Source organism: Cavia porcellus, unplaced genomic scaffold, assembly GCF_034190915.1.
Source record: "Cavia porcellus strain 051 isolate PalLab524CR breed Dunkin Hartley unplaced genomic scaffold, mCavPor4.1 scaffold_22, whole genome shotgun sequence".
NCBI classification, from domain to species: domain Eukaryota; kingdom Metazoa; phylum Chordata; class Mammalia; order Rodentia; family Caviidae; genus Cavia; species Cavia porcellus.
This window is the reverse complement of record NW_026947505.1, coordinates 6,652,998-6,725,086: the sequence shown is the minus strand read 5'-3', so window position 1 is coordinate 6,725,086 and position 72,089 is coordinate 6,652,998. Positions and strand designations below refer to the sequence as shown.

General features: G+C 40.2%; 1 protein-coding gene and 2 long non-coding RNA genes across 10 annotated transcripts; 2 read left to right on the top strand and 1 right to left on the bottom strand.

Moving 5' to 3' along the window:
- Nucleotides 1-43,805: 43,805 nt before the first annotated feature.
- LOC106026711 (uncharacterized) lies at nucleotides 43,806-69,045 on the bottom strand. 8 transcript variants are annotated; one of them, XR_010042104.1, is made up of 8 exons: nucleotides 68,862-69,044; nucleotides 58,200-58,333; nucleotides 57,192-57,335; nucleotides 52,128-56,159; nucleotides 50,586-50,679; nucleotides 47,160-47,337; nucleotides 46,606-46,912; nucleotides 43,806-44,369 (listed from the first exon to the last, which is right to left on the bottom strand). It is a non-coding gene; the product is annotated as an uncharacterized LOC106026711 (long non-coding RNA). The 8 variants fall into 8 exon arrangements; XR_010042102.1 differs by lacking the exon at nucleotides 47,160-47,337 and adding an exon at nucleotides 62,883-63,036 and having other exon boundaries at nucleotides 50,586-56,159; nucleotides 68,862-69,045; XR_010042100.1 differs by having other exon boundaries at nucleotides 50,586-56,159; nucleotides 68,862-69,045.
- On the top strand, nucleotides 44,356-49,658 carry LOC134472219 (uncharacterized). Its single transcript, XR_010042109.1, has 4 exons — nucleotides 44,356-44,428; nucleotides 47,305-47,363; nucleotides 47,607-47,660; nucleotides 49,095-49,658. It is a non-coding gene; the product is annotated as an uncharacterized LOC134472219 (long non-coding RNA).
- An 80-nt stretch (nucleotides 69,046-69,125) lies between the features above and the next one.
- On the top strand, nucleotides 69,126-71,517 carry Cited2 (Cbp/p300 interacting transactivator with Glu/Asp rich carboxy-terminal domain 2). Its single transcript, XM_063233385.1, has 2 exons — nucleotides 69,126-69,370; nucleotides 69,824-71,517. The coding sequence occupies exon 2, from the start codon at nucleotides 69,832-69,834 to the stop codon at nucleotides 70,639-70,641; it is 810 nt and encodes a 269-aa protein (XP_063089455.1). The 5' UTR covers nucleotides 69,126-69,370; nucleotides 69,824-69,831; the 3' UTR covers nucleotides 70,642-71,517.
- The last annotated feature ends 572 nt before the right edge of the window (nucleotides 71,518-72,089 follow it).

The window sequence follows — 72,089 nt, the reverse complement described above, 5'->3', positions numbered from 1 at the left end:
GAAAAAATGCCTACATAAACTCCCAATTCTCGCAGTGCAAAACTCTTGAAGACATAGGCATAGTCAAGGACTCTGAACAAAATCCTAAGGCATGAAAAGTAACACCAAAAGTCAATAAATGGAATTATATCAAATTTAAAAGCTTTTATACACCAAAGAAACAACCAAAAGGGTGAGGAGACAATAACACAGAGATCTTACTCCAGAATGAATAGCTGGAATGGAGAAATTAAATAATAGCAAATGGTGGCCAGGCTGATGGGAAAGGAACTCTTGTATATTGTTGGTGGGAATGTAAACTAATACAGTCACTACAGAAATCACTATGGAAATTCCTCGAAAGACTAACTCTAGAAATTCCATTTCACCAGCTATTCCCTTTGTACATATCGTCCCAAAAGGATTAAACGCATCTTAGTATAATGACACATGCATACCCATGTCCAGAGCAGCACAACTCAGTAGCTAAATCTTGTAAGTGTCCTGCCTGTCCATCAGTAGATGAATGAATAAAAAAATATGGTACTGATGCACAATGGAGCATTCTTTTGCTATAAAAATGATAAACTGGAGTCATTTGTAGTAAAATGGATGCACTTTGAAACCGTAGTGTTAAGTGAAATAAATCAGACATATAAGCTTAAATATTATATGGTATATCTTAATGAGAAGCCCGGTGTATAAAAAATTAAGCAGCAAAATCACAGATAATAGGAAACAGCTAGATCTCTGCAAATGAGAGGAAGACAAAGAGATGTTGAGAGGGGTAAAGTAGAGGAGGAGTAGATTTAAAAACTTAAAATGTTTAATACATGTACCAACTTCCTAAATGAATGTAATAATTATGTACTGGAACATGTATAAATAAGAATAAAAATATTTATTTTTAATTGATTAGTTTATAATTGCCATCAATTTTTAGTAAAAACAAGTGTGATTTTAATATACTCTGGAAAAAGGAATTTAATCACTTGGATTTAAGAAAATAAGTAAACATACCTCATATTTCCAAGCTTTTGGATTAAGCATCAGGCACATGTATATGCACAGGAAAAATGCTTTTGAAGTATTTATATCTGAGTGATTGGATTATGAGTGGGTTTGATTCCCTTGTTATCTTCTTGTATTTGACCAAAATCTTTACCATAGCTACCTACTGATTTTAAAAACAGAAGTAATACAAACTTTTAAGAAAAAACAAGAATGAAAATTGAAGAAACATCTTGGGCTTTGAAAGAATGAACTAACAAAAATAATGATGTTGCCTTGCTCGATATAAATTCTACTGATATAATGAAAAGCTGTAAGCACTACTTATTACTAAATCCTGGGTTGAGACTAGGCAACCACACCAGTATAATCTATTACATCTGTTAATTATTAACTTGTTCATATGTACTTGTTAACTATTAATCTCTTAATTATTGAGATAAATCCATTTAATGCTATATACCTAAATTTGGCATTCAAGAAGAAAAGGACTGTAGATAAGGAAAAAGGAACAAAGTTTTCCAAAACTGAAGATGCCATCTGGAGAAAACCTAAAAGTTTGGTGGCACAAGAGAGAGCATGGGCAAATGAATGAGATGTGAGGTGGCTTTCAGCAAAGATTAACTGATGTGGATTTTGTCCTAGTCACAGTTCTCTATGCTACTGACTCAAAAAATTTTACAAGGATTGAGGATAGTCTCCTGTGAACCCCACACACAATTAGATACTACAGCCACCACAAAAGCAGAGTAAAACATGGCCCGTGATCTCTAGGATCTTTGCATTTGGTTGTGGAGCCAAGATAATACATGAGCAATTAGAGAACAACGCAAAAGAATAGAGTAAGCCCTCTTAGAAGTGTTTCAGAGAATTCGTGTAATGGAGGGCCATTGAAGGATGACATTTAGGGGCTGGATAAGGAAAAAAGACTGCTCATGCTCCAAGAAACATGCTGTAAATAGCAAATTCTTCCTTGCATCCTCTATTCCTTCTTTGATGTTACACAAGAATTACTAGCTGCAGACAAGCCAGGCTCCATGGTAGAGATGTTAGAAACTTAGCTCATCTCTTGGACAACACTTTTGTTTCAAATCATGTTTTTCTTTTTATCATGTCAAGGGTTAATCTTAGCACTTTTCTCTGCATACCTTTATATTTTCAATTTATAAAACAGATGAACCATGCTTGATATATTAAGATGTTTATCCACTCACTGAAGTGAATTTATCTAAGCAGTAACTGTGTAAGAACTTTGAGGAAAATCTTGTTCCAACCAGCTTTGGATCACATACTAAAAAATAATTTGGGCAATGTTCCAGTAAGAGAGCATGCTTTCACACAGACTACTGTTGAGATCCATGTCAACATTAGATTGCATCAAAAATTTCAAAGGGAGTTGAATTTTTCCATGGCCCTTGATTGGAATTCAGAGGCAAATGGAATTCAGGGTGAGATCTAAAGAGATAAAGCCTTTATTTTTAAAGGGATACCAAAGCCTGTAAGTGGTCAGAGATCACTCCAACAGAAAGGGGTTCAAATGACGAAGGAATGTAGTCTAACACCCACAACTGCTTTGGTTTCCACAAATAAACATGACATAGCAATAGGCAGTGGGTGTACTTAATAAAATCACAGTACAAATTCATTACAGCAAGGTTTTCATTATGTCATCTGGGAATAAAATCTATAGGAATCTTGGTGCATTCTTTCATAGTGAATTAATTTAATGATCCAGGATATTTCTGGAACATGATGAAATCTAACCCAGAGTTGGAATTTAAGCATTCCCTTAATGAAGATACTTGGTCTCACACTCTGTCCTGTGTCAGATAATAACACTGAACATAAAACATACACAAAATGCACTTCAATTTCTTTGGTAGAATTTCTTTGACACTTGTTAAATTTTAAGCAGCTCTGTGAAAAGCATTTTCTTAACTATTCAACTGGCTCTTGATTCATTTATGTGCATAGGAATGCTCTGAAATCTTGAAATTGAAAGTATTCTGCAGTACTTACCAAAATTTTTTATTTAGCATCCATTCTCATCCTTTCTTTTTACAAACCTACTTATTGAATAGACCACCTACTTGAAATGTTTATGGACCAGAATCACATAGATCTGATACTGCTGTCCTGAATTTTACTGTCAATTATTTTGGTAAGTAAATATGATTATGTTACACTGTAATTTTTTTCAGATGGTACTTTTTTACACTGTGATTTTTATGATAAATTTCATATGAAACCCATGGTAATTTAAACCCAATTCTAAATAAATTAAAGCTTTGCCTGTATGATTGAAATAACCAGACTTGTTTTCATTCCATTATTTTAATCACCTTAATTATTGATCTGTGTCACCAAGCAGACAATTGTGTGCAAAAAAAATTTATAAAACGAACAGTGCCAGGACAACCATACCTGTACTGGTCCTGATGGTACACACCTGTAATCCCAGCACTGGGAAGGCACAAGGGTTATCATGCAGTTAGTGTGGGTGAGTTCAAGGCCAGTCTAAGCTATGTAGTCAGACCTTGTCTCAAAGCAAAGCAAAACAAAACAGAACACAATTTCTCACATATGTTGGCAGCACACACAGAGATACTTACCCCATGCATAATTTAAAATTCTCTCCAATGACCGTATTCTTCAGTTGTGTGTCGCTTTTTTAAAAATTATCTTCTCTTACAGTGCCTCCCCCCCCCCCTGAGGATCCCTTTGGGAGCTACCACCTCCAGGATGTCTTCTTTGATTGAGAATGCAGGGATCAAGCACCTGCACAATTCATGCACGGTCATGCACCATAAGCAAATACTCCTGAGGAATCAAGCAGCTTGGATTCAAATCCTGGTTTGCTGACTTTCTGTATAATTCTTGGCAAGTTCATTCAACTTTATTTTCCTCCTATGTAAAATAAAGGTACTAGCAGTGCCTGCCTTACGTGTCTGCTGTGAGATTAAAGGAAGCTGTTTATACCAAAAAGTAGGGGAGCATGGGACAGAGTGACATTAAACAAAGATTAGCTCTTAGATATTTAGTCAGCCATCATTTTTCCTAAAATGCATTTAAACTATTTATTCATACTAGGGATTTTTTTTTGTTGATGTCTTGCACATAATTTTGTATATTATTAATATATTTTTCAGAAATTCATGCAATCTAAATATGCAATCTAAATGCACTCAATAAACTGTTGAAAATGATTTTATAATGAATGTGGCCAAATTAGTATTCCAGACAAGCTCAGCTCCAATTTTATCCACAAAATTAGTGAGAATATAGGCTTTCGGGCACAGAAAGCAGAATTTTCCCCCTCAGGAATGCATTAATTCTGTAATCTAAATTTCTTGTGCCTGGTTGTAACTATGTAGATTTCATGACTAGAAAGAATGGTATTCTTATTTCTGCATTGTCAAACCTACTCAGCAGCAAAAACTAGAATTATTTGTCATGATAAGCTATAATTAAATGATGTAGCTGTTCAGAAGTTTAAAAAATATTACAGACATGCAGATTTTATTTCTCTTTCCCTATCTATTGTGTTGGTTCTTCTCTCAACTAACAAGCAAAAATCTACAACAAAGGAAAACAGAATTTCCTTGCTGTGAGAACTTTAGGATCTGAGAATCTGAAGTATTTTTCTCAAAGTAGCTGACAGAATGCTGGGTCAGAATATTTTTTAAAAAACAAACAAAAACACAAATAAAACTTACTGAGGTTGTAGGAATTCCAAGAACAAAGAAAAATCTTCCTCGGAGAAAAAATGAGCTACCTAAAAGAAAAAAAAAACTAGCTCGTCATTATAGTTTATATCAAAACTGAATATTAGAAAATAGAAAAATACCTTCAAAAGCTAAGAAAAAATTATCTTGAACCTGGAATTCCATGATCAACTAAAATATTAACTTAGAATGAGGAGAAATAAAAATATTGTTCACAAGCAGTGATTTATAAACCTTTCAACCCGGTCATCACATTGCGAGTAGGACAATGAAAACTTTAAAAAGGAATTCATAAAGGAAGGGCATGATGCAAAAGGATGTGGGGTGAAGAACTTGACAAAGCTGTATCTAAGTTATTTGGGTTAGGTAAGTAAAGCTCGACACAATGACTAGTGAAAGAATTGTAAAGAAGAATGAAAAATAGATTTAACAGTCACAATCCAGAAAATTTCAACTGATTTAATCAAAGAAAGAAAAGAAGGAGAAGGAAAAGTCAAATATGCTAACAGTTTGGCCGCGTTTAAGAAGAAGAGGAAAGTATAGAATCAGATTAATTCTCAAAGTTGATTAAAATAAGTAAGTTTAACTATTATTGTTGAAATTAGAAAGAACAGCCCAGATTTGATGAAGAAGAGTTCCACCTAAGAACGTATGGGCTGGAGTGCCATGGGTAGAGAAAGGCTACTTCAAGACAGTCCCCCAAAATCTTTAACATATGTTCCCTAATCCAGCAACTTAACCTCCTGCAGTTTGGCCACAGAAATATTACATGTGTGCATAAAGATGTGTGCATTATACAACCCATGTGCTTTTCTAAATGGAATTGGTTTAGTAGGTGTGTACTCCTTCCCACTGAATACTGTGTACTTGTTAAAGGGACTGAAGTAAATTCATTAATAAAGGCATGAAAAGATAGGTTATGATTAAATAAATGTACTGAAGAAAATAGATTTAGTTTATAAAACTTTACATCTCAGTAGATTTATATATGTGTGCATTTGTGTTTATAATGCATTAAAAAAGGTATTGTGAGCAAACTGAGTAGAGGAGCAAAATTGGGGATACATGCCAAATATTTTTCAATTTTTCTGAATATAATTTTGAATATGTCTGCAATATAATATATTACTTCTATAATTCTGTGAAGAAAATAAAACAGGAAAAAATGACTGTATTTTATACTTTACTGATGGCAAAGCATTGTACATTATAGTTTAACTAACCAACATGCTTGAGACACAGCAAAAGGACAGGTTATATTTCTTGGAAATAGGATGCATATTAGATTTTATGTGACAATATCACACACAGTGAAACCTAGTTATGAGAGAGAGTGAATAATAGAACTACCAAGTACTTGAGATGGTCAGATAGTCTTGTTCAACAGAAAATGCCTTCTTTCAAAACATGATGTGACTTCAATTTGTTTAGGCTTATAGTCTGTGAAAGGTGGTATTTATCTCTGAGCAGATTAAGGGTCTCTTCAAGTAAGCCTTCGATCTGGACACAACTGCTAAAGGGAGACAGAAGCAGATGCAGACTGTCAGGATAGCAATTATTTTACCTTCGGGAATTGAAACTATTTTTACTCAAAAAGCAAGTTTGCAGAGACAGCATTTTCATATACAACTTCATAATGCTACACACAAAAATGATTTGCTGTGTAAAATATATAATGAAGTTGATGCATATCAGCTGCCCTAGAAAAATGACCCAAAGACAACAAATAGCCAAAATGTTTGTCAACTCCTTGTCTCTGCAAACTTACTGAACTTGCATTTTGTGATGAGATAAAAGGATTTAGAAGTTGAAAATGACATCATGTGGGGCTTCAAGGAGTCAACAGAAGAGCAAGAGATGAAAGCACCTAAGTAGTTAATTACAGAGCAATTTGGAAACCTTTATAATAGACGTAAATAGCATAAAGTACACTTCAGCTTGGCTACCTTGCAGGCTATGCCATTTGTTCAAGTTTTTTAACTTAGTTATGCCTCTGTTTTCTCATTCATAAAACAGGTATTATAATTATACTATCTCCTAACCATTTTCTGGAAATTAAATGAGATAACACACAAATTCCACATACAAAGTAAGCAGCCCCTAAAAGTTAGCTACCATTATTTGGGGAGGCAGCATAACATGATTATGATTCATAGCATGAACTCTGAACTCAGACCGTCTCAGTTTGAAACTTTGTTTTGGGACCTTGAGCAAATTATTACATAGTCTTAGGTTCTTCTTCCAGAATCAGTGGATGATAAGAACTCTTGTACCAGAAGCTATCGTATAAGCTAAATGAAATAATCCACATGAAGGACTTAGTTCAGCCTCAAGATTCTAATTTATCACTCATTATCTCTATCCAAATGCTTTAAAAGTAAAAAGAAAATAGTAACTAATTCTAAGAGTGGAAAGACTGTGTGGTGAAGAGCTGCCTTTGAATAAGTAGCCAGCATGCTCCAAGCAAGGTTGATAAAGGAAGAATGCAGTCAGCAACAACAATAACAAAAAACAAGCACACAGAGATAGAGAATTTGATCATGATGATCAGCATTAACGGTAACAATAACAGGAGAGAGGAAGCGAAAGACAGAGAATTCATGAGCCAGGGAACTTCACCAGTGCTAGGGGGGACTGCAGAACTTAGAGTAGAGCAGGGTGTGCAATGTGAGCAGCTCATAAATAGATCCCCCAGAAAACAACATCAAAGGGCAGGAGGAACCAGCAAAGGAAGCCGAGAAGAAAGCTTAGAGAGGCAGGAGCCGGTGAAATAAAAGAGGCCGAGAAAGGAAAGACTTTCAATAAGGAGGAGCTGGTCAACCGTGTCAAATGTTGCATAAATGTCAAGTAGGGTGACAAGGGAAAGTGGGGCCACTGAGTGGGCCAACTGGGAGGAGGCTGGCGAGAGAGCAGTTCTAATTGAGTGGTGCTGGTGGAAGCAGAATGCAGTGGGTTGAGGAATTAATGCGGTGTGAAGACACTAAGTTCAGACCCCTTTCAGGAAGTCTAGTGAGTGAAAAGGGAGTGAAACAAGGCTCCTAGAAACTGGAAGTAATATTCTTTAAATGTAAAATAAGCAAGATCCACATTCGGTAAAAAGCATAAGCTCCCCAAGACATCCAAAAAAGTACACAGAGAAAATAAAGAAGGAAATACTCTGCTTAAATGGAATTAAGGGATAAGGGAAATAGGGGCATGGGGCACAAATTTGGAAAAAGGCTCTTTAAGTGACTAGAAAATTAAAATTCAAAAGAAAGTAATCAAAACAAAGCAGCACACCTCTTTGTTCCTCAGCCTGAGCATGGTCCAGGTTAAAACTGCGGCTCTTGGGTGCTGAAGAAGCCTAAGCTTTATATCCCTGGCAAAGGTTAAACACAAAGGCCTACACTGGTAGCCGCAGTGGTTTTTCTCTAGCTGGAAGTATGGTCCTCTTAAGCCAGGGCCTTTCTTGGAATATTTGCCTATCTAAGGCAGCATGCCAAAAAGTACACCTGTCCTGAACGAGCCAGCATGAGAAGTCTGAGAAAAATATAGGAAAAGACTACCAGACAATAAGAAAGGTTGAATTCTGGATTTAAAGAAAATACTGAATCTAGAAAAATCTGCCTTTAAATGTTCAAGTCAGTTCTTCAACCACGGGATCAAGTGTTTTTTAGAAAATGTGATAAGATACTGCCCTGCATGGTTCTCATTTTCCACATCTAAGGGTGAGAAAGATTAGATTAGTCCTCCCAACTCTGCGCATTAAGAAATTTAAAGATTCTCTCCTATACATTTCCCTGACTTTCACAGGAATATCTGTTTCTTGTTCAACACTGATGTCCTATCTTCTTAGCCAGATTGTTAGCCCCAATTTAGGTTTAGTTTCCTTCGTTCCTCTAAAAGGAGTTAGAAAATGTGTTAAAAGATAAGACAGTTCTAGGACACCCAGGGTGAGGCCACTTCTTATCCAATCAAGGAACCTTTATGTAGAAAACACCCTTTAAGTAGGCTGAGCCTACAGGTTTGGAGAAAACATTTTGATGCAACATGCTGTAAAGGAAAACTGGTTCTTACATGAAGAAATTAATGCCTACACCACAGTGCAATAGTTTATTCCTTCTCAAAACATTTTCTTATTGTTATGTAAATGTAACCTAAGTGGGTTAATATTCTCTTAACCCAGTAACCTGGGGAAGAATAAAAGGAGATGGAATTATTAGGGAGAACCAGCTGCAGGGGTTGGGGGGGGCTAGTTTGCATGATATATATATATATATTTGATAGACTACAGACTCTGACAAATTATCTTTATGCTTGATTTGTATTTCTAGTTCCAGTCTAGTTAATAACTGGACAGATGATTTCTCAGGCTCTCTTTGAGTACTTTGTGAGCACGCGCATGGATGGGCAAAAAATGCATTTCTGAGTTATAATCACGTTTGAATTACATATATATAATTTTCAAAAATGGGGGCATTTTCCCCTTAGTGCCCTTCCATCTGTTCACACCATATTCAGTGTTGCTAGCCCACTCCACAGATGATCTTACTCTGGATCAAACTGATAGCAAAGGGATACAAGGCCTTACCTAGGAACTCACAATTTGTCAAATTATAGCTGATTTTGGTGACGTTTGGAATGGTGCACACATGTGTAGACCCTCGTGAGATTTGGCATTTCAAACTGGAAGAAAAGATGAACTTTCTAGTTTAAAAAAGGCCTGGCAGACTCTGCCAAGTTTCTGTTGCTCTTTAAGCCACCTGCAACACACAAGGACTGGCACTCTCCGTGATCCAAGTTCACCTGGAGATACATTCATCAAAAATCCTTGTTAGGAAAGCCCGCCAGGGCTGAGATGGGGTCTCCCTGCAGAGCCACATGGGTCATTCTGCCTCTTACTGACTGCACAGGGGAATTTCATGTTTAACAAGTGCTTTGAGTTTAAAGAGAAAGAGACAGATATAGCCACAGAGAAAAGTCAACCTGAAAGAGGGACTTACTCTAACAAACCTTTAGAATGGTTAATTCTGACCAAGATCCTAGTGTTTCTTTTATCTCTGAACTATGAAAATTTAACCCCTAGCAACCCAGTTCACTGACTTAGTTTCCCTCTCCGTGGGAACACTTGCCTCTTCCTCTTTGGGTTGTGAAGTAAGAAGTCCACAGGTGTTACAAACTTGCGTGTTTGCATAATCTTCTCTCTAGCATCTAAAGTTTGTTGCACTAATCCAGATGGGGACATGCAGCAATACCAGACTTCAAATGAACCAGGTGGAAGCAACTTAACCATTATTGGATTGTAAATGAGGCTGCACCAAACTAACTAACATTAGCAAAGAACAGCAGCCTGCACCAATTTCGTGAGATGCTGCCGTGTGTGGTGGGAACTTGTATTTGTCATTCTTGTTGAGTGAATCCTTCACAAAACACACTTGGGAAAACCAATGTGAGGCCAAGGAGGTTTCCGTTTGCATTTTTCTTATATTCTGATTAAGGGAAATAGTTTGAATCCAAAAAGATGTCACGGAGGTCCAAACACAATCCTGGAGTTGGGCCCGTTGGACTTGAATCTCAGGAGCCATTAATCTACAAATACGTAAATATGCAGGAGACTGAGTCAGTAGAAAAAATAATTTTAAACATCTGTGGTATTCTTTCTGTTCCAGATTAATTGCACTGCTTGTTTGCTGATGCTGACCAGAATTTTCAATCCTCTGATTCTCTGCTTGGAACATCATAAGTATTTTCCTATGTATTTATCACTTACACCCCATGCAACTTCATGTCACATTCTGTCTTTCAGCCTTTAAGCTGGGTCCCAATTTTATTCTCTTGCTCACCTACCTTTGACTTCTTGCTTTTCCTGGGATTCAGAGTGATACATAACTTTTTCATCTGTATTTATTATTACTTTTAAGAGATGTCTTGTTAATAACAATCCTTGCACACATGCACATCATTCAATCAAAATGATGATATAAATGAAAGCCCAAACATGCTGTTTAATCATCTGGAGAGGTTGATGATTATTTTCAATCAGCTAGGATTGATCTGCTAGTTCCACGAATTATTAAGGAGTGTCAAATTTGTTAATAAATTGTGAGCAGCTCTTCTCTATAGGTGGGAGTAGACATTAGGGAAGGCTATTCCTGAAGTCACAGTCCAGCCTTCACCTATGACCCTTAAGAAGCCCATATTCTCCTTCTGAATTATCCAGGAGTCTGATTGTTAAAATCTCCATCCTAAAATCCGTGAAGATATCTTTCTTTAACTGAATTGTTGATAGCTCTTAATAGAAGATAATTGCAAAATATTTTCCTAAAATAGCCCAATTTGGAAATGAGAAATGTATACGCTTTGTACTTGTAAAACAATCATAATCCTTGCTCCTGTCCCCAGTCAGTCATTGGGATCTTCTTCCCCTTTCTTTGTTCCCTCGCCTCCACTGTCCACCAATGTCCTGCTGTGGTTACCAAATGCCCAGAGAGAGTTTTTACTGGAAACCCACACTCCCTTCCCTATCTTTGCCCCAAGAGCTTCCCGTCCAACTCCAACTGCTTCCACGGCCTTTTCCTCTGCCAAATACCTCTATCTGGGCCCGCTTTGGATTCCCTTTCAACCTTGCTATCATCCACCTCGTTCCCTGGAGGCTTCTCTCCAGGCTGCATACAGTGAGACATGGTTTATGCAGCAACTCACTTCCTTCCTCCTCTGCATGATAAGTTCACATGCTTTTTTGTGTTTTGTGGGTTTATTGAGAATCATTAAGGAGAAAAAGAAACATAACTAAATAATTCACATGGAAGAGATGTAACTGTGACTTAAGAAACTGCTCAGTTCAACACTGATCACTTCCTACGTGTCTTTCATTGCCCTCGAAGGTCTTTGTTGTAGTCAGGGGTTGTACACAGACAACAACTAGGATTAGGACATGGAGTTTATAATATTTTTATAATGGTCACCAGAAGTTAAAACAGGAAAATGCAGGAAATCTATCCGCAACACCAAAGACATAGATTATTTAGTCAAGAGCCTAAACCCCCCCACGGCAATATCCCACATGAGTCCAGATAAATACCCAGAGCTCAGGACAACCTACGAGTCCAACTGGAGATCTAGAGCCCACAAGAAGGACTCACGCCAGTCTCTTTACAGACCCATGCTGGGAAGACCCAAGGGTCTGCGGTGGAAGCCAGAAAGTCTATGCCAACAGGATGAAGGAGCTGTGCTAGTGGGATGAGGGTTCTACGCTGGAGCCGAGAAGTCACACTCACAACAAAGACCAGGGCTGTCCTGAAAGGCACCACAGCAGTTCTCAGCAACACGGAGCCCCCCCCACCCCAAGCTCCCCCGATGACAAGCACAGTCGGGTACATGCCAGGAAGCAGCGTGACGAGTTCATCCTGGAGACCAAGCGACACACGTCTTCCCCTCCAGAGCCAGGAAGCAATGCTCGATGTGAGGACCAAAGCTTCTCCAGAAGAACCAATGGCTCAAACAGCATCTCGTAGGGGAACCCACAATGCCTCCTTAATGCCTCAGCCCTCAACACCTCCCTTCTTCTCCACCTATTTAGCCTGGCAACTTTCCTCAGGTGGAGCATCTTTGCTCAATGCCATGCTGATGTAATCCAGCTGGCGTTAAGTTGACCACCAGTTCTTAGTCCATAAGAGTCTTATAGTGATTATTTCTGGTCTACACATCTGGGATGATCTAGAAGCCCTTCTGGCCACTCACTGCTCTTTATCTTCTTTCAGGAATGAGAACAACGTACACAGGTTGTTGTTCACTCTTTCTTCGGGTAATTTGTCTTTCTCTACAGTCCACACACGTAAGTAGCAGATGCATCAGCATTCGCTTACCTACATCTTACCTTTTCTCCTACTGTGATAACAGAAATTGAATTAAAACACACACATTTTAAATCTAATAGTCATCTGACATTGAGGTATTATGAAACTTCAGCTTCTGCTCCGTTCCCTAATGCCTCCCCACTGCAGTATGTTGACCAGTCCTGCCTTTCTGTTCCAATCTGATTAATTTAGTATCTATGTAATGATGGGGTCCTAACTTAGCTCTCTGAAAAAACAAACAAACAGAAAAGCCCTGATTCACAGTGCTTGCCCATTGCTATGATGTAGATGGATCTACCATGGCCAGTGTAAGCCAGTCAGAACCTTCCCCTGAGACTTACCTCTATAGCACTGTTTTAGAAATGACTTTCAGTTAGAAAATCATATAACGAGAAAATTTCAGCAGTGTTAATGACTGAATGAGAAACATTCAATGTGTTAATCCTGCCAGGGTTGTCTGCCTGAAGGAGATTTTCCACCCAGTGGTGGCTTCAGAGAGAGGGATGTATAAGCCCAAATACCAGTAGAGCACAGAGTTGCTAAGATCAGAGTCCTGAGACAGGGATTGAGGTTTGTGATACTGGGCAGGCTACTTCACTTTTCTGTGCCTTGGTTCTTCATTGGAATACCAATACGGCATTCATAGACTTGTTTTCCATTGTAAATGTAGCATTATTTTACACTCCATGAAAAAATTGTAGACCACCAATTAAACTATGACACTATCAAATGAAAGACACATTCTATTTTCAGAAATGTTCAGAGGGGGAAAAACATGTTTTGGAATCAACAAATTATTGTAGCACATTCCATGTAGGGTTATGGCAAGGATCAAGTGAGTTGCTATACATAAAGTGCTCAGGTTAGAGCCTGGCACACCGTAGGAACCACAGAAGATTTTGCTACTATAGAGTCATTATTATTTCCAGGAGATTAATGAATACTGAAAAACGCAACTTGTCTGACTCACAAAGTCTCAAATTTCTTCATAAGACTAAGGTGTGAATTCAAGTGGTTCCAAACCACCATTTTTCAAGCTAGTTTTCTGATAACCTCCTGTGCTCCAGGGACAGCGGTGCTAATGAAACAGAGACCAGGGTATGGGTGAGTTGAAGGCCAACCATGTAAAATTCCATCACCTCATCCAGAACTCAACCGAAGCAGCTCTATTTGTAGCAATTGAATGCATTGGAGGTCAACGTAAGGTTTCATTTTAGTTGTGTTATTGTGCTTAAAATATATATAGTAGGTTATGCCCAACCAGCCTTTATAAAAGTACTTCCACCAAGCAGGTAGAGATGTGCACAGCAACACAAGGATGATCTTTATGAAAATTCACTGCTGCCCAAACTCACACGTGGCGCCAGGATTCAGCACATTTTTTGGTCAGTGGGCACAAGAACTTCCTGCCTTTGCCCCAGGGACGTGTGCTGTGCTTCCTAACAACGACCTCTGATAGACCACGTCCCTTCACCTGGGGACATTTTTGTTTTGACTAGAGTTGTTCAGATTTTCAAGTCCAGTAAGCAAGAACTGTGTCAAGAAATTTAAATGCGATAGCAAAGTTTATACCCTAAACGTTTCTCCAGTGGTTCCCTTAGCAACAGCTCTTGCTTCTTACGACTCACCTTGGCTACGCTCAGCCACAGCCATCTTTTGTCAGACCCATTTCCAAAACAGCTCAGAATCCAACATTTTAAGCAGAGGCTGAAGTAGAAAACACAATATATTTTTGAGTGGATGTTTAAAAAATTCTCCTTAAAAGTAGTCATAAGCCTCACTTGATGTCCAGGTCAATGAAAATAAAACAGAAGAATAAGTGACAAAGGATTGGGACTTTAGCTGAGTGGCATAAGTGCCCGCCTGCGAGCTTGTGAGTTCGATCCTCACTACCAAAAAAAAAAAAAAAAAAAAAAAAGTGAGAAAAACAGAGAAAATACAAAGGGGTGCCGCATAGTGATTCCAACTATATAGCAAACAGATATGGATATGAAGAATAATATCTGAAAATTAAAATAGTTATATTGGGGTATTATGAAAGTGAGAGGTTAAAAAAATAATTTTGTATTCTTGTTTGCTGTGGTTATATTTGCTTTTTATTAAAAACGTCAAATTTACCCCTCATGCAAGTCATTCAGCAAACATTCATTATACAAACAACTGCATTTACTTTATTTACTCTGTCATATCTCATCTTTTCTTCACTTTTATTAAGCTCTTGAGTGTCCAATCGGTCCTTTAATATCTGCTCCTGTGTGTGTGCTTGCCCTCTCTAATCAAGCTCTTTGATGGCAGAAGGTCCTCTACTTTTTTTCCTTGTCAACCTCAGCTACTCCCCTCTTGTAGAGAGTGTTCTTGACTTATGTAAAACAAGTGAAAGTTTACATGTTCAACTAACAAATCAGGTACATTACAGAAAAGAACCTTCACACCTCCTCCCATTAGGGTTGGTGGTCCTCAAACAGTATAATGAACAGAGCCACTGTTCTGGTAAGATTCTGGTATTCATTTGGAATAAGAACAGGTATATCAAGCCAGGCTCAATTAGAGAAACAGAGCCCCCATGAGTGATGGAAAATAGGGATGTATTACGGGTGTAGACTTTGTACCTGTAGGAAAGTCAGAAAGTTCATGTAAGACTCTGGCTTCCATGACGGGTATCGGCATAAGTTACTGTGAGCCTGAGGCAGCCTTCTGGGAGGAAACAAGAGAATGAGAATGAGGCAGAATCTGAGAGAATACACTGGAAGCCATGGTGATGTCCTCCATCACCTTCAACTTCAACAATCAAGTGACTTGCATGATAAAACCAACATACTTTCTCAGAGTTCTAGCTCCATCTAGCTCGAGCCTCAGAGAAGTCAGAGGGACCTTGTGGAGGCTGAGGACCTGAGATCCATGGGGACAGCTAACAGACTGGCATTAATATATGTGACCCATCATTGTGCCTGGAGCTTCATGCCCAACCTCAGAGGGTAAAATATGGTTGCTGCCTCACTTTCACTTTCCAGGCCTTGTTCAAATCTCTCTTGTGCCCAAACATACCCTGCAAGCACACAGCAAAAGAAATCATGAGAAGCAGAGTTCTAATTTAGCTAAAGAGACACAATCCAAAGCCATGGAAGAAACCTCTGCACTTCTCTCCCTGGAGCAAATCTCTAGAAGCAATGGATACAATAATTCTAAATTCAGTTTAATCCTATAATTGCATCCAACATCAAGGTCCTGGAATTTCCAGTTGACTTGCTTAAGGCTTTCATTCTTATGCCATAAGTTAGGGTTGAAACTGATAGCCCTTTGAAAGTATACTGACGACCACATCTTCTACTGAATAAAAAGCAACAACCAGAAATGTACAGAGGAATTTTCCAAATTCCTTAATCCTTCCTGGTCCTACCCACCTTCAAAGGACACAAAGTTAGAAGTAGGGGACCAAGAAGTAGGATGGCCTTTGCATGATACCTCTCATGTATTCACTAAGAAGCCAAGCATTCACTAAGCACCTATCAAGTTCCTCGTATGGCCCAGCCGTGTACTGATATAGTATCCCTTGTGAGGATTGTCTTGCGAGCATCAAGACAAGGGTCACAATCAGCTCTCAGCTGTTTGAAGACAGTTGCTATGCGACACCCTTGTACCTAAGCAAAATGATGGTCACTGGATCTGAGTACAGCCATGACAAAGGACAGACAGAAACAAGTAACACAAAGAACATTCTCTAGAAAGGACAGCCCTTGAAAACCCCACTACTAGAACATACTTAAGATCTTTAGATTTAAAAACGCATACAAATGTCCCCCCAAAAGTCAGAGAACTCCCAGCTAAAATCATCGTCGTCACTGTTGTCACCATTGTCACAACTCCAGCTAATTGCACAATATGCAAATGGAAGGACTTTTGCCCCATACACAGACATGGAATCTGGCCAAAATCTTCTGCAGCTTGTAGCAACTACAAATTCCAAATCCAGTCAACAGAGGTTGAACGATTGGAGGCCGGCCAGAAAATACTCTGCTTTTATTTCTCCCACTCAGTGGAATAAGAACACCGTGTTATACTGGTAAATAATGGTGTTCAGCACTGTGTTTCTTCCTTTTCCAAAAGGCAGGCTGAACATCATTATTTTGGAAACAGGACATTTTTTGCATTCGTGAGTTGGGTTGGGCTTTGTTTTGTTGGTGTTGTTCCCTGTGTAATGATTATTCACATATACCTGACTAACCACCTGTCAAATTTAAAGTCACAGGGCTCACAGCAGGAATTTTGAGGATTTTCTCCATCATGGAAGCATCATCAAAAGTGACCTGTTAGAACCAGCTAGATGGCCACAGCTGACTGCATCCCCTCAGCTCACTATTTCTAAGGGTTCATCTATCTCGTTTGGATGCAGAATAAATATCACAATAAATTCTATCTTACTTGTTCCAGTAAAGTATACTGAAATTTCTGTTCTTACCTAAACTAGCTAGCCAGAGGCTTGAACTACAGTGAATTACACAGTTTCCTATACAAGTTCACTGGAAATGCCAAACATGTATTTTAGAGTGAACTTTTACGAGGATGAAAGAAATACAATGAAATTTAAAAAAACTCTAATGAAACATTCATATAAACTCTTAATACATCTGATTCCTCAGCTATTTCTCCAACATGAACCAACAGGTATAGAATATGTACATGTTACATAGAAGCAATTTTTCAAGTTAAATGGAAACCTCAGTCATTTCAATATTTTACCAACCTATTCACAGCTGCCTTTTAAATTCATGTAATTTTTATTAATGATTTTGATATTATATAAAACTATGCTCATCAGTACAAAGTAGATACTTTTACCTAATTAATATATTTATAAACATTATAACATACAAGTACCATTTCATAGTATTTTCTGCTGTGCCTTACTAGAAAGTAAAAATTCTGTTTCTGAAAAATTACATTTGGTTATTGGTCCTTTGCTCTAATAGCATAATTCATTTTTTAAATCACCTTCTATAATAAAACATGAAAATCTAGAATTTAAAATCATATAACAAAAAAATTACTTTATTGAAAAGAAAAGTCGAGCTGGGCGTGGTGGCTCAAGCCTGTAATCCCAGCACTTGGTAGGCTGAGGTGGGAGGATCCTGGCGAGTTCCAGACCATCCTGGGCTACAAAGTGAGCTCAAGGCCAGCCTGAACTGCATAGCGAGACCCCCTCTCAAAAAATACAAAAATAAAGAAAAGAAAAGTCAGCACCTCCTCAGAATCGCTCATGCTGGTACTGGGAGGACCCAACCAGCCAGCCTTTCTGGTAAGTTGCGCAAGCCACGCACTTCCAAGAAGAGAAAAGTCAGCACCTCTGGCGAATCTACCAATGCGCAAGCTGAGAATCAACCCACCCTATAGCTCCCCAACCCCCACTCACTCCACCTGGTAAGCCAGCCACTGGTTTGGAGGTCAGGCTGAGTTGATAAAAGCTAAGGCACATAAGGCAACTAAATGCTTGTGTTGTTTGGTTGATTTTGCAGGCCTGGAGCCAGTGGTCTGAGCATCTCTTGGGAGGATGACAGTATGCAATATAGCAAATATGGGGGATTTCCATCTTATCCTTGAAATCCAAGATTATTCTCACTCTTTTGCTTTTGTTCTGATTGTGTTTGCTTTATTCAATATTATGTTTTGATTGGTTTTATTATGTTTGGTTTTTGGTGTGATGTTGCTATACCTGATGGAATGGACAACTGTTGTGAAGATAACAAGATATACTATGGTAGCTATTGTTGTTTTCCTGGTGTCCTGCTTTCAAGTTCTGTACCAATTTTGCTGTTTTGTTTTGATTGGCTCTGATCTATTTTGCTTTGTTGGATTTTACTATCTTTAAAAAAAGAAAAAAGAAAGATTGACAGAAAGAAAGAAAAAGAAAGAAAGAAATGAACTTAGTGGAATGCCTTGTGCTATGTTTAAGAATATTAAGTGGGGCATCTCCTTGAATCCTCATAGCAGGCCTAGTGTGAATGATTAGTCTTAGACACATTTCATACGTAATATTATAAGGCATAGAGAGGTCAAGTAAATATGTAAAGCTAGCCAGCTGGTGACTGGTAGAGCTGGATTTCAGTCACAGTTCTGATCCTGTAGTCTGAGCTCCTGGTTCACAAACTAATAATATTTAACCAGAGAAGGACATAGTTACAGATCACTCTGAGAAAGTGATTATAGTCATGGACCTTCTCCCCACGGGAATGCACCTTCCACCTCCCACTGAGCAAGTGTATACACACACACACACACACACACACACTGTTTCACTACATGTAGTTTTGAAGTGTTTTTAGACTTCCCTAAAGACTATTCAGGGTTTTCTTGGGGATCATAAACCCTCAATTATGGAACACCAATTTAAATATTTCCCTCAGTATCAAAGTACAGCATTTGATTATTGACTCTCTAAGCAATTGTGCTGTGCAAATGAAAATGCTATGTGAATGTGGAGAAACAGTGACCCAGATACTGAGATACCTGCCCTACCAGTGGCCAGAGCCAATGAATCAGAAAATAAGAAGCCCAGCCCTGTAAGAATCTTGCTCAGCTCTTCTACTTACCACGAGAAATGAAGAATAGATGGTCATTGTAAGAATGGATCCTAGAGAAAGAACCTCACAGAAAGAATCAGTCTGGTACCAGACCCTTCTAACCATGAATTGGACCAGAAGACTGTACAGGTCCAGAGACAGCTCTGCAAATGCAATAGCAGGACCATGTGTGGCCCCATTGATCTCTCTCTCTCTGCTCTGTCCTCTTCTTTCTGGCCTGCATATTCTTTATCCCACACTGCATATCTCACCCCTCAGGAACACTTTGTATAGTTGTGAATTTTTACCAACTCGGTTTATGCTTCTTCAGAATCTCAGATTACCACCACCACTTCACCATTTTTACTTTACCTCAGAGTTTCTTTCTGATCCATTTAGCTACTCTTTCAACCACTGATCTAATGGAATTAATCTCCCCATTTTATCAGTATTTCCCAATTCAAAAGCCTGACTACAGCTTATGATTTCTGTGTGAGGTCGGGTCACAGGTTTTTCAGCCTATGGTTTGGGTACACTTATGACAGATGCCATCTGTAATACAAATGGGGATAGATGGTGGCAGATGAAGGAGAGTCCTCTATACAACTGAACAAGTATTTACGCTATACCAGACTGGAGTACTTTTCTGAAAAGGAAATATACATCTGGGAATTTCCTGTGGACAGGCATAGTGATAAAGTAAGTAGAACAGCCCCTCAGGACAGGCTGGTGTGGAGAGATCCTCATGTTGCCCTCCACATTCAAAACTGCTCCGTGCAGCATGAGGTCTTCCCCGCCACTGGCGGGGTGTGTTCAGCTAGGAATTAAATGGTAGTAGAATCTTCACTACATGAAAGGCCAGGAACTGGGGGAAATATCTGGATCTGAGGCCAGCCAGGTGTGCCCGTCATGGCACACCACCCAGCGTACCTGTGTGAAGTTGTGGAATACATTGTACTTCCTGGTACATTTCTCTGGTTGCTCGCCAAGCCTCTGAAGGCGGAAAGAGCTTAACAGGCACTATGAACTCAATAATATAATACAATTACAGAGTTAATCAAAACTTTAATCAACAAGTAAACTACCTATAAATATCCTGGGGGGGGAGCAGCATACAGAAAGCGGGTAGTGAACCCCCAATTTTTATTTCACTTTATCACTCAACTTTGCATATATATATATATATATATATATGCTGTCATTGAGTGTACCATTTTATAGAAAACATAAAAATCCAAAAACCTATAAAATGGTATCTCATACTATAAAGATTCAATTCTAATGTGTGTGTATCTAAAAGGTTTCTCTAACCATAGCTGTATGATTTATTGGAAATAATCCTAGATTAAAAATTCACTGTGTCACTTGTCCATACATGAGTTAAACTCCATTTCTTTACCTGAGAAATAGAATCATTATGCACTCCTCATTTCTCTAGCAAATGGTAACCGGACATCTGCTATAATTCAGGCTGGGAGCAAAATGATGTACAGTGATCAACTCATTCCTCAACGAGAGTTCGTACTCTAGCAGGGGATGTCAGGTATGTGCTACACCCCCGGGATCATGGAGGCAATAAAAAGGAGGCAGCTCATTTGGTTTAGACAAGAAGAGGGTCAAGAAAAGTTTGACAATGAACATGAGAAATGCAAAGACACAGGCACAGGAAAAGTTAGCTGAAGAAGAAGTGGGATTGAGCAGACAGACAAGGGATGGCACTGGACATCTGGGAAGAAACACTGTGTGGCTGAAGCACTAAGGGCAAGAGGGACATATAGTAAAATTCCCAAGAAATGAGGTGTGGTGACAATGAATGTCACATACCATGCGGAGTATCTATGTATGAGCAATAAGTAGGTGTATTTTTATTTTAGTGGTTTTTTTTTTTTTTTTTTTTTTGTCTTTTTCCTTTTTATCGGTACCGGGGATCGAACTCACAACTGCCTGCTTGCAAGGTAGGCACTTATGCCACTGAGCTAAATCCCCTGTATTTTTATTTTAAAACAGTTATTCTAGTGGCAGTATGCAGATTGCATGGCGAGCTTAGTTTTGGAAACATGAAGACAAGTTAGGGTCCTGTTGCAATGGTAATGAGGCTGGAGAGAAGCAGGCACATTCTAGAGATTTTTTAAAGAGTACAACTGAAAGGGCTGGGAGATTGCAAGCCATGGAGAATGCGGAATGGGAGTGGAGCAGGAATTGAAAACACAGCCATGATGCTGGCTGGCATGGGGAGAGCAGGAACTAGTAAGTTAGTCAACCTGCTGGGCTTGGTGGCTCACACCTGTAATCCCAGCACTCAGGATGCTGAGGCAGGAGGATCACCCTGAGTTCAAGGTTAGTCTGGGCTACACAGTGAACTCAAGGCCAGCCTGAAGTACACAGAGAGACCTTGTATAAATTTTTCTTTTTAAAATGTTAAAAAAGATCCTGTGAAACACTGGTCAGCAGAGTAGTTCAGTAAAACCACTGCTAGAATTTTACCTATCAGTATCTGTAGTGGTCATCAGACCTACCTGTAGAGCTTCTTCCAATTATACAGGCCACCCCTTTGAGAGTCCCTACTGCCTCCCCCCACCAACCCCTAATTGTAGACCATTTCAATTCTTGAACTCTCCAGCCATCAGTGGATAAATCATTAGCACCAGTAATGGAGTGGAGGGGAAAGCAAGGAACAGTCTCCTTAGAGGGCACTGACATTTAAGAAATGTAAAAGAAAAGGGTAGCTTTGGATTTCATGGACTATACAGGAAGAGGTTAAGGGTCATCATCTGTTCAGGCTACTACAGAAAAATACCACAAATTATGTAGCTTATGAACCACAAAAATTTATTTCTCACAGTTCTGGAGGCTGGGAAGTCCAAAAGCAAGGCTGATTTTAGAGGTTGGTGATGAAAGCCCTTACAGGTAGCTGTCACCTTGATGTACGGGCATGAAACTTCCAACCAATGAGATGTCCAGTACGAGTTTGTGTTCTCTAAAACCGAAGACTTGAATTTTAGGAACAACAGAGGTTAAGAGCAGAATATATTTATTGAGAGAAAGAAAGCTTCTGTCTGGGAGAGACACAGAAGGGGTCCCAAGTGGGTTGCCAAAGACTCTGTCTTTTCCGGGGACATTTATAGAGCAAAACCATGAGGTGAGACAGGTCCAAAATGTAGAAAACATGGGACTCCAAGGCAGACAGACATGAGGTATGACAGAACAATGATCAACCAATAAGATTACTTGTTCAGCTAAAACTGACCAAATTAGGGACAAAGTGGGCATGCTTAAAGAGCAGTGATTCTTCCTGTAGGGGGTTGGAATGGTGACTCCTGACTTCCTCAAGGTGAAGTATCAATCCCTGATATTTATACTTTGGGTGTGGTTGCATTCATTTTGTCTTTTGTTTTGAGATCTGGCCCACAGCAGGAGATATCTGTCTCCTATAAGGTCACAAGGTATCATCTTCTGCACTGGCTCCTTCGAAGGCCCAGCCTTGTCTGATTGCCTATAATATTTCTAACTAACTCAGCTGCCTATAACAACCTCACTCCAATCTCAATGGCAGAAGAGGCCGAGGGCCTTCGGGGAAGCTAAGATCACCACTGAAGGGCACTGATCCCACTCAACAAAAGCTCCAGTCCTGAGATCTAATCACCTCCAAAGGCTCCACCTCTTAATACCATGACCTTAGAGAAATGGGTTTCCACATAAGGATTTTGAGGGATCACATACATTCAGACCACAGCAGTAGCCCAAAGTCTCACAGAGCTAGGGGAAAATGTGAAGGCACCTTCTGAAATACTAAATATACAACACAAGCAGTTAGCAAACACTATAACTTGAGACTCAATCCAGGTATCACCTACTTACAAGAACTCTCCACTCACCTGCAGCTACCCCTTGAGGTACCACAGCTCCAAATGGCAGCCAGGGCAGAGGGTATATGTATTTGACCAGGACTCAGCCCTAGAATAGCATCTGGTCTGCAGGAAGCAAGGGACTCAGACTTACGGGACAAGTGGGTGATCAGGACGGCGTTGCTTTACTCTGTGATTCCCTTCAGCATACAAAATATCCAGATTTAGACTGCTCTTTTCTCTAACTGAACTTAATATGTTTACTGGTTTTTCTTGGCATATGTTTCTGCTTCATTTTATGTCTTCACATTTAGTAAAACGGATCAAATCCTCATAGTTACATAGAAAAGTATTTCCTGTGGAGAGCATGGCCCTTTTCCTCCAGTCTCCCTTTCCACTGGGCACCTTGTTTTTCAGCAGAGCCCATGTTTACGGTCTGATTTCCAGCATGCTCATATCCAAATCAATCTGAACTAATTTTGCAAGTGAAATGTTTTGAGAGCTCACCCTAAGTGCTTTCCTAAATTCTAAACACTTAACATCTGCTTGGCTGGACTGAATTCCTAGTCTTGAACATCTACTTACATCCACTAATTTGGCTTGTCATACTTTATCACTTCAAAATCTATATTATTTATTGCCCTTGATTACATTATTGCAGGTGTTCTGTGCTACCAATGCTTCCCTCCATTTCTCTCATAGTCTCTCGTGCAATCTTTGTATCTAATTTATCCTGGGTCAGTTCTACTCACTGTTTTCCCCAGCTTTTGCAAACTTACTTCTGAGTCTCTCCCTTGTGCTAGGATGCATTTTAAAGATGATAAATTCAGGAAGTTTATCTTTCAGACTTGCAGATTTTTCAGAGCATTTACATTTCAGAGACCTACTTTTTTTAGGAGCAGATATTTTCACACGGTGTTTCGACTAATCATGGATTCTTTATTCTCAGGTGTTTGTGCAGTTTTGCCAACGCTGAGATGAGCTTTTCAGCCTTTGGAGCACACCCTCCGCCCAGGGCACCACCACCACCACACTCCCTTGGTACACACTCTCTACCTATGCAGTGCGCTAGCCTTCCTCTTCCTCCTTCCATAGCCAACAGGGAGCCAGGAAGAGAACAGCCTCACCCACAACCTTTGGTCCCAACCCTCTATTGCTTTCATCTCTGCTTTAAATATTCACCCTTTCAGCACCAAGCAACAGCAGATAAGGAACAGGAGCCAGCAAGAGCTGAGCAAGAATCGTGGCAGCATGAACAGCTTTAGGAGCACCTACATGGCCTCTGGGCAACCCCATCCTGCAGAGATGGAAGGAATTTTTGCCTCTTCTAATAAACAGAGAAGTTGAAAAACCGGTTAAAACACCAGAGCAGACCATTCCTTGCTCAGATGACACAGGGGTGCTTGTTAATGAACTCCCAGCCCAGCTTAGGGTTTGTGAACTACCAGAAAGACACAAATGTCATGGGAGCAGGGAGCCCAGGGCTACCCTTTTCCATGCTGCAAATTTACTGGGCACTGCAGCCTGTCAGTCTTGTACCTTGTGCCACACTGAAAGGAGAAGCTTATTTACCAAACTTGATTCAAGTATTTCCAGAACAGTCACATACAGTCTGGAACAAACAGTTATTGCAGACATGGACATTGTGCAAATTACTATCAACAATGGAGCCAAACTAATTTGTATCTGTCACATCTCAAAATATCAGCTCTTTCTTAAATAATATTTGTTGCCCACCCTCCAAACTCCAACATCTCTGCAATAGGGTCTCGGTCCTCCCAGTTGATTTTTTTTTTTTTTTTCCTCCAGCAAATCACTTACACAACCCTTTCCTTGGTCAAAAGGAGAAACTAAAATAGTGAAGAAATTTCATTTCTCCCAGTCTTTGGAAAAATATAAGAAAAAGCTTGGCAAATCTATCAGTCAAAATATCACCATGCAAGTAAGAAAATATATCACAACCTTATACCTCATTTGATCATTTAGAAAGTGAGTATAATATGATCTATGTCTTAGGATTGTTGTGAAGACTGAACAAGATACTCAAAGTACGAAGGATCTCAGACTCCACAGAAATGAACTATAATTATGCATGCATGTATGTACATGCATATGTTACCTTGTTTTAAGATTTGTTTCTTTTCTAGGAAGTTCACCAGTAAGATCATTCCAACTTACGCAGTTAAACAGATGAGTTTTCAACAAACTCTAGTCCTTCCTACTGTGGGTTAGTTGTTAGTGTGCGTGGCAGCCGCAGCATCCCAGGTGTTGCTTAGATATCTTATTGGTTGGAAGCTTGTTTCATCTATTTTTCTGAGTCCTTTAGTTCCCCTAAGATCTCCTGCACCTTTGGCTTCTCTTTGCTTTTATAGCTGGTACCCAAACATCCATAATGAGCAATTTACTTGCTCCTGAACCTTAGAAGGGGGAAACTGCCCACCTGACTCTGCAAAACTACCAGTCCTGACTAACCAACATAAAAACATTTTTTTAAAAAATCATAAGAAGAGCAAACCCTTGCATAGCAAGTTCTCTAGCAGGATCCTTGGCTGGCAGAAAAACCCACCCTCATTAGGCACCAACCAAAAGCCCAATATGAGTGGTGACAAACCTGGAATCCTCTGGCTGATGCCAGCCCAGTGTCTACTGCACAAAGGGGGCCCTTCGTACAAGCTCAGCACTAAATCTGAATACATTTACAATCAGTTTTAGCTCTAAAAGAAAAGCCAATGTGGAAAAATACAATCTGATAGTTGGGATTTGAAATGAAAGACACAATATGGCCCAAGCTTCCAGAGCCCAAATTCTTGCTGGACAGAAGAGTAAACAATTTTTAGAAGCTAAGACTAGGACACTATGTGACAACACAGCCCAAACTCAAGAGTACCACAGTGTGTAAACACTGAAGGATGCACTCCAATGAACAAACCACGAATCACTACAATCTAAACAGAAGGAAAAGATGTATTAGCCAGCATTTTACCTCACCTCCCTAAGCCTTAACCAAAAAGTTAAAAGATAAATGAGACAAGCCCTGGCCCTTGAGTTTGTACCTGGTAAGATAAGCTAGCAGGTAACTAAAACACAGGCCTTAGTGTAGGAAGATCACAGCAAAAGACCCCAAGATAATGCTCATCTTCAAAAGTGGATGAGGGACCTCTGAAGACAGGTTGTAGAAAAACCTGGATTTTAGAAAGACAGCAGGATTTTGAGAGTAGAATTTCAAACAGAGGCAGCTCAGAGAATTCTGGATAGGGAAGGGTGTGGTGTGGAACTGGCCTGAGGCACTGAGCCAAGCTGGAGAGAGGGGTGGGGAGGCCTTGAACCCACAGGAGAGTGACCTTGACTCCCTGGATCTTTTGAGCATTTCAGATCTGCTTTCGAAATAAAATCAACTATCCTATGGATTGAGATTGAACTAGGATCAAGGAAAGAGTTTAAATATGTATCTTTGCATTTCTTTTTCTTTTCTGCTATTTGAAGAAAATGATCACACATGCAAATCAACAACTGGCTTTTTATTCTATTCCAGTGCTTACTTCAACCTAAGCGTAGATGTACTTTCCACCACAGTGATGTTCACCCGTAGGGGTTCCCTCCACCCTGACTTTGTAGGATGCTAACAGACCAAATCAGCTTTTGTCTTGGAGACTTTATCACGCATGTACTCACAGCACACTAAACAACTAAGTGTTAGTGCCAAAGGGACATTAACATCAAATTGCGTTTCCATGTGCGTAAGTCCTCACAGCTATTTACAATTTTGTTTCTGTTTTGGCTGGTTTACTGGGTTTCCTCAGTGTATTCTGGGTACAAATAGAATTTAAGGAATAATTCCAAGGAGATATTACTAAGTACTTAGCCTTTTTTCATATCATAAAGACACAATTGCTTGTCATATTGGTGAAATCAAAAATACATTGATGACAATTTAGACAGGAACTATTCAGCAGAGGCAGACCATGATTATTTATGAAAAGCTCTGTCAAGAAATTATTTACTTCTTTAGGCAATTTCCACTTTGCTTGAGCTTTAAACCCTCAGAGTATATTTCATCTAGTTATTCATACAAAGTTAATGGAGCTTACTCTGTTTTTGAAAGTACAGCATGTTGAATCTGACTCTCATCTTCTTTCTCCTAATTATTTGTAGGCTTTTCTCACCTCTACTTTATTTCTTTAGCAGAGTCATTCTTTATTTTAGCAGGGGGGCAACATGTGGGGTGTTAGATGTGGCTTTGCAAACTTCTTTCTGGCTGAAGGCCCTATTCCCCACCATGGGCTCACAATATAGATTACAACAATCAGGAAAGCAATTTGTACTTGTCACCTGGAGAAGCTCTAGTGTAGCACTATCAAGTGGCTACCCTGCCTTTGCACCTACAGAGGAAGGAGGTGAGATTTCGGTGGGTCCAATAATACTTTCAAAAACTTTTCAAAGTGGCCACGAGTCAGGCACACTGTGGCTCGCTCTTCTCGATGCTGAAGTCATTGTGCTTTTCCCAGGCATCACATAAAGAAAGCAATAGTTGACTGGAAACACACCATTTGTGGGAAACTTGCACCTGTAGAGGTAATGGCAAGAATGTTCTGGCACCAGGGTTATGGCCTAGGGGGCAGATTTATGAGACACAAAGCCTCAAGAGTATCAGTTATTTGTCCTGTGTACCTAATCTCCTAATTCCCAAGTCAAAGGATTTGAAAGGGCAGAGTCATACCACAAGACAGAAAGAGATCAGCCCACTAGGCAGGGTCTGTCATTTGAGTAGCTCTTGGAAGCACCTCAGTGGTAAAGAAAATGCATTTCCCACCGCAGCACACAGGGGAAGTTCACACTGCCAGGACACACCGCGAACTATGCTCAGGCTATAGGACATTCTAATGGAAAAATAAACCTGTTACATAAACACTTCACTCCCAAGAAAACTTTATCACTAAACAAAGGATATGAAGGCAGTAAAAAATGGAGACTAACACTCTCTAAGTAGATATATTCTATCCAAATTCTAGCCACTTTCTTCCTTATCCCTTTTAAAAGGCACTTTTCTTACCATTGTACAGAAAGATAAAGCTTCAGAGAAGTACACTCAGTAAGCTAAACCCACACAATTAATAAAATGTCCTGTCAGGTTCCAGGCCCATGACTCCTGTATTTGAAGTCTGTTCTCCCTCCAAAGAAACACAGTGCTTCATTTTAACCTTTAGTAACTCATCATTAGGTGTGCATTCTAAAAGAAGGGCAGTAAAGGCACAAAGACAGAAATTCTCTGCTTTTTCACCTTAATGATCAAAGCAGGAGTCTAGATTATGTTAGATAAGATCTAGAACAAGAGACATCTATATTTGATGTCAGAATGACTCAGTAATCATATTTTTGCAACAGTGGCAGCAGTAAATTCATCTTCCTTAATATCCTCTGTTGTACTAATACTGAAATTAGGCTGTGGGTGCTGGCACATCACAAGCGATTGAAAGGAACCCAAGGGCTGACATGAAGAAAACCAATCAGGACACGACTGCTTTGCCAGATTCCTATGGCAGAAGAATGGTGGGGTCGAGGGAGGAGAAACAAATCATCTTCATAGCCTGTCAAGTCATACACAGAAGCCACCCCTTAGCACGTGGCACGTGGCCCAAGATCCCCAGATGCCTGAAACTTGGGATAGTGTCAAACCTTCTAGAAAGCCGTGGTTGGCTCTAGACATACATACCTAATTCATAAATTAGTCCCAGGAAGATTAACAATAAACCATAATAATTACACTGCAATAAATGTTACATGAATGAGATCTCTCTGTTTGTTAAAATACCTTATTGTACTGTCCTTACTTTTTGGATTGCAGTCAACCCTGGGTAACTGCAACCTTGTAATATGAAACCACAGATAAGGGCGGGACTGCCATATTTGGAATGTACACAGGCAAATTCTTCAAGGACTTTAGGATGTGTGTGTGTGTGTGTGTGTGTGTGTGTGTGTGTGCGCGCGCGCATGCACATGTGCATGTGTGTGCATATGTGTGCATGTGTGTGTACATATGTCCCACTCATCCTCTAAGGAAGACATACCTAGCTGACATTCAAAACTGTGACCCATTTCCAGAAAATGCAGTTGATGTTAAATCCCAGAAGTGGGCAACAAGAGAATAGAACATAAGCTTCCCTTCAGCAGTTTCAAGACAGTCTATGGAGGAATGGAAAAAATATATTTCACCAATTTTATATTGGAAAAAAAAATTTCCCTCAACCTTCTATGAAAGTCAGGTTGCCAGATCTCTAAGCAAATCTTTTGGCCTTAGAGGGTAACTGGATCAGAAACCACAGTGGAGACAAGGAAGCACACTTGTAAGTAAAAGTTTTTTTAACTATCATTTCCCACAACAGGAAACATCCTGTTAGGTATGTATCCACAAAAGGCGGCATTTGATAGCCAAGTTTGTTCCATACATTTGAGGACAACTGCTTGAACCTGTTAACAGTTTTTGCCACAGAGAAAATGCCAAAAATATTTCCTACATAAATCTACAAAAGATTATGGAGAAATGTTAAGGCACCCAGCTGCTCCAAGACTTTTTGAACTTCAGGCTCTTCATCTGCAAACTAGGTCAACCTTATAGCCCATCTCATAGAACTAGGAAAAGGAGAAATTAGAATCTGTGCCACTAAATAGATACACAAGTTTTTTTTGATACCAGGAATCAAACTGAGGACCTTGTGCTTGCCATGCAGGCACTGTGCTGCTGGGCTACAGCTCCAACAAGATACAAGACATTTTAACACTGCACAGTTAATGAAACTGGCAAAATATGGTATAGAATTAGTCTCAAGCAGTGCAGAGTCACACCCACAATGAAAAGAGCTGAATAGTAACTTCTGATAAGGAAAAATATTGTGTAGTATTTTGAAACTGGAGCTACAAGGAAAAGAGGAAGAAGTAAATGGTAGCTTTTCTTTTTTTTTCTTCCTCAATCCCCTCATCGGTTAACATGCCATTCAATGTACTGATTGTCTTGATTGTGTTGCTGACTCCCTGTGACACTGCACATTCCTGGGGCAGAGATCTGGGATGGCTTTTTCCTGATAGAGCCCTCGTGTCCAGCACAGTGCCTGGCCCACAGACTCCGGCAGTAAACATTATTCAACAAGTTAATTTATGATGTGATGATAATGCAGGTGTCCAGAGCACCTTCAAGAACAATCAATAGAACGAATCCTGGGGCCATTTCCTGAACCAAACATTCTTTGGAAACCCTCATGGCTTGTTTCTCTCAGTCAGGGATTTATGACCAGAGAGGAATCTGGGATGAGGTGGATTTTAACACAGGCGGATTTGGCTTTCTGAACGGCACTACACCCTGTTTGCTGGTGAAGAGTGAAAGCTCCTCAGCCACCCCTTTAGCTATCTCACCTGCTGTAACACTGGCCACAGCCCCTCTGGGGTCCAGAACACCTTCCTCTTCCACAGGGGCGCCTTCCTTCTCCTCCTGAGGCCTGTCTTTGCAGTTTTCTGAACAAGGTCCCACCCTTTTTCCTAGAACAGCTACCCATTATCAGCAGATACTGAAGCCCGGGGGCAGGGGGCAGGCTGCAGTGTGTTAGAGAAGGAGCTCCAGCCCCACCCATTCCTCCTCTTCCTTCCCGGTGAAAGGGCCCCGGGTTTGTTCATGCAGGGACAATCTGGAGTCCAGATCTCTAAGTCTGCTGAACAAGTTTGTGTTCCAAAACTGTGCTCCTACCTAGAGTTTCTGATTCGGCTCTTTGAATCTTAGAACTGAGAACTTGGAAATCAAATTCAACTCCCTCATTTTAGAAATAAGGAAACTGAAACCCAGAAAAGGAAAATTGACCTGCCTAAGGTTAGATAGCAGCAGCAAACAGGAGCTAGAAACCTTTGTCACTTTGACCACACCTGTCTCTGTAGCACTGGGAATGTCTGGGGAAGTCAAATTTGGAAATCCAAAGAGTAAACATGAGCAGCATTATAACAGTAAGAGCAGAAGGTTGCATGGATTTATAGGAATGAATCAGATTCTCATTATTTTTAAATGCTATGTCTATGTAAATTGAATAATATCTACTTGATTTTTTTTTAAGTACTCTTTTTCCAAGAGGTTTTCCCAGCAAGTTTCTTTAAATAACCTATTAATCCTGATGGTTTCATTTGCCCACTTAATCCCAAAGCACTCTTAAAATACAACTGAACTTGGGCTAGGGATTTACCTCAGGGGTGTAAGTGCCTGCCTGGCAAGTGCAAAGTTGTGAGTTTGATCCCCAATACCAAAAAATAAATAAATAAAATGCAACTGAACTCAACTTTTCTTGATGTAAATTATTATGGCAAATTGTCAAGAAATATAGCTAAATTTTACAAATCCTCATTTATGAGTCAGTAAAGTTAGGCTTGGGGTGGGATGGAGGATACAAATGAAATAAAGCAAACTAATCAACAATAATTAACATTTTTGCACAAGATGGTATAGGCCAATACCACTAGAAAGGAAAAGGGTTGCTTCTACAGATTGACTGCACAGATTATAGAAGCTAAGAAAAATAAGAGCATTCTGACAAAAATATCTAAAAGCTAAAGAAACCACGAAGACATATGACCAAGTCTATTGTATTTGACTGTGTGAGTAAGAAAACAAAGCCCAGAGCGAGGACCGACCCATCCATGGTCAGAGAGGTCTGTGGCTTTCCAGATGGGTTCTCTTCTATCATAGCTCTTGCAGTGGGTGGAAAGGAGAGATAAAAAGTAGGCGACAACCAGAGAGGAGCATGGACTTTTCAGGAAATGTCACAAACTCTTTCCAACTAAGACGGAGCTCTCAAATGTTTTTGCCAAGTCTAGCTACTTCTAGCAAGACAGAATAAATGGGTCTTTCAGAATAATTGGGTATAAAAACATAAGCAAAGGCTGGTGAGCACACAAGTTTCCTTGGAGGAGACTTTAGTTCCTGGGATCAGACACGTATGCCCGTGGATAGTGAGAGACTGCTCATAAGAAGAAGACAGAGGGTTGTCAGAAAGCGCCTACCAGAGTCTAGAACTACATTTGTAAGAACCTTGCCTTTAAACTAGTTGGTACAAACCTAAAGATTTGGGGCAAAGTCTGGTGTTTTTGGCAGCTGTAGCTGGGGAGAAGGATGCTGCTCACATCTAAAGCTTAGGAGCCAGGAGTGCTGGAATAGCCACAAGTCTTTCATTATGTCAAAAAAGTGTCCCAATCCAATAGCCAATAGTACCAAGGCTAAGAAATAAATCCAGCTCTAACTACACGGGTTTCAGTTGGGGTTCTGCTCCGATTCAATATTATTTCCCCAAATGTTTTCTTCTGGACACAAGAAATCAAATAATCCTTCTAAAGATTCATCTCTCTTCCCTAGGTCCTGAGATTTTAATGCATCTACACCCCCTGAAAAAAAATCTAGATGAAGAAGAGCTTAGCAGGAGAACAAGAAACGGCAATTTCAATTAAAAAAAATACTTAGTGCTGAAAATATATGCGTAGGAGAGACTATTTTCCATGTACTTATATTTTTCTTGTTCTTTGTTGTCATTCCACCATTCTTGGTAAATTTGTTTTCATTTTAAGTGTTACAAGCAGTTATTATGTATTCCAGGCAGGGTTCCCAAGCTGTGACAATTTAAATGAGGGAGACTTTTGTAGGGAAAAAATGATAAAAGTATAAATGGTTTGTTGAAACACTGAAGAAAAGCTTGCCTCAGAGAGCAAAATGCTTTTCTATGTAATCTTAATATTAATCCAAACTGAAAATGTCCTTCACACTTCAAAAGGGTAAGATTTGGCAGGTGTAAGATATAAGAGGGCAAGGGTACGTCCCCTCCACATTTAGAACTGCATGTCTCCTGAAAAGACTTTGAAATAGTATATAAGAAGCTACAAGTAATTTTAAAAATGGCTTAAATCTTTCACACTTTCAGCCCAAAGGAAATAGAACAGCTCACAATGGCAGCGTGGAAGAATAGGAGAAATTGTAAGAGTCTGAACACTTGAATTCTAGTCCAGCGTCATTAATGTGCTCCATGGCCCTGGGTAAAGGGTGTACCTCATATGTTTTAGTTTATTCTGTAATTAAACAATAATCACAATATTTACAGACCTCATAAATTGGTGGTGAGGCTCAAAACGTATGCAAACTTCAATATTAATACACAGCCTCCTATATTAGTTTTCTGTTGCTAATGACAGCAGAAAATACGTGAGGCTGGATTCTTTACAAAGACAAGTTTTCTGGGCTTACTGTTTTGGAATCTTTTTATTTTTTTACAGGGTCACCGAAGGGAGGCTTTTAACAGGGCCTATGCTTCAGTATACCTGAGGGAGCCCTGCTGGACTAAATAGGAGGAGCTGGAAGTGTGGTTTTATATAGCAGCTACAGTTGTAGGTCAGGGAAGGTTGGGGCTGAAACTGGAGAATCCTGAAGGTTTGCTTTGAGTGTGGGTATTCAGTGAAAAGGAAGCTCCCCTAGTAGGCTTTAAAAGTATTATACTACTTGTATCTCTAAACTGTTGATAAAGTTTGTATCTCCCAGGATAAAGAAAATCCATGTTAAGCTGTTAATGATGCAAGGCTTCCAACTGATGTCTCCATAGGAAAAGCCAGGACACCACATATCACTGAAGTACTCAGCGAGAGATTTCTATTCTTCTGGTAGGCGGGCTCAACTGCCCCAGATTAGTTTTGAAGCAGTTACAGAAGACATCTTCCTTCAGTTCCCCATAAGATTAAGGAGGATGAAATCTCTAGGGGAAGAAATGAGCCAGCAAGCAGCACCTAACTCTCCCATCCACCACCACCAAAGTGGGCCAGGAGCGTGGCAGGTAACTGCTGTGCCCCTCCCCATAGCCTTCCTTTGCTGCCCCCTCTCCTCCCAAAGCCTGGGTCAGCTTGCTTCAGTGTCCTCCTTGGCCGTCTAGAGGAATCCACACTGGCTATCAAGCTGCCACTCTTCACTCCAGCATGAGTGCAGCCAGGAGGCAGAGAACCCAAACAGTATGGTGCCAACTCTGGCAAGGGCCCCAAAGCTGTGTTACTTCATGGTAGACTACATCATAATGGAAGGGAGCCAGAGGGAGAGATTGCATGTCAAAACAGGATGCAAGAGAGTCAGAGGGTGGGAATTGTTTTATAACAATGTGCTCTTGCAGAAAATGAGGTCGCTTGAGAACTACCTCAGTTTCTTCTGAGGCAGTGTCTTCCAGTGGCCTGAAGACTTCACCCTATTCCTTACATCTTACAGTTCAGTACACTGAGGACCAAGCCTACAGCCTATGAATCTTTGGGAAACAATCCATACCCTGTTGGCTTCCTTTATATTTTCTACATAGTACCAGCATCACTGGTGCCCTCATCAAGGTAAGGGACAGCCACCACTGACAAAGACCATCAGTGACAGCCCAGAGTTATGACAGAAAAGGAAGTGTCATGTATTAGTTATCATATACTTTCAATTTTTCTTTTTTTATTCCATTTTTTTCTGTTGAAAGTGATGAATATGGCCTAAATAAATATCTTTGCCAAAAAAAAGTCACGACAAGGTATCATGCCCATAAAACCAAAATATTGGAGTGTTACCTACTAATTTGCTTTCCTGAAATTTCTGAGAAGCTGGTAAATGAATAAAAGTTAAAATGGCCATGTGATGATGCAGAAGTGGCCAAACAGTGGAATTTACCTTGTAAAGTTGTTCAAAATCTTAGTCATCCTCCAGCATAAATACAAATTAGGCAATGCATCTTCAGTTTGTAGATGTTTAGTGGCAGGCTGGGGTTGTCACAAACAGAAAACTAGTATTAAGTGAGGAGGAAAATAGCAGCATATCCAAAAAAGAAGAGAAGAATATTTGGAAGTTGTTATTTTCTTTATGTTACTTCCTTTATATGGTATTTTTAATACAGAATTTTATGGAAACAACACAGTGGTGGATCACAGGAAACTAGTGGATGTAATTTTCTTCAACTCAAAACACTTCTGATAAAATCCTACACAAGAGACTATTAGGAAAACTTGGCAACCACTGGTTCAGAGGTAGAGGGAGGGTTGCCAATCATGTGTTAACAGTGCGTTAAGAGCTAGAGAGAGAAGGACAGAATAAATCACTAGCTCTCAGCATGGAAAGGAATTAATAGTGGGGTGTCAGCAATCAATACAAGAGCAACGTTCTTCTTCCGGATCTTTATTAACACCCTTGAAGATGGACTAAATAATGAGGGGCTGAAATTTGCTGACTATGCAAAATTATTTTAGTTCTCTCTGTCCACACAGATGGATGCGAGAAACACAGAATCCAAACTCAGTAATTGAGCAAAACAGTGGCAGATGAAGCTCGGAGCAGACAAGTACAAAGTAATTCACATTGGAAGTAGCAACTTAAATTACTCATCCACTTGGATGAGTTCTGAATTAGTACTAACCTTACAGGAAAAAGATTTAGGCTTACAGAGGACATCTTAATGAAGATGTATGATTGATGTTCAACAGAGTCTTTAAAAGGCAGGAGAGCAAATACACTTCAATTTCAATAAGAAAGACAAGAAATATATTCTAATGCTACTACAGAAATTACTGGTGCACACTTGTCCTGGATTTTCTCCCCGAATATATAGCTGATGGACAACTGTGATTACTGAAGTCAGAATATAATCAGTCTCAAGGTTTCTAGAGATCAAAATTTACCCATCAGTTAAATCCACCTTATTTTCAAGGGAAGACAATAAAAACAGAAATGCAAGTGATAGAATCCAGGAAAAATAATTAGAAGCAATGGGAAAGGACAGGCAAAGTTTCAGAAGTTTTAAAGTTAATAATCATTTGAATGTAAGAAAGACAAAAATAAGAGGTCAATATAGCTTTTCCACAATGTGTTGTATTAATATTTTTTCAACCTCAATAGTAGATAGAATAGACACTACAAACTGTATCAAAGACAAACTGAATTTTCTTCTAATGTAAGATACTGTTCTTTAAGAGTCAATCTATCTTCCTGCATATGGTAGCCATTTCCCTTAGTACTAAGATGGAAAGTGAAGAGTATACTTATTACAGTTTCATAACTAATATTTCTAATGCCATTTATAGTTTTTTGTCTTCTTACAAGCACAGAAAGATGCATCAAGATTTTATACCAATGTTGTGTAGCAATTCCAATGAAATAATTGCAAATGCCTGGTAGATTCAACAGGTAGGTCATTGAGTATATTCACTTAATCCTGTTAGTCGTCAGAAACATAAATCATTACATGCTGTCCTGCTGACTTCTCCAGGAGACAGTGTATCCATACATCTGACTGTCAGGAGCAGTAAAATCTCCCCTTCTCTCTGCTCTTTCCTTCTCCCAAAATACGTAGCTAAGATAGGCCACTATGGTTACTGAAGTCATGAGGTAATCCCCAGGCTTCCAGATGAAGAATCCACTGACGGAGGTCACAAAGACGTGCTCTCCCACGATGCCAAAGTACTTTGTGTTGACCCAGAAACTGTAGAGAAAGTGGCTTCTCACACTGTGCAATGGCAGGTGCAAAGAGGAGGGTCACGGGTGGAAGGCTGTCGGCTAACCCCTTCCTGCAGCAGTTAGTCTTTGTCAGAAGACTGAAGCCACGCAATTGCAATCAGGGGTGTTTTATAGCCTGCATGTGCTTATTTACTATGTTAAGGCAACTGATGTGGCCTGAAACTACAGACTATTTTTCTTACTTGTTTGTTTTATTGAAATCTAATCCTTCAGCATTATAGTAAACAAAAATAAACTAAGGTTGGCTAACAATAAAACATAAGAAAGAATAAACCAAATCTAATATAAAAACAGCATTAATAAAAACTAAAAACTTGAATTTTACTACCTAAGAGAAAGAGCCTAGTTTCTTTCCTCTTTTTTACAGTCCTGCAAGTGCTGCACTAAGTATTCTGTAAAGGATCAGCTTAGCATTAAGAAATGATATATTTTTTCAGGCAGACTTTTGGATGTTTAAAAAAAAATTTCAAGTGACAGATATTTTCCTTTTCATATATGTAGATTATTCCTAAAAGAGGGCTTTTCACAGCAATTCTGCAAAGTACAAAAAGCAGAGCATTTTGCTTGATGCTGGCATCATGCAAAAGCATTATATCAAATGGAATATTATTACAGTGTCAGTATTTACATAAGTATCTTTAGCTCTCCACTCTTCGCACCAAAATATCTTAAAATCTTTTTTTAAATAAATAAATACACACATCTGCTGAATAATTTGCTATTTTTAGGCCACTTGTCCTTTATCATACATTTTACCAACAATGACTCGTGTGTGTCAGCATTGCTGTCTCAGCTCCCTGTGCACCTCCAACCCCCTCAACCCCGTCTTGACAGGAGCCAGAGGTTACAGTGCCTTGCAACACCACTGTTGTGACACCACCATTACCACCATCCAAAATTATTCAACTTACACATGTACACACCAAGAGAAAGACAGAGACAAACACTCAGTACCCATAGTATTGATCCTCTACAAGGGCAATTAAAATATTATAAACAACTCTTTCAGATGAACATTATTTATGTAAGACAGTTCCCTTCCAGAATAAAACTAAAATCCATGCACTTCCATTTGAGATGAGCCCTTCAAGGTGTCCCTCAAAAATCAGTTAGTTTCTTAAAAGTTTATTGATATAATAATTGCCTAAGAATATATTCTTAGGTCGAGATCATTCTCAAAGTATACAAATTAATTTTTAATTTATGATAATGTAGTATTTTTAATATTAAAAGATTTGATATATAATTCAGACAGCATAGAATTCGCCTATTAAACAATTCAATGGTTTTTAATACATTCATAGGTATGTGCAACCAGCACCATAGTAAGTTTCAAAACATTTTCATCCTCTCAAAACTAAAATTCATGCCGGGCGTGGTGGCTCACACCTGTAATCCCAGCACTCGAGAGGTTGAGGTGGGAGGATCGCTGGGAATTCCAGACCAGCCTGGGCTACAAAGTGAGCTCAAGGCCAGCCTGAACTGCATAGCGAGACCCCGTCTCAAAAAAAAAAAAAAAGAAAGAAAAGAAAAAAAGACAAATCAAATCAAATAAAATTCATAATGTTTAGCTATTATTCTGCTATCCTCCTATCCTGAACACTCACCCAGAATTAAGAAATTATCTAATCTTTCTATTTTAAGATTTCCCTGTTCTGAACTTCACGTGAATGGAATCCTAGAATACATGGTCATAATCTGTTTTTTTAATATTTCTATGTTGTAGCATATATTAGTTCATGACCTTTCATTGACTGAATAGTAGTGTATAAATAGACTACATTTTGACCAGGTGATTGTCAGTTGATAGACATTAAGGTTGTTTGAATGTTTTTGACTATTATGGATAATGGTCCTGTAAACATTCTTGTAGGTATTTCTATGTGACCCTATGTTTTCATTTCTCTTGAATATATACATAATAGTATTATTGGTGTTCATATATTAACTCTATATTTAATTATTTGATAAACTATCAGACTGCATTAATACCACTTTATATTCCTGTATTTTCCTACATTCCTACTAGCATTCTAATTAACACTTGTGATCGTTGACGTTTTTGATTGAAATCATCCTGACGAGTATGAAGTAGCACCTCATCGTGGTTTTGATTTATATTTCTCTAATGACTAATGGTATCAAGCATCTTTTCATGAGCTCATTGGCCATTTATATATTCCCTGGAGAAATGTCTATTTGCATCCTTTGTCCATTTTTTCATTGGGAGCCCTTTTTTCACTCTATACATAATTTTAATAGCTGAGTTTTCAGTTAACAAGTAATGAGAAATAGCACATAATATGTAGGGAGAAGCTATTAAAGGCGGCGTACCAGCTGACTCAAAATAACAACAGAAGGACAAATTGTAAAAAGCAATTCCTTACAAGGAAGAGCATGCACTGTCCTGTGGAACGATGGCTGTGGTCTCACTGGGTACCGACAACTTCTCAGCATTACAGTAACGAAAGTTACTGATGCTTACTATGATTACTTTAAATCCTCTTTATAGGATCACATTAAATTCTATATGGCTTGCTTAAAAAGGCTAGGAGATTCATTAAACAATTTGGAGTTCTGTCAAGGTGAAATAATACTTGTTATCAATGGTCTGTTCTTAAATGTTTAGCATCTAGTCCTCCAGGGGCGAAAGAAAAGGTCTGACTTGTACTGCCACCACAAGTGATGTGAGGTACCAAAGTCATGTCTACCTGAACATGAACTTGCAGGTAACAGTTTTCCCAAGCAAGTAGAAGCCAGCTTGGGAACCACAACTTGATGCCCAACTGTTAGAAATTAAGTGCTGTGTAAGTCTCTTTACATACAGCTTTAGTTTGAATACTCTTGTTCCTCCAAAGCTCCTGTTGAAACTTAATCCTCAATGCAACAGAATTAAAACATACGGCCTTTGGGAGGTGATTATGTCATGCTGGCTCCCCAGTGCTAGAATAAATTGATGCTCTCATAAAGGCATCTGGAGGACGCTAGCGAGGCTCTGCTCTGCCCTCCTATTTCTTCCACAGCACTTAAGGCATCATCTTAGAAACAGAGAAGCACTCGTCAGATTCCAAATCTGCCAGCACCTTGATCTTGGATTCCTGAGCCTCCACGTGGTGAGAAAATAAATTTCCACTCTTTATCAATTACCCAGTATCGGGCATTTTGATATTGCAGAACAAATCAAAAAAGATATATACATTGCTTCATTTACTATTCCCAACAACCTCAAAGAAGAAATAAATCTACTTTTATTAACTTTCTGTGGAAGTAAACTGAGGCTCAAAAAAGTTTTATAAACTTATCCAGGAACACACAGCTAAGTGCCAGGCTGGTCTTTCCAAAGATTGTGTCCTTCCTGGTCTACTACCTTGATCCCTAATCATTAAAAACATTTCAAAAACAACATTTAAATTAGGTTCCAAAGCAGGCTCAAGGAATGCTGTCCATTATTCCAAATTATACTCACTGGAAATCCCACAGGCCTTGCCGTCAATGGGCAAGTGAGGTGTTAATATGCAGGTATTTAGAATAGAAACACCTAATTGCTGCTTAGACAGAGAAAAATGAGCAGAGACCTGCTCAGAGATAAGGCAAAAATCAAGCAGGAATTTGCAGACCAAGCTCCCCAGCACCCAGCAGCAGTGTAGAAAATGACTCTGAGTAATCTGAAGATGGTGGCTTCCAGCTTCAAATTCAGCTATGACTGCTGCCAAAACCAGCCTCTGCTGAGTCGGGGGGTAGGACTGTCAGCACACAAGGCCATGAAGACCTAGTTTGAGCATTCACACATGTAAAGTCAGCACTTTAGTGCTCCTTAACAAACCACCTTATTGTAAGATGCAAGCAACTTCGTTTCAAGGTGCTGTACGTGACTATGTTCCCCACACACACCTGCACTGTACCACAAAGGACAAGGTGGCCCGTTCCTCCATGTTTTGGAAACTGAATGAAAATAATCTGAGAGTGAACATTAACAGGATTCTATTCAAATAAAATCTCCAAATTCTTCACCCAGAAATTAATGATCACTATACTTAAAATTTTGTAATTAGACAAAATGAATGGAAGGAATCACTTATGCAATCACTGGCAAGTTTCAACTTCTTTTTCCAGCCAGTATCAAAGAGGTGAGTTGATCTGCCACAGGATAACACATTCATTCCCCTTGCCCTCCCTGGCACCCACTGTGGAATATATTACTCCATTAAAGGAACTGCTGTTGTGTGCTGGTTAGGTAAGTGGGATCTGTAATTCGGCAACCAAGCTGTGGAAATTATCCCTATACTGGCCAAAGCTTAAAGTTCACTGTTTACCAATGTCCACGAGCCTTCAATACTATTTAAAAAAACCTAAGAAGGTATCAGTCAAGGCTTGAAACAGTTTACTTTTAATTTATGGCAGGAACACCGAGCCATATTCTCTCAGTATCTTCAAGAAACAAGGACCATTCATGTACAATAATCTTGTGTTTTTCTCTGCTGTATACTAAAACCTGAATGAATTGGATTTTTAAAGTGCACTTTTTTAAACCTTTCACCCAACAAAGAATACAACAGTACCCTCATTCAGAGACATCAGTACAAAGTAGATTGCTTTGACACTTAATATCATCATTATTATGCGCTTAGTAGTAGACATGTAGGAAAATAAGAGACAAGAAGATGTCAGTGCTGGGAAAGTCTGCAGGTATTCCTCCTTTCCACTTTCCACAGTCTCCATCCTTGGCGTCCATTGCATCCTTTCTGGAAAGTCCACTGAGGCCAAGGATTGCTCTCTGGAGCATCCTGGCATCCTAAGCAAACTTTACCACTCCATGCTGTCTGCATCTGCCTCCACTTCCCTCATGGGCCAAGTTACAGGTTGGACAGCTGGAATCTCACGTCCTCAGGGCCAGGCTTGGTTATCAGAAAATACGATAAACAAGCCCATGGAAAGAGTAAAGCAGAGGACTCCATTCCTCCCACTGTCTCCTGTAGGTACCTTCAAACTGTTACCATTCCAGGAAGCAATGACCACTTTTCCATTGCCTCACTCCATTAGCAATCTCCTGGGTGAAGATCCCAGCTCAGACTATAAGAAAAGATAACACCAAGTTGAGTATCACCCTGGACCCCTGTGATGGAGATGACTGAATGAGAAATGGGGGAGATAAAGTCACAGGCTAGGTGTGGCCTCATCACCATGCATGTTTTTAAGAGCATACAGATAGCTAAGTAGAAATCTAGCCTGCCTCTCACTTCCACCTTTGTGCAGATTAACCATAACCAACACCCAATCCATATGGATGGCTCGCAGAAAAGTCTTTTAGAATCCATGCACCAGGCACACCAGTCTCTACAACAGTCCTTGTCAAAAACCAAGTTGTGGGGAGTTACACAACCAATTTCAGGTGGCTAGAAGGTTCTTTTGTTTGGCAGCCAGGTAAAACAGGACTGATTCCTTTAAACAATCTCCCTTCCCCTACATGCCCTTCATACACAGAATTCCTTTTGAAGCCACTAAAAATCCCTTTCGCAGAACAGCGAGATGAGAACAATTTGTTTGTTTTTGTGTGAACCTATCTTCTCTCTGCTTCCAACTATCCTAGCAAGTTCCTTTTTCTTTCTCAGACCTCTTCTCAAAACTCCCACATTCCATGTTCCCAAGAAGGCTTTTCCTACAATGGATCTCCTCTAAATCAGAATGGCTGCAGTCCAAAGGTTGTGCAAAAAAAAAAAAAAAATTCATCAAGCTGCCAGCAAAGCCTTAGCAATATGCTTGACCTTTCCTTCCTCTGCATTTTTTCTTCTTAATTGTCATGTCTACCCCCGCTAAGTGACAAACATGAGGTAGGAATTGCTTTTATCCTTATGTTTTTACAGTGCTTCAGATGATTACCCCACTCAATAAATTGAAAATCATTATTATACACAAATGCATATGCTAATGTGTGACCTGTAAGCTTGGACAGCAGAATGAATAAACAATTACTGGCAAACACCAGGTATGGCATTTCAATGAAGTCATCATGGAATCACTAGCAATTATCTCTGCAAACTTAAGGTGAGGTGTCTTTGGACTAAAAGAGAGAAATGTGCACTTGTATTTTAAAGAAAGAAAAAGGAAAATTTAATAAGCAGACTCAGCTCCTTAACATTAAGGTCCAGAAATATATTGCAGAATTACATGCACACACACATACACAAACACACACTAGCTAGCATGCTAGAAAAAGTCAAGACCATTTTGTTATGTTTTAAAAAGAAATCCTATTCATCACATTAATTCAGCATTAGCCCTCATAAGTATGACAAGTCTGATAAAACAATGTGGAAGGCAAAGATACTAGATAGCTTTGACTGTTGTGTAGATTTAAACTTTGTCTTGTTTGTCATTGGGCAATTAAAAACTGCATCCTGAAATCATCTTCTCATCAGGTGGATTCATAAGTGATTAAAAAAACCTTTCCCAGTAAGTGATTATTAATGGTCCAGTGTCATCCCAGAGATGCATACCTCATGGGATTTCAAAGACATTGGTCTTAACCTAGTGCTATTTTTAGTAGTGACTTAGATGGTGAGAGAGAATATGGTCATTAAACTCAGTGATGACATCAAACCGGGTGTGGTACATTCCACTTTGGAAAACTGGATAGAAGTGCAAATCTCTTGATAAGTTGGAGAAGTGGGTGGACATAAACAGATTGAGGTTCTGTAGTGTAATTCGAATGGGAAGAAAAACAAACCACACAATTGCAGGATTCATTCTGTGATGTCATAAAGAAAACGATCTGGAGGTCATAGCCAACACTAGCTATTGATGTTTGTACTTTAGTTTTAAAAGCATGTTTGATTTAGAAGAAAAAGAGGGCCCACTCAGGCCCTCTTTCCTGGAGGCACAATATGACTCCAGTGTATCCTATAGTCCAAAACTCTATGCCAGCTGCAGGCTTGCATTTTAAAGTGAAATATGAGGGATATAGGGATATTTAAGGAAAAAAAATCACTATTTTATTGATTACATGTTTGAGAAAGAGCCATTAGAAAAACAACTAAAATCATAAACTATTTGGTCTGAAAAAGTTGAGGAAGAAACCTAAGTATTTGCAAGCCTAGAAAGGAAGAAAGGTTGTGAAGGAATATGTTTAAATTAGTTTAAATTATATTTAAAAAGCCTACACACACACACAACACTTACAGAGCTATAGAAAACTAGCCTGTGTTGGAACAGAAAAAAAGATACCGTTCACTGAAAACTTTTAAAAAAATGAAATTTAGAAACAGTTCTACGTATAGATAGAAAATTAGACTACACATGTGAGAGTAAAACGAAAAACCAAGCATTTGTGTTTTCTTGTTTATTGGTTTACCTTGTTTGTTTATAAAGGCAGTAGAAACAAAGGAAGGTGAAGAAACATCCAGTGGTGTGGGACCCTCACTTTTCCCACAGAACTTGGTGGCATCTCCAGCCTCAAGGCCAACCACGCTTCTCCAGAATCAGCACTGCCTTGTTTGCTGTGCGTTTCAGGGGTGGTCTTCACAAGTAATGGTGAGTTCTAAAGAAACTGCCTCTAAGGTGGTACGCAGCCTGATTCCCAGACATTTCCTTTTGTTCATTGTCACCCTGGGCTTTACTGCAAACCTTTGGGAAATACATGATATACCCTCCCCCCAACCTCCCAAGGACTTCCGGCCTTCAGGATGAAGACCAGATGCGGTTCAACCTCTCACACTGCTGGTCTAACCTCTCTTCTTCCAGCCTTTCTCCTTCTTAGGAACTCCGAGAACTTGTTTACTATCAGCGGCATTCCTTTGATACACATCACACACAGCCTTGTGACATCTCAGGCCGCGTTGAGTCACCAATCAGCATTCACTGTGTGTCTGTATTACTCCCCCACTCAGGCCTGAGCTCTGTGAAGGTGAAGATCATGTGTTAAACTGGTTTGTATCCTCCTGAAATACCTAATCTAGTAAGTACTATGTATGGCAGAAGCTAAGTTAGTATTTGCTTATCAAATAAATGAACAAATAAGAAGAATGTTGCAAGTAAATTCAACCTAAAAAAGGTTGTAAACTATTTCTGGACAGATATTTTTCATGAGAAAATAAAAAGCAATTTAGGGGAAATTTATAAATTTTTAGTGGGAAAAGTACATGTCAACACTGTAAGAGACCCAATAAAATAATTACAGTGCTTCTTTACATTTAGTTATATTAAGTCAAGAGTCCCTAACACGATAGGTTATAACAATTATGTTTGTTGGTACTTTTAACTGAGTCGAATGTTTATCAGCACATGCTACTATAAAGCAAAAACCAAAACCACTGCATGTGTTTGTTTAAGATGATTTTGTCTTACAAAATTTGAACACTTACTATTTTAAGATTAATATTTTATGTTCATTCCACTCCAGGCCTCTGTGGTTGATCTCTCCGATAAGACTGACAACAAAGTATCAAAAGTGGTGGCCATTTTACAATTTTATGTCTTAGATTATGTCTAGAAAACCGATTCACTTTACAGAGATAAATATCCTTTGATTATCACTAGTTTGGACCATGATTAGTTGAACCTATGACCTAGAACCTAAAACAACTACATTCATAGTATTTTTTTTAAATCCCTAAATGATGTCTCACTATTATAAGCACTATTCAGTTGTTTGTTATCTAAACAGTGTAGATCTTTGAAAAATAATAATGAGTCATTATGGGCACATTGGTGGAAGAGGTTGCCTGACATCCCTGTACAACTTGTTCTTCACTTGAGCAACACTGGGGTAATTTTCCAGGAACCTACTGACCATTATAATAGCACAACATACCCATTAAATTTCCACAATAATTCATAACATCCGAAGTTCTTTTAAAAGCAAGTAGTGTAGGTTGGAGCAGGAAAATGAATTTTGATATAAACTGTGGGACTGACAATTAATCTTTTTAAAAAAAGAAAAAACCCCTCCAGAATCTACATTACCTTGATTCTATCTTTGATAACTGAGACTGTAACAGAAACCTGTTTCTATAATAAATCTTATGAGATTTCCATTGAAAGATGGCTACCAACCCCTCATCATTCATGTGATACGTTCGTTCCATTGTCGGGGAGGATCTACATTTTTTAACTCTCCTTAGGACACTGAGCCAGTCAATTATTGAGTACAACGAGACATTTGCATGAAGCCAACACTAACTAGATAGTAGAAGAGACTTCCAATGGTCCAAGAAGACAAAGCCCCATGAGTTACAGTAATCCTAAAAGCCTTTAAAGAGTTTTGCTTGGTGGCACATCCTTTACTCAAACTGTTCAGAAAAGTTGAGGACTCAAGATCATTATCTTGAGTCCTCAAAAGATGTGTAAGTTCAGCTGGGCATGGTGGCTCACGCCTGTAATCCCAGCACTCGGGAGGCTGAGGCAGAAGGATCGTTGTGAGTTCAAGACCAGCCTGGGCTACAAAGTGAGCTCAAGTCCAGCCTGAATTGCATAGCGAGACCCCGTCTCAAAAAAAGACAAAAAACAAAACAAAAAAAAAAAAAAACAGATGTGTAAGTTCAGGAGCAAAGAAGTAGAAAAGCTTTTAGATACAGATGCTGCTTATCTTATGATAGGGTCACATCCCAGTAAACTCATCAAAAGTTGAAAACTGTGTAAATAGGGGCTGGGGGTTTAGCTCAGCAGCGTAAGCACCTGCCTTGCAAGCAGGCAGTCGTGAGTTCAATCCCTGGTACCGATAAAAACGAAAAAGACCAAAAAAAAAAAAAAAAAAAGAAAGAAAGAAAGAAAAGAAAACTGTGTAAATTCAAAATGCGTTTGGTACACCTGATCTACTGAACACCCTAGCTTAGCAACACAGCACACACTGTATGAGCTGCATATCCTCATGATCTGATGATCTGGGAGCTGCTCAGCATCAGCATGTGAGTATTACCACACATATTCTGAGCTGGAGAAAAGGCCCAAATTCATACTGTAATTTCTACCCAGTGCATATTGCTTCACACTGTCAAAGTCAAAAACGTGTAAGTCAAACTATCCTAAATCAGTGGTCATTTACACGTCCTCTGCCATTGTCTTGGTTGCTTTTCTCTAGTTAAGACAAAATACCTGATGCCCAAAATTAAGGAAGGAAAGGGCTATTCATCTTACCGTTTTGGTGGTTTCACTTCATAATCAGCTGGCTCCAAGGCAGGTGGCATGGCACTGGGGCAGCACTTCAAGGCAGCAGCCAGAGCAAAAGGAGAGAAGGCTTCTCTTCCCTCATACTGTAGGCAGCCCGTGTAGCCCCCTGCCACCCCCAGGGCAGGTGTAACACAACTCTCAGTGCTCTCCTCTTGCACAAGATGAAGATATTTACAAGTAAGGGTCCTGGCACCCCGCTGAGTCTCAGTAAAACTTCTAAACTTCTCAAATTGATACAGTGTATCAACCACAATAGCCGACAGATGCGGGTCCACTGAGAAAGGAGTAGAGAATCAGAAATTAATTTCAGAGAAGTAGGCATCCTAGCTCTGCTACGAGCCCTCTTATTACCTGATGCCTGCCCCAGTTTTAATTTGTTAATCTAAAGTGAATGCTATTTAGGCAGACAAGAGGACTAAGTGAAAGAAGAGCTGTACAATGTTTAGCCCGACACGTAGGACAGACTAATCTTTCCACTAAGTGGGCCTGGTGACATGCTCACTGCTATTTGGGGTACATACCTACGAGCTACACGGAACAGCCACAGTAACCTCCTCTGGACCTCTGCTCTGAGTCAAGGCCATGATGGAGAACTTAACTAACAGGAACATCACTAACCAGTCTAGATGCTGTACAGAAAGGGCCTATTTTTCTTTATTTTCTCAGGCCTGAGCATGGTCACAGATTTCCAACTCTTCACTGAAATGAATGAACAAAAGAATAAGGTAAGGCATAGAGCAGAAGCAACCCCCTGAAGAATCCAAAGGACTGCCATAAAAGCAATTACAAACTAAAATTCTGGAACTTTCTTTTAACGCCAGCAGTCACTCTTTCTGAATGCATTCTCCAGACATGTTTATTTCATTTGGCCATGGTCTGTGAACCCTGAAGACTTTAACAAGGTGTATTTTGTGACACAAATTGCTAAGTAGCAATTTATTTCTTTTTCATTTAACATTTGTCAACAGGTCTGAATGTGACATCCACAGTACTAAATGCTCAGAGACTGTACCCAATTTCAGGTAAGTTCTCTCCCTCATCCAACAAGAATGTTCCATAGGATAAAAGAAACCACTGGCCAGGAGGAAGCAATGGGAAAGCCCACCATCCCTGCTGTGGGCCTCTGAGATTTCTAGCCCATTTTGGCTGCTTCTCTATGCCCACAGGGTAGTTTTCTGACCATGGATTGAAAGCAGAAAAGAGATGACGTAGGTTTCTTTTGCCAGAGGTGAGGAAAGGGGACGCCAGAGGAGTACATCACGGAACTCTTCAGTTTTCTTTAACTTCCATAAAAGTTAAAAAAGAAAACACTCTGGAGTGTTCCACGCCCATCTGTGGGAGTCACTCCTAATTTCATCCTACTTTAAGCATTTTCTGAAGTGTTTGGGGTTTAGGAAGGCTGGTTGACAGTAAGCCAAGAAGATACAGAAACTAACTATGAAGTGAGGAAAATTTTCACTTTGTTCTTTCATGGGGTCACATGTGAACGCAGAATTTTCCCCAAATTCCCAAAATACTTCATGTGGGATTGACATTCCTCAAAAAAATTTGATCCTGGACATCCCCTCAAAATTGTTTTAAAGCCAGAATGCTAAAGAGGATTATATGTCCAGGAATTACTTTTTTAAATGATGTAAAAACTTTAAACATGTAATAGCATTTCAAATAAAATCATAATTTGATATTAGTATCATATTTATTCATGGTAATAAATACTGATTTAACATTCATTAAAGTATGAAACAATTCCCAAACCAGACATATATGCTAAATAAATCATAAAGGAAGACATTTTTTAAAAAGTTTAGTGAATTCACCACCTATAAACTATGGTAATTTCAATCCTATGCTAAATGGAATTAATATTTGCTCAAGTAGTAGAGGGTGACCAGAAATCCAGGGAGAATAAAACACAGCCATTGCCCCCTGCACCTCCCACCAGCCCTAGCCATGCAAGGCAGGGAAGCAAACCAACTGCTGTGGTATAAAGCAGTGCGCCCTTAGAAGGGGCAGCATCACGCGGAGCTCCTAACTCAATCGGGGGAGCAAAAAGGGAAGCTCCTCTGAAGAACTATGTACACGGGATTTCCAAAAGGCAAAGAATTTTCCACGTGGACATGACGGAGAGAGAAAGATGACAGAGAGGCAGTTTGCTGAGACTGCTTGAAGTATTCACATTGAGTGGGTGCTGGAGAAAAAGGTAAGACTGGAAAGTGAATAAAGCAGGGACTTTGAAGGGTTTGGAGTATCCCAAAGGGTAGCTTAAGATTTTTATCCTATAGTGATTGCCAAGATAAATCTCAGTTTATACCTGTGACCCCAACATAATAATTCCCTGTGTCCCCTTGGAACTCTCAAGTGTCCCGGATGGATTAAGTTTCATGGTCTTCCTGATGATTGGAAGCCACTGATCTTAGGGACACAGATAAAAATAAAACTGAATTCTGCCCTCACAGAGTTCATAGGAAGGAAAGAAGAAGACACAGAAAGAGCTAATTATAATAGAAGTCAAAGGTGATGTACGCTGTGATGTAAACTAGTGAACATTCTCAGAGGTTATGCACTTCAGCAGAACTTCAGAAGGTAAGTGAGGACTGAACAGGGATGCAAGACCATCCTAGGCGTGAGTGGTTTGCCCTCCTGTAAAAAGACAAGCATTCAAGGTCGCCGAAGGGGAGAGCCTGGCTTTGGCGGCAGTTGACAAGAAAAGTTAGCCTTGTAGACAAATTGTCAAAGATCTTGGATAGCGTATCAAAGAACGTGGAGTTGGCAATGTCAGCAATGAGGAAAGCTCAGAGATTCCTAGTCAGAGGGCTTGTAGGACCCCATCTGGCTTTTGAACAGACAGCCCCAGCCTCTCTGTGGAGGCTTGACGCAGAGCGAGCTAATAGCTGTGCTTCAAATGGGACGGAATAGAATTCACTGCTGCAGATGTGAGGGCCTGATTACTGTCATCTGGGAAACCTGATGGCTATGACACTGTGAGGTCCAAAATGAAGAAAAGACCAGTCTTGGCTGTGAAGAAGGATAAGAAAGGAAAGATATTTACTAGGAAGATGTGTCAGCCAAAACTGAGAAGGTATTACAAAAAATTCCACGAGTTTACTACCTGAAAGGTTATAGCACTGTTTATACACTATAAATTTTATAATAAATCACAAGGCCAAATAAATCCATGGGAAGGTTTGTGACAGAGCCAGAACTGTTAATGAAGGACCTTTTGCCTTCGCTGGCAGGGATGAAATCATTTATAATAATGGTGTATTCTGAAGCAAGTCTGTAAGAAATCTGGCAAATTGGGAGCTTGAAATTTATTTCAATAAACTAGCCTGCTGGCAGTTTTCATAATCAGAATATGCTGGCCAGAAGCCATAGACAGGGGAGAGGAAAACTCATTGGTATCTTTTGCTTTCTTATCTATTATTTTTCCTTTTCTATTTTTTGGAAGAAAATAACCGTGAAAAGAATTTAAGTTCAACTCAATAAGCGATATTAAATCTGATGTTCAATGCACATCACACAAAGAAACCAGGTCTCTCTTACATCCAATTGTCAATGGAAAGATTTAAAAATATGTTCAATAGGAAAGCCGTATTTTCTCAATCACAAGATAATTACCACAGCTTTGTAAAAGGGGGATTGTAAGATTAGAAAGTATAAACATGGGGAAATCCATTAAGCAAGGTAGAAACTTCCCCATAAGATAGCATGAAAGAAAACTTTTATTATTTCTGCCCCCATGATCCCAACCTTTAAGAAATTTCTTCCATCAAACAAACAGCAGTAAGCAACTCAAAACTTAATTTTATATGGTTTTATTTATCACACACAGCCGTTTATACCAGTCAGTATTTCTGATCATTAGGAAAGAATGTCTGTCACCAAGTTGATATGATTTGAGACAGAAGCATACAAACTTGACATTTTATTTAGCCTACAGAACTTACCTCAAGAAAATATAATGTTTTCTGTTAGCCTTTTTGCAAACTTGAAAATAGCTCAAGGACCCTGAGGGACGTAGAAACCTTACACAGGGAACAACTGCAGTGGAGAACAGACAAATATCTAGTAAGGGAAGCAAATGTCATACAGATCACATTCCCGCCCACCCCCCCGAACTCTTGGCCTTTCACCTTTATATTCATTTCACTTGACAAGAATTGGTTAAGTGCCAACTAGTTATACAGTAGTCACAGGAGTAGATATCAGTGATACAAAGACATATTATCTTGCTCCAAAAAAAGCTCATAGTCTAGTCAGGAAAATAAAGATGGAAAGCAGCTAATAAGGGATGGATTGCACACATTATTGGGCTGTGTGATTGTTTCCTAACTTTGCTCTGGCTTGGCTTGCAGAAAAGGTGAGTCGAAGGCAGGAAAAGAGTCAGCCCATTGAAAATCTGGGATAGGATTTTCCAGTCATGAGAGACAATGAATGTGATGTTCAGAAGCAGCTCACATTCAGAAGGAGAAGCAGTATAGCCTGCGGTTCAAACACACAGACTGAGGTCAGACCATCTGAGAGGGACTCAAGGTCTACCAGTTGGTAATTGAGTGACTTCCCACAAGTCATATAACCTCTGTACGTCCCTTTTCCCCTACTTATGCAATGGATATAATAACAGCTTCTACTTCTTGAGTCAAGAAAACCAAATTCTAAACACTTGGCCTTCTGCTTGGTGCTCAGTCACCAGTGCTTGAAGCCATTGGTCTATATAGTGTGCTTCTTGTGCCACAATAAGGATGGACAGGATGGCAAGAGCCAGGGCATGAAAGATTTCTCTGCCATGCTATAAAGGCAGTACAACCTTCTACAGTTCCGTGAAGAATTTCAAGCTCACAAGTAGGGAATAACATGATAGGACTTTTAGATTAGAAAGATCACTTCGGGTATGTTGTGTAGGCCAACTGGAGAAGCAGGCTTGCAAAGTCACCAAGCAGGCTTGGTGTCACTCAGTGATAAGGGTTGTAACTATGATTGCCAAGATGTATCTGCTAAGGGGAAGAAAAATATTCGCTCCATCACTCACACCAGTTCCACACTATTCTGTGAATATTTCTCTTCCTGAAGTGTTTGTTTTTAGAACAACAAAGCATCTTTTGAATTAGCACAGCAACCAAGGTGGGAACTTTGTTGTCAGCTCAGCACCAGGAGAATGGAAAGTCCTCTCTAAAGAGTTCCACACCTGTAAAAAGTCTCTTTCCTTTGAAGCTGATGACTTAACTAATGGAGTTAAATAAACCCTCTTTGATATGCAGAAATGGCTTAGAAGGATCCACCAGGAAGTCTTATTTGATATGCACATGCAGCTTGGAAAATACTTTCCTGTCCCCAGTATCCCCTTGGAGATGAGGGGCAGACCATTCAAGGTAGGCGTGAACACCAGCAGCGCAGAGTCTTCACAGCTTGGTCTGTATCCACACCCCCAGCCCCCACCCACCCCAGCAGCTGGGCTTTCAAAAGAGCACCTAATGCAAACCGCCTCTTACCAGTACTCTCCACTTAAGGCAAACACAGGCTGACCAGGAAAGTGGGGAGTTTGAGTTGCAGACCAAAAAAAGGAGACCACCAAAGCTGGGGGATCTTGAAGGTGTGGTGCAAAAGAAATTCTGCTCTTCCAGGAATGTCAACCATCTGTCCCCTTCTTCCTCTAAAAAAGTGAATAGTTAATAATAATGATGATAATAAATTGTCTAACAGCTTTAAATAAAAATTCTGGGCAAGATGGGGGAAGTTAAGAGTATTTACAGAGAAAAAGAGAAGTCCTTCAGGGCTGAAAGCAAAGCGCTGTATGTGAAGGTAATTTTGGTCAAATGATTTTGTCATAGCCTGTTAATAGATGCGGCTCTATCACATTGTAGAGACCACCGAGATATGATAACTTGCTGCTGGATTCATTTTTCTGATATTTGTAAAGGCAGCTGCCTGAAGCCCAGGGAGTTAAAAGTAACACAGAGAGCAACTACAGTCAAATGCAAGTTCAAGGTACATGACCTTGCAGGCAAAGCTGCTGGAAAGAGATATGTGTGTCTTCCCCAACCCCCGACTCCTCTTGGAGTCTTTTAAATGTCCTTCCGAAAAGTAACGCAAGAAAAATTCAAAAGCATCAAATTTAGGGAACCTGGACAATTTTTGTCTCTTCTTTTAATATCAACTTGTGTTTTGTATTTTTCTAGAATGGAACAAAATTTCATTCCTCCATAATGCATTTGCAACAATCACATTCCTCACAATCACAGAAAATTTACTGGAAGTCAGTCCTAAACTTATTTATGTTGTTATGACACAATCTCCTCTCTGTCCTCCTGAAAACTTTATTAAAAACTTACTCTGTGTGCCACAAACACACACGTGCACCACATACACGTCACAAATCAGATCCCAGTGCAATGCAAGAGGTACACAATCTTACAGACAGAAGCTGTCTTCAGAGAATACATGTAGAAAATGCCACTGGGTAGCTTTTATATATAGCAGAAATTTGGAGGAAAAAAATAATAGTCTTGAGACTCTAATAAGGATGGAAAGGAAGACAGAAAATTCCAGTCAAAAGTGAGGACTCTGTCAGGAATGTTGACTTTTGACACTGCAACAAGGACCAAAGCTGAGAAAGACCAACACTTTTAACAGATCAGATGTAAGTCATGGTGGAATGGGTATCACTGTAGTGACTTGCTTGATTGCAATTTCTCAAGTAGATAATTAGTCATCAGTATATAAGTATAAAACATTCTCAAAACCTTACCTATGGGGCTGGGGATTTAGCTCAGCAGCATAAGCACCTGCCTGGCAAGCACAAGGGTTGTGATTTCAATCCCTGGTACAAAAAACAAAAACAAAAAAACACCCTCACCCTTATGGAAAGATCCTAAATGTTCTCTGAGTGTATACACATGCATATGCATTTTACATCAAATATAAGGAGCCAATGTGGAACTGATGTAGGGGAAGAAACTCCCAACCTACTAGATATTCAATACGAGTTCTCATGTTCTCTAAAATCAAAGAATGAATTTTAGGAACAATGGAAGTTAAGAGTAGAATACATTTATTGGGAGAAAGAAAGCTTCTGTCCAAGACAGAGGCAGAAGGGGCCCTGGGTGGGATGTCGAGGATCATGCCTTTTCCAAGGATTTTTACGGAGTAAAACCATGAGGTGAGCTGGGTCTATGATGGGGAAAAATGGGAACTCGCAAAACAGGTGGGCATGAGGTGGGACAGAGCTATGGTCAGCTAGTAAGTTTACAAGTGTAATTGCTCAGGTAAAATTGATTAAATCGGGATCAAATGGGGAGGTGAGTCCCATAGCAAGTGGGCATGAACACAGAATAGAGTCTTTGCTGGTAAGGGGATGGACTATTGGCTCCTTCTGGCTTCTCAAGGTAACTGATACCTATTTAGAATATCAATCCCTATTGTTTATACTTAGGGCGGGGTTGCATTTGTTTTGTCTTTTGTGTGGAGATCAGGCCACAAGCAGAGGTGTCTGTCTCCTCCAAGGTTGCAAGATACCTGGTTTTGTGCACTGGCTTCTTCGAAGGCCCAGCCCTGTCTGACTGCCTATAATATTTCTGTCTAATTCAGCTGCCTATACAGAACCTCATCTCAGGAATGTTCTATCCAAAATATGGTAGGACAGGGGGAAATAAAAAGACTTTCACTTCTGAAAAATAGTGGTGAGACTTTGCCAGAGCAATATGATAGAAGGAGCCAATTAAAGGTCTTCAATAAAAAATTTTCCTTGATCAAACTCTCAAAAGTTATTGTGCCAAATTCAATAAACAAAAAATTTCTTCCCTCTGCCAGTGTCACCTGTCAAAGACACATCTGCAATGGACACACAAAAACAAATTATCTTAGCTTTTTCTTAAACTATCCTCTAGTATTTTCTCACTTACCTAATTTAGGTCCCTTTTGGGTAAACTTAAAAGAGAAATTTCTCGCAGAGTAATTTTAAAAGGTTATCATTTCTAATAATAATAGTAGTAGTAGTAATCTTTTCCTTATTTGACAATGAAAGCCAGATAACACCAGATGTTTCTCCTTTGCCTTGGCTACCAGGAAGCTCTGAGAAAATTTGCATCCTCTATCCACAAGGACTTACTGAAAGCATTAGCTCTTCTTTTGTGGTGTATCTTTTGCCATTTTATTCTGTATCAAGGCTCTTCTGTCTGACTATAGCATATCTCTCAGGAAGCTTACTCTGCTCAAAGTTAAAGGTAGAGAATAGAAAGAGAAAGGGGAAGGAGTATTTTCCCCTCTTTGTCTAAAACAATATTAATTATTATGTCCTTTTTTAAAAAAAATGGAAAAAATAGAAACACAAAAGCATCTGGGACCAGTTTCTCTGTATCCTTGCTTTGCAAAACTTAACTCTGGTCTGAGACTGTATTCCTCCCCAGTCTTTTTGTTGTTGGTGGTGGTGGTTTTTATTGTGGTTATTCTGTTTTATTTTTAAGACAGGGAACTGAAGTTTAGGCTGACCTTGAACTTGCTATTTGACCCAGGCTAGCTTCAAAGTGGAGATCCTATTGCCTCAGCCTCCCAAGTGCTAGCATTACAGGTTTGTGCCACCACCCCCACTGTGTTTTAAAGGTGATAAACCATAATAGCAAACTTTTTAACTTTGAAGCCAGGCAGACTTTTATCTGACACCCCAGCTCTGAGAGAGTTAAGTCACTTAACCGCTCTGGGTCTCAAGTAGTATCTTTTCAGCCAAGTTGATGTTGAGATTCAATGAGACAAGGTATGGGAAAACAAATGGCATACTATATGGCACATGACAGATGTAGTGTCTCTCTCCTTTCTTCCCTTTCCCCCAACACACTGATTTTCTCTATACAAACCAGAGGGGTGCCTCTGGGACAGTGGCTATTGTGCCAGCTATCTCTGATGAAATCTCCTTGGCAAAGATAAACTAATACAGATGGCATCAGGGATGGAAAGCATGGCCTTCACAGAGAATGAGCTGCCACTCTCTGCCCTAAAGAGAGATGCACGGGTCATCAGGCGTGGTCACCACGTTGTTGACAGAGGCCATGGTGAAGACACTGAACAGTGCTTCCCACACTTCTCAAGGGATCCAAACTTTGACTTTGGGGATGGGAAGGCATGGCAGATAAATACTGTCAAATTCTCGCTCTTCAGATTGCAGTTTATGTAGACTCCAGGCTGATCATATGTGCCAGGTTAATACCTCTATCTTCAGACAACTCACTGGACTTCAGCCTTCACAGTTAAGAGTCTAATCCTTCCTTGTTGTTTTGTGTTTTTTTCAAAAGTAGTTGCATTGCTCTATTGTCATGAGAACACCTCCCTTAGACTCCCAGTCTGGTCACCTAGATAAGACAGGGTGCTCCACATTCTCTTGGCCACTCAGCTTTAAAGCATCTCTTGAATTATTTCTCTGGATAGCCGGTGTTCTGTGCGTAGTCCTTCCCAGTGGAACTCACTCACAGAGGGTGATCCTCTGTCTCTTGGCACTTCAGTCTTCCAGTGATTCCTTTCCTCATCTCTGTGATCTAAAAATTAAAGAACCTTGTAGTAAAAGGGAGTTTTTGTCTTTTGAGCACTGATAAAGGAACACAATTAGATTAAGGGCAGGGCTTTGCTACTTGTTCAGTGTAATCCAGATGAGGCTTTTCCTTTTGCAGATTCTTTAAATTCTCGGAGCAGCTTTCACCTGAGTCTGAAATGTAGGGTCCCTCCGGGTGGTCCAGGCCCTACAGACCCTGATTTCCACCTTCCCTGGCATCATTTTTCTCCCCACAGTATTACTTAAACTGTGGCTTCTATCATAAATGGTATTCATGAAGTAATCTGAAAGCAACACAGAATAGTGGTTGTGCCTTTGGCTGAGCCAGGGTTCCTGAACTTTCATCTCCAGGCACACTGCTAGCTACCAGTGTGACCTACACATAAAACCCAGCACAAGTCCAATATGGCATTTGCTTTCCACAGAGTCCAGAGAGATAGCAGCGCTGGCCATTAAGCACCAACCAGACTCAGCACGGCAGCCTGTGGTCCGCACTGCGAGTAAAGTCTTTGGCTCCATGTAGGTTCTCTCTGGTGGCAGCTGGTACACAGTTGATCCCTTCAGGCTCATCATCAGGACATAAACAACAGAGCATAAATGCTACAGACAGCTCACATAATCTTTTGCCACTCACAGATTTTGCTCTTGATCCCCTTTGTGACACTGAGCAAGTCACTTCACCTACCCTAGCCTGAATTTCTCTGATCTCTAAATAAAATGGGGTAGACAAGATGGCATTCATCACATGAGTAACTTAGCAGGGCCCCACAATTCTTACCAATCTATTTCAGAAACTCCATTATCAGCCCTCATGTTATGCCCAGAAGCAGGCACATTTTTGCACATGCTTGTGAAATCTTTTTCAGTATTTTATACTCAACTTTGTACTATTAGATAAATTCCTCGAAGAATTTTGTTGGCATGTGTAACGATAAATCTAAAGAAAGTGGAAAACTTTCTAGTTCTGTTTGCCTAGACCCTCTCATAGCTAGTTGAAACAGGAGGAAACTTTACTTACTATTAAGGGGTCCATTCTTGGTGGTAAAGAAGGGGCCCACCAGAGAACCACTGAGGTTGATCATCCATGAAAATAACAGATCACTGTACAGACTTGAACCTCACTTAATACACAAGCATACTTGGTAACTGGGAGAGCCCCCTTCTACAAAAGAAAGATAAATAACACTTTTAAAGTTTTGTAAAACCAGTGGATCTACTTTGTTGCTTGTCAAATGAGTATGTACATAATATAGTTTCTACCCTCCATCACTTCTAAATCCACATTTAAAAAGATAAAATGGTTTCTGTCTCTGGGTGTGGGGGCGCAGGCCTGTAATCCCAGCTTTGAGAGGCTGAGATAGGAGGATCAACTACCATGGGTTATATACTGAGGCCCTATCTTAAAAAACAAAAACAATCACCTAAAATAATTTTTTTCTTCATTAAAATTTGTCTCCTGAATTCATATCCCTCTGTTAGCCAAGGGTAGCTAAAAGGAAATGAAACAGGAGTCATACAAACCACACAAAGAATTTACAGTATGCTAGGTGTTACAAGACTAAAATACTTTACAGTCCACAGCCTGAGGAGTCTGTAGCGGTGGCAGTTGGTGGGGACGGCAGGTTGACATGTAGGAAAATGATTCTCTGTTAGCGTCAACTGAATGAGTTAGTTTCTGTGCGTTCTGATGTGGAACGTTTTATCTAATCGCCCAAGATCTCAGAGCAGGGCTCATCGGCCTCCTGAACTCTGGACCTTTCTCCTTTTGTCTGCAAGGTTCTGTCCTTTTCAAGGAGCTCTCCCTGTAAGCAGCAAAAGCCAAGAAAAGGGCTACTTTTTGGTGGATGCTACTCTGGAAACTACATCCACATAAACATTTCATGACGGTGTCATTATACTCTACTGCCAAGGAATTTGAGAATGCATGAATACATTAGAACCAGAGACTACCTGTGCTTCCTCTTCTGCTGGGCCTGCCTCTATAACCCCCTCTTCAATGGGAAAGGATTGGGTGAGTTGTACTTACCTCCAGGCCAAGAACTGATCCTTTCTCAGAATTCTCTTCTTTCCAGGGATCCATTATGAAGTAATCACAAAGCCAATACAAACAGGGTACTCTGGCCCAGGAAAAAGTTTAAATGATTGAGGAGAATTTGGAATCTGAAGAAGATGATACAGGAAAGAAAAGACGGGAAAAAATTGAAAATGTAATCAAGAATCAGTTTTATAAATGACCTTTCTAAATTATTCAGCAAAGACTACCACTTATTCAGGAAAACCTGAAGCAGCCAGAAGACTTTAAAAATGTTTTAAAACGTTTTTTAGAAAGAAGGTTTTAAAATACTGCATCTCAGTTGCTTGAACTGTAAAGGTTAAAGGAATTCAAATTTTTAGTTTCACAGTCACCTATCCTGAGTCAGGTATTCATTTTGCACTGGAGATCTGATGATATAGCACTTGGGATAAGATAGTGGCCTGGTCCCTGGCAGTAAGGCCCTGGTCCCTTGGACAGTAATGCAAGAAACATAATAAATATGAAGTCCACATGATGAGAGGGGCTATGAAAGAAAACCACAAGACATTGCTGTCATGTACCATCTAATGACATTTCAGTCAATAATGGAACATGTATGCAACAGTGGTCCAGCAAGATTATGTTGCTTAGTGACATCTTAGCTGTCTTAGTTTATGTAAGTACATTCTGGGATGTTTGCATACCGAAGAAATTTAATGATGCATTTCTCAGAACAAGTCCCATGGTTAACTGACCCATGACTATGTACATGGCAATAATGTGGGACTTGAGCTATCTAGAGTAAAGCTTCATAGACTGAAAGGATATTGAGATATCAGTAAGTACAATTCCACTAATTCAGACTTTCAGGTTATTTTAGTAGATCCATTGCAATTATAACAGAAATAATAGGAAAAGAGGGAAGCTACAGATCAATCTTTGTCCCTATGCCTTTCCTTTTGTGATGCCACCAGGATCCAAGGCCTGCTTTTAGTTCAGCCGGTTCGTCCATCCAGAGCTGCTCTGGTTCTCACACTCATCCCATTCCCAAAAATCAAAGAGCAGTTGATTAATTTATGATAGAGTGTGCAAGGCAGCAGGACCTGTAGGAAAAAGTGTAAGCTCTAGTTGTTACTAAATTCACACCTAAAGGGATGAGAGGAGTAAATAAAGAGCAGCTGATTAATTTACGAGGGGGGTGTACCCTTCCAGTGCCTGGAATTCTAGTGACCACAGCTCTCAAGGTACACAAGAAGCCAGGAAGCTGGAATTTTCCTGCCGAAGTTGCTGATCTTATCTCATCTGTGTTTATGCATCTTTATTTCGCTTACAGAGATAATCTTATCACAAAGCTGTGAGGGTCTTTCATCCTAGCTACACACACTGATTCCAGAAGCTGGGCTGCACACCAAGTAAGCTTAGAAACCTCTTGCTTACTACAAATTGAGAGTATGAACAAGATTGTTTAAAATACTTAAAAAAAAAAAAACTGAAATACCTCTAAAGTGCTCCAGAAAATACCACTGAAAATACAAATAATTTCTATACTAATATAAATCATTTTTATCTACTTATTAGCATATCACATAAGCATTTCTGTAGAGCTGGTATTTGAATGAGTTGAAGCAGAAACTAATGAATCAATGACCAAAAGATTGAGGGTAGAAACCTGTATTTTTAATAGGAAATAGCTAATGTTAGACTTCCCAGTAGTCTAACCTTGCTATTACTTCAACACAGGCATTGATCTAAATTATTGATTGAAATAAATGGTTGTAGAACCCAAAGTATTTACTCTGGATACCACCAAAACTAGGTTATTTCACTGGAGCAATGGACCCTTCACAGTCGACAAGTATTCTTTAGGAGTTTCTATTTTTTTTTTCTTTTAAGAATTGATTGATTGTTTGTTTATTTGCTGTGCTGGAGAATCAAACCTAGGCCCTCTCCTATGCAAGACAATCCCTCTCTCATGGTGCTATATTCCCAGCCACTTTTCAAGAGTTTTTTCATTTTAATTTTTATTTTGACGACAATTTAAAACTAATTATTAGAAGCATACTATGGCATGTTTGGATATTTGCATTTATGATTACACTGTGATGGTACCAAGTAGCATTATTTTAAATATTGAACACTGACAAGAAAAGATCAGATCGCTCTAACACACATGTTAGAAACATGACTTATGAAGACCAAGTGATTCGTGGGCTATTACGTGCAAGTTTTCAGGTTGGTTTGAATAAAGCATTTCATTGCAAGGCACACTCTACCGTCAGCAGGATCAGTAGGAAAAAGTGCAGGCTGTCATCCTTACTAGATACACACTGTAAGGGATGAGAGGACTAGACAAACTGCCATGTATGCTGTCAATTTCAACTTTTATTGGTCCTACGGCTTCGTTTTTATTTAACATGTAAATATGGTCTAGCACTTCAGTTGCAATGGAGCTATAAATACAAAGATGTCACATTTTACACATAAATTTATTGTTTAAATGTATCTTATTTTTTATATAGCAAATATATGTATATATGGGGGGGTACCAGGGATCAAACTCATGACCTTGCACTTGCCAGGCAGGCACTTGTGCTACTGAGCTAAGTCCCCAGCCTCTATATAAGAAATATAATAAAGACAATTTAAGCAATTGATTTGAGAACTTAGAACTATTTCATCCATTTGAAAGGGATTTATGTATTATTCTTAGAAACAATGGCTCGAACCAGAACTTTCCAACATTTTTGTCACATCAATCCTCTTTGTTACAATATTATGAATCACACAGGTATTTTTGGGCCATATAAGAAATTGTTATATGGCATATAAAAAGAACAGAGTTGACATAAAATATTACATTTTAGATACATGTATTATTGATTCTTGTTTTGTGGTTTATTTTAACCCAGTTTTTTACAAAAATATAGATACAGATTTTCTTCATATGAGTATATTATATGATTTTTAAATTAAATAATAGAGAAAAGCATAACATTGAAAAATTGACAATATATTCATAACACTGACAAAATATTTTCTTTGGATTTTGAACTAAATATATATTCAATATATCTTCAAATATAATAACATATCATGATACCAAAAAACTCACATAACATGAACATTTTTATTTCCTAGTGTTTTTAGTAGTATAATTTGATATTTAAAAATTAACTAGGATTTTTAAAAGTAATATTTTTGCTTTGTTTATAAATAATGAAATCAAAAAAATAGTCTCATTCTATTATTTGGAAACACACCACAACATTTATTATATGTGGCGGTTCAATCATTACTTCTAATAAATTGAAGGCCAAATTAGATGCTGTCATCACTGTTTTCAGCATAAATTTTCTCAATCCTAGAATTATATATATGGGCAATGTCAGAATTTTCATTATGTGAATAAAACCTCTGGGTGAAGTGAACATCAATGTAAGCCATTTTCAAATAATTCATGGTCACATTTCTCATTGATTTATTTTATTCAGGATCATGAGTCTTCAGAGATTTGTTTGTTTGTTTGTTTGTTTTGGTCTTTTTTTGAGACAGAGTCTCACTATGCAAGTTTAGGCTGCCCTTGAGCTCACTTTGTAATCCAGGCTGGTCTCAAACTTGCAGGGATCCTCCTGCCTCAGCCTCCCAAGTGCTAGGATTACAGGCATGAGCCACCATACCTGATGAGTCTTCTATCTTTAAAAATCCATATATGAAAAAATTACAAACAAGAACTAGGGATTTAGCTCAGCGAAATAAGTGCCTGCCTGGCGAATGTAAGGTCATGAATTTGACCCCTGGGGGGGCATTTACAAACAAGTTAAAATTGTAAGCCACCCTCCAACAGGGATATTTAGCTGAGAGTCAGGTGTCTGCTTATCAGATATCTACAACCAGCTCAGCGTACATTCAGAGACTCTCAGACTTCCAGGTTGAAAAGGAAAAAAAATTATGTAATTTTACGTCCAACGTTTAATTTTAATAGTAAAAATTGTGATAGGTTCTGCTACTATCTTCTAAAATCCACATGTGTAATACAGGCCTCCAGATGGGACACGCCAACCCAAACCATTCAACACATCGCTATCTTATTTCGCTTAAGTCCTCATAAAGAGTCTCCTCTGATAATCTGCACTCATGTTTAAAATCCTGATGTTTAGGAAGTCCTTTCTGAGCAAGTCACTTAACCTCTCAGGACCTCAGATTTCTCATGTGGAGAATGAAGAAGTTTGGATAAATGGTTATTTTTTTAAAGTCCCACCCAGAAGTAGAAGTCTGTGCTTTTTATGCATTATCTAAAGCATTCGTTTTCATAACTGTTCAACATCAGAACGATGTTTTGAAACAAAATAAAACAGAAACACTTAATATATAAAGCACATAAAAGTGAAGTTGAGAATACTCAAGGTCTGTGAAACACAATTTGGAAACCATTGACTGAAAGCTCTCTTTTTAAAAACGCTTTCCTCTCTTCTTTGTCTCAGTGGAAAAAGAAAACATCTGGAAAGGATCCACCATATTAGTTTTCCTATGTGTACACCAGAGCATATGTATTAAGTCACCTGACAGCCTTTTCTTCTCTAGATTAAATAGCCATTATAAGTCCCATTTCCCATCCCTTTAAAATATATTTCCTTTTAAAAAAAATAAGCCTTCTATGGTTTCTGTAACTCTTTATTAAAAAGTAAAGTTACATACCAACCCTGATCCCAAAGAAGAGCCAAGTGTAGCAAGGGATTATTTGCAGCTCAATTATGTGATATTCTTACTCTTAATGCACTTCAAATTGTTTCTTTTTAATAATAGCATTCCATGCTGTCTTGGATTCAACCAGCCAATAGCTCAGGATGATCTGCAAAATTTTTTTATGGAACTTGTTATATATACTCAATAATTTCCCAACTTAAACTCATGTAATTTGTCATCAGTCTTGAAACCTCTGTAATTTTTCTTATTGAATATAATTCTGTTTTTAGTACAGCCTTTCTTTAATTATTAACAAGTCACTGAATATTTTTGTCTTCCAAAAGACCTCATCCAACTTCAGAATGAATGTGAACACTCCCTAGTTTACAGTTAAAGTTGTAAACTAATAAAATTTTAATTAATTGTAAAAGAATTTGTATGTGAAGTGTAACATAAACTGAAGTACTAACCTGTAAGGACTTCAGAATGTAGCATTATTTGAAGAGGAGGTCTTTAAATAGGCGATTATATTAGAATGAGGCCATGTGTGGGTCCTAATCTAAACTACTTTATAAATCAAGGAAATGTATGCACACAAGACAGAAACTAGGTATTCCTACACACAGAGAAAAGGCCATGAGGACATAGCAAGAAAGCAGACAAAGTCAAAGAGAAGGGTCTTAAAAGAAATAAGACCTGATGACACTTTGATCTTGGACTCATAGCCTCCACAACAGTGAGAAAATAAATCACTGTTGTCTAGGCCAGCCCATCTAACTTTGTTAAGATGGTGCCAGCAAAGGAATACAAGGTTGAGCCTATTCTGTGCATGACTTTGTGCAGCCCCTTGGAGCTCAGCAAAGAACCCCTGCCATAACTGAAAAGCTACAAAAAGGCACAAATACCCGTAACTTAAGTCACAACAGTTCATACAAGAAGAGCTGAGCAAAATGCCTTAGAAATACCAAGGAAGTAAGAATTCTTTCCATCTAGGGGATCAGAGAAGACTTGAAAGATGAGAAGCCATGTTAGTTGAATCTTAAAGGATGAGCAAAATGGAACAGAAAGGTGGGGGACAGGTCACAATCTGGGGCACCAGGACATTTTGAGCATGATTGAGGTCTATGCTACATTCATAATCCCTATGACAGCAACTCCAGTCTTTATCTACTTGTTGTTAAATTTGGTGATTTATCAATCTAAACCAATTGAGAACCTTTTAAAAAATATACAGATCCCCAGGCTCCATCCCTAGCCTGCCAAATTAGGAGCACCAAAAATCTATTGCAGAGTCTTTAACCAGTTTCTTAAGTGAAACACAATTAACTTCATGAGTTTGGAGACCTCATCCTGATATGATGATGACTTAATTTCTACTGAATGAGAAAAGGCACAGAAGAGAATCTATGAGTTTAGTAATGATTTCAAGTGTGTTTATATTTTAATTAGAACCAAATGCACAAGTGTAAAAAAAATACATGCACATACTATTTTGACATTTATATAAATTGTAAAACATATTTGCATAGTGCCAGGTTACTTATAGGAATTCTGCTTCTAGTAACCATGTGTTCAGATGTCTATCTCTTTCTCTTCCCTACCCCATTCCTCTCTCTCTGATGAGCAGCTATAACAAGAACTACAGATAACAAATTTTTGTTGGTTATACATGATATTCTGGTGAGTCCCATAAAACTAATACAAGTATCTAAACTGAGAAGGATCAGAGATCATTTCTCTTTCTTTCTTTTCTCACCTTTAAAAAACTCCTAAATTCAAAGTCTCTCTCACTAAAGCAATGAAAGTACTCCCTACTCCTTAAGGATTCACTGAGATGATTGAGGTATAATACAAAACACACTGATGGATCGCCCCCTACATCCACCCCACTCCCATCACACAAGTACCAACTCTTGTAAAATATTTTTTAAAGGTGAATGAATTTTATTTTTTATTAGAACATATTTGCAGTACATAATATACTGTGTAGTATATATATAATGCATCTTAATTCCTATTTTCATGTCTTCCTTCCCTTCCCTTCTCCTCTCCCTCTCTTGATCCTTTTCCATCTGAGAAAGCTCTATCCCCCTACTTGCTATTATCTATTTCTTATTTTGCTCTTTATTTATAATTTGGGTTTCTCACATAGAAATCATGCAATATTTAAGCTTGCATGCCTGATCTATTTCTCCTAACATTATAGTCTAAACATCTTTTGAAGCTGGGTCATTTAGTCAGCTTTTTCTCAACTCACATTATAGCTAAAGCTGGAAACTCATCTCTAAAAGCTCTATTTCAGTCAAAAGCTCACACCAGAAGGGAGCTTCCGCCCCTGTTGATCCCTGGGTGAACCATTTTGGGTAACAGTTTGCCCAAGTGAATAACAGTCCACCACGTAGATATTGGTGAGTAGTGGTTCTTCCTTTCCACTGGATTTTCTTAACCTTCAGAATAACCTTTAGGAACTTCCCAACCCTTCATTTCTCATTCCTCTCGTTCCTAAGTTACATTTCATTCATTCACTCACTCATGGTGAACGTCTACTGCATGCCAGAACCTGTTTCCGACACTGACTGAACAAACAGGCTGAGCCTCTGCTCTCTTGGAGTTGCTAGCCCAGGAGGGAAGATAGTGAGACAGTCAAATTGCTGTGCAACATGGAATGGAGGTAAGGCCTAAGGAGAAAAGTTAAGTTAAGGGGTAACGCTATTTGGGTGGGACAGTGAAGACCTCACTCAGGAGGAATTTGGATTTTTGCTTTTCTGTTTATTTGTTGTCTTTTTGAGACAGGGCTTTACTATGTAGTTCAGGCTGGCCTCAAACTCACTTTATAGCCCAGGCAGGCCTCAAACTCACAACGATCCTCCTGCCTCTGCCTCCCGAGTGCTGGGACTACAGGGGTGTACCACCACGCCTGGTTTCAGGAGGAATTTGATCAGGGACATGAAGAAATAAGAATATGGGTCAGTCACCTGGAAAGAAAATTCCAGGCAGTTTTTTTTTTCTTTTTCGGCAGTAGGAATCTTAAATTATCTGTTTTGTCACCACTACCATGGGATGAATTATGGTCCCATAAAAATGATATATTGGGAGTCCTATCCCTAGTAGCTCAAAATTTGATCTGATTTAAATACAGGATTTTTACAGAAGGAACCAAGTCAAAATGAAGTCATTAGGATAGGTCTAACCCAATAAAACCAGTGTTCTTGTAAAAAGGGGAAATTTGGACAGAGAAATATGCATACAGGGGAAAACATGACACTAAAATGAGGAAGAGATCTGCATGATGCATTTATTATCAAAAATACCAAAGGCTGTCAGTAAACCACCAAAAGATAGAAGACAGACCTGGCAGATATTTACCATTTCAGTTATCTCCAACCCTACTAACACCTTGATCTTTGACCTCTGGCTCCTGCATGTGGGACAATACCTTGTTGTGCTTTAAATAGTGTTCTGCTACCTCAGTGGCAGGTTACTACTGGAACAATCAAAGCTTGGCTGCTCATTCACAAGGTTCATAGGACAAACCCCTGATGACAAGGGGTTTCCTGTATTGTGGGATTACTGTAACTACCTCCTTTCTGTACCCTGTGCTTCCAGTCTATCTTAAACCACTTTTATAATACTATCCATAGGTTCACAAATTTTCTCCTGCTTCTGTCGCTAGACACAACCCAGATTTGTGCAGAGACAAAGCCCCTAAGATCCAGCCTCATGTACCGTGCAATCTGTTTCTCTCTTCTTGGCCAGGAGTTTCCAACTCCTGGTCACACACAACTCAATTCCTATTCATTCTCTGACTTAATTTAGTCATAGAGTTCACGGCAAAGTCTCTCAGTGTCCCCAAGACAGGTTTTGGGGTCTACCTGTGTGTTCTAGGAAGCCTTTGCATTAATACTGATGTGGCATTTAAAACACAGCACCTCCCAGCCCTGCTGTCTGACTCTTCCTTTTGACTACCAGCTCCCGTCTTGTTTATATGTCCAGGCATTAAGGAAGTGCCTGGCACTTGAGAAACACTCCCATTGGATGAATGAAAATTAATGAACAAAGCGTGCCTGTTCCAACCAGCTGGCCCACAAGGTTTTTTTCCCCCTCCTTAAGAGGTGGGGAACGGGCAGATGACCTTTCCAAGGATTTCTCAATAGTATGCAGAACCACTGGATCTGGATAGTGCCGTACCTTTCCTTAAGGCTGCAAGAAGAATCTGGATTAGACATTAAAAAGCTGCTCCTTGTACCCCAAGACTGAAGAATAAGGGAGGGGAGTAACAAACTATCCAACAGTTTCTGAATCTGGGGCTGACCAATATTTTGCAATCTATGTTTTGGTAGAAAGTGGCCCCATTGACTGTCTGCCAACGCTCTAACTGTAACTGCACGTGTCTGACCTACAGGTAAAGGTGGTGGGTTGACGGCACATGGAATTGTTGCAACGAATAATGTAATTTGTCCTGGGCTTAGGTCTCCAAAAATAAGTATCTCTGAAGTTTTAAAATTATTTGCATGCGCTTGTAAGTGCTAGAGAGCATAGGAAAGGAGAGTAAGAAAGAGAAACAACTTTTTATTTTTTTTACTATGCCTAGAGGAAGAGGGAGTGATAACAGAAAGAATCAGGATTAGGTTTCTTTTGCAAATTCCTGAATGGGAAAATATATCAGAATTTCTAGTCCTCAAGAAATAGGGCCTAAATAAAACGTCTTGTGAGTTACAAGGAAGAAACAGAAAAGGGGGAGGGGGGAACCAGCTCTTCGCAGCAGGAAGTCTTCACTGGCTATCGAATTATGAAGAAACAACTCTGCTCTGAAGTCCTTATTCGGAGCGCTAAACTCGATTTTACCAAAGAGCAATCTAAAGGCTCCTAGCAGCCTCATCACAGTGTTGGGAAAACAATTCAGCTTCTCCGTGTAATAAAGCAAGAGAGCTCCGACTGGGTAGTGGCCCAGACCGGTGTTAGGGCTTTTATTTGCAAGTCAATGAGCCAAATGGGCGAGAGCGGCTCGTTCTGCAAGCAGGGTTATTATTATCGCCTATTGCTCCAGTGAACAATTTCACTGAAAAGGAAGAGTCCAGGCAGTGTGTGTGCGCACCGTGCCACACTGGACGTGCCGCTACGTGCCCACCTCCCGAACGACTTTATTTACGAAGCGATTACCATGTTATCTATTTCTTTTCCTTTTTCAGCAACAGCAGCCGTACTCAGTTCTCAAATTTCTTAATTACAAACCCGTTTGCTTCCGAATCAACCCCAAACCTTCAGGCTAAGCCAGGAGGGAGTCCGTGCAAGTTTGCGCGCGCGCGCGCGCGCGCACACACACACACACACACACACACAGACACACACACACGCCCCTCCCGGATCAAGGGCAACAGCAGATGCAAGTAACTGTGTATGTGCAAAAAGGTGGATCTGGGGCCGAGGATCGCTGAGTTTGTTTACAGAGCAGAGTCTCAGCTCGAATGCCAAAGCTACCAAGAGCTGCAAACGCAAACTTAGCAGAAGCACACGTACCCGGGAGCGCCGAGCGGACACGAAAGTGCGGACAGGATAAGAGAGCGCGGAATGGAGGGGACAGGGCCTGCGAGCGCGCTCAGTCCACCTGCAGCGGCTGTCGCTCCCCGCCCCCACCTCCTGTCCTTGAAAGGAGTTGGGAGAGAACGCATCTATACACAGGCTATATCTAGATTAAATTTACGGGCTGACCCTATAAAAACACAAAGGCTTGGCTCAGAAAAGCGCTCCCAGAGGAAGAGAGCATTAGTTGTGCAGGGCTTTAAAGGAAAAACAAAAAACACCCGGGAAAACACAATCGTTCTTTAAAGCTCAGGGAGGTTTTTGCAACGGGGAGGAGGCTGCACGACCCTCGGAAGGGCGGGAGTGCGGAGCGAATCCCTCCATCCGGTGGAGAGCAGGGTAGAGCGCTAGGTGAGCAGGGGAGCGCGCTGGAGGGCGGGGCTCTAGGCAGAGGGAGGCGTCAGGCGCTACCTTTTGGGACGGGAGGCCCGGGAGATGAACCCCTACCCCGGGGGCTGCAGAGCGGCCCCGGAGCTCCGGCGGGAGAAGGAAGCAGAGCTGGCAGCGCGGGGCGGCGCCTGGGCGCGCAGCCTCTGCGCACGTGCCGCCAGCGCGGGGACGCGGCTCGCCCACCCGCTCCAGTGTGCGGTGTTCCGGAATCCGCGTCTTCACACCGCCCCCCGAGAGGCGCTCGCTCCGCCTTCCTGAAATCCCTTATATTAACTGTGGCCAAAGCCCTAAGAAACACAGCTCATTGTTGGCAGCTGCCGGGCGGTTCTGCCGAGCTCGGAAGGCAGCGGAGGGAAAAGAAAAGGGAACGACTCGGATCTGCCCCGGCGGCCGCGGCGACACCTCGGCACCCACCAGGCGACCGCGAGCGCCCTGCACGCCGGGAAGGCCCCCTCTATGTGCTGCTGAGCCGGTCCTGGACCCGACGATCCCGCCCTCGGTCTCCGGAGCAGACATCGCAGAGACGAAAGGTGAGCGCGGCGGGCGACGCCGGCTGGGCTCCTGCGAGCCCCGTCCTCCGAGGGCAGGGTTTGCCCGGAGGAAGAGCGCTAGGCGGAGCTGGGGAATAACAACAGGATGTGCAACAACAGGATGAGGAGGGCTGATCGAAAGCCTGAAGTTCGTGGCGGGGCTACGGGGCACTTCCTTTATTAGGCCACTTCGGGGAACGCAGTAGGGGTGTGGGCTCGGGCGTCCCCCTCCCCGACCGCTGAGGAAAGAGCTGTTCGTGCAGCGCCTGGCTCTGTCGCAGGTGGCAGGTCCGCCGAGGTGATGCGCGGGCTACTGGGATCCCGGGCGTAGAGGTTTGCTTGCGCTGACGTGCGCCCGGGGAGCTTACGGGAGCAGAGGCAAGACCAAGTGGGGTGCACCGCGGTGGCGACACGTGTGACGCGGGTCTGACCGTCTGCCCTTTTCACTTTCAGAACTGGAAATGGCAGACCACATGATGGCCATGAACCACGGGCGCTTCGCCGACGGCACCAACGGGCTGCACCACCACCCTGCCCACCGCATGGGCATGGGGCAGTTCCCGAGTCCCCATCACCACCAGCAGCAGCAGCCCCAGCACGCCTTCAACGCCCTGATGGGCGAGCACGTACACTACGGCGCGGGCAACATGAACGCCACGAGCGGCATCAGGCACGCGATGGGGCCGGGGACTGTGAACGGCGGGCACCCCCCGAGCGCGCTGGCCCCCGCCGCCAGGTTTAACAACTCCCAGTTCATGGGCCCCCCGGTGGCCAGCCAGGGAGGCTCCCTGCCCGCCAGCATGCAGCTGCAGAAGCTCAACAACCAGTATTTCAACCATCACCCCTATCCCCACAACCACTACATGCCGGATTTGCACCCTGCTGCGGGCCACCAGATGAACGGGACAAACCAGCACTTCCGAGATTGCAACCCCAAGCACAGCGGCGGCAGCAGCACCCCCGGCGGCTCGGGCGGCAGCAGCACCCCGAGCGGCACCTCGGGCGGTGGCGCAGCCAGCGGCAGCGGCAGTGGCAGCGGCAGCGGCAGCGGCAGCAATATGCCCGCCTCGGTGGCCCATGTCCCTGCTGCAATGCTGCCGCCCAATGTCATAGACACTGATTTCATCGACGAGGAAGTGCTCATGTCTTTAGTGATAGAAATGGGTTTGGACCGCATCAAGGAACTGCCTGAACTCTGGCTGGGGCAAAACGAGTTTGATTTTATGACGGACTTCGTATGCAAACAGCAGCCCAGCCGAGTAAGCTGTTGACTCGATCCAACCCCGTGGAAAGAAATCAAACCCCCAACTTCTTCGGTGTGAATTAAAAAAATAAAAATAAAAATAAAACAAAAAACATTCCCCTAGACACAGTATCTCACTTTTCAGATCCTGAAAGGTTTGAGAACTTGGAAACAAAGTAAACTATAAACTTGTACAAATTGATTTTAAAAAAATGCTGCCACTTTTTGTTTTGTTTTTGTTTCGGTTTTGCAGCCTTGACATTCACCCCCCTTATGTAGTTGAAATATCTAGCTAACTGGGTCTTTTACGTTGTTTGTTTTTACTCCTATTTCCTCACTTTCTCCAGTGCTCAACTGTTAGATATTAATCTTGGCAAACTGCTTAATCTTATGGATTTTGTAGATGGTTTCAAATGACTGAACTGCATTCAGATTTAGGAGTGAAAGGAAAAATTGCATTAGTTGGTTGCATGAACTTTGAAGGGCAGATATTACTGCACAAACTCTGCCATCTCGCTTCGTTTTTTAAAACTATGCATTTGAGTAGACTAATTTTTAAAATATGCTAAACTGGAAGATTAAACAGATGTGGGCCAAACCGATCTGGATCAGGAAAAGTCATACTGTTCACTTTCAAGTTGGCTGTCCCCCGCCCCCATATGTACAGACAATAGGGTGTGGAATGTCGTCAGTGGCAAACATTTCACAGATTTTTATTTTGTTTCTGTCTTCAACATTTTTGACACTGTGCTAATAGTTATATTCAGTACATGAAAAGATACTACTGTGTTGAAAGCTTTTTAGGAAATTTTGACAGTATTTTTGTACAAAACATTTTTTTGAAAAAATACTTGTTAATTTATTCTATTTTAATTTGCCAATGTCAATAAAAAGTTAAGAAATATTTGTTTTCTAAATGTCATTGGGGGGGTTCCCTTTGGTGGCTTTTTTTTTTTCTTCCCTGCCTTTAAAGTTGAACACTTTATTGATGAGAGTAAGCATTCCAAAGGATAAGTTACAGGACACTAAAACAGGTCATGATGAGCTTAAGCAGAGAGCAGGATTTAACATAATTGGCATAATGCTTCATTGTTATTGTAACATGCCTCTTGGTGTGGTTTAATCAAAAGCTGCAGAGTTGTCAAAGTGCTACATTTTTTCCTTAATTGCCATCAGATTCAAGTGTACTCCGGAGTTAGAAACGTTTGCAATACTAAACATAAATATCTTACCCCTGGGGGGGAGGGGCAAATCAAGTGTTTCAGGTTATACCTGATTGAACTGCCTAGTTGGAGGTAGGCTGGAATAATATACTGAGTGAGGAAGGGGGGTGGCATTAAGTATAAATCTACCTTTATCTCTAGTGACATTTTATTTCTCAGCAAAGTGCTAAGGATAGGCACACATTTCTAGCTTAATCTCTAAAATAACTTGTGACTGGTTTATGATTCTGAGAGGAAGAGGGGGTGGGATTCC

Bases quoted from the DNA above. Each gene is read 5' to 3' on its own strand.
- Cited2 (XM_063233385.1), top strand. From the start codon at position 69,832: ATGGCAGACCACATGATGGCCATGAACCACGGGCGCTTCGCCGACGGC.